Below are 60,948 nucleotides of genomic sequence, written 5' to 3' on the forward strand. Positions count from 1 at the left end.
ACACCTCGTCGCGATAGGACTTATAGTTTCGGAGATACGGCGATTCGAATGTTTAAATCTCGTTTCCCTGGCGAACGGTAAGTGCTAGAGGGAAAGGGTATAGGACCTTATAGACGGCATTGAGGAACGGCAACAAGAAAGTTCCTATACCTCTTCGCGATTGGACTTATAGTTTCGGAGATACGGCGATTCAAATGTTTAAATCTCGTTTCCTTGGCGAACGGCGGGTGCTAGAGCGAAAGGGTATACCACGTTTTTTAATGCCCATTAGATGTCCTATAAAATCGGTCCTATGGACTTTAGCTCTAGGACCGATGGTTTCAGAGATAGGGATTTTACGCGAAAATTTTCTGTCCCTCATTAAGAAAGTAAAAGAATCGACCAAAATTGGTATATACCAATCGATAGAGAATCGTCCGAAAAGTATTTCTGGATTATAAGTTTTGGTTCGAATTTCTTTTTCCATTATTCTCTCGCGGTCAGGACTGGGAAATTTTGGGCATATCGCGGTCAGGACTGGTAATCTGGCGGGCACCCGCTGTAAGCTATTCGAATCTTCCGGGTAGGATTGAAAATTTTTATTTTCATTCTTCTACCGATTTCAGGAGTTGGAAATTTTGATAATTTCGCGGTCACGACTGGTAAACTGACGGGCACTCGGGGCAATCTACTCGTATCTCTCGGTCAGGACTGGAAATTGTAATTTTCATTATTCTACCGCGGTCAGGAGTGAGAAATTTTGTGAATTTCGCGGTCAGGACTGTTAAACTAGCAGGTACTTGTTGTATTCTACTCGAATCTCCCGGTCAGGACTGGATCTCTTTATTTTCATTCTTCTACCGAGGTCAGGAGTGGGAAATTTTGAGAATTTCGCGGTCAGGACTGATAAACTAGCGGGTACTTGTCGTATACTAATAGAATCTCCCGGTCAGGACTGGATATTTTTATTTTCGTTCTTCTACCGCGGTCAGGAGTGGGAAATTTTGTGAATTTCGCGGTCAGGACTGGTAAACTAGCGGGTACTTGTTGTAGTCTACTCGATTCTCCCGGTCAGGACTGCAAATTTTTATTTTCATTCTTCTACCGAAGTCAGGAGTGGGAAATTTTGAGAATTTTGCGGTCAGGACTGGTAAACTAGCGGGTACTTGTTGTATACTACTCGAATCTCCCGGTCAGGACTGGAAATTTTTATTTTCATTCTTCTACCAAGGTCAGGAGTTGGAAATTTTGAGAATTTCGCGGTCAGGACTGGTAAACTAGCGGGTACTTGTTGTATACTATTCGAATCTCCCGGTCAGGACTGGAAATTTTTATTTTCATTCTTCTACCGAGGTCAGGAGTTGGAAATTTTGGGAATTTCGCCGTCAGGACTGGTAAACTATCGGGTACTTGTTGTATTCTACTCGAATCTCCCGGTCAGGACTGGAAATTTTAATTTTCATTATTCTACCGCGGTCAGGAGTGAGAAATTTTGTGAATTTCGCGGTCAGGACTGTTAAACTAGCGGGTACTTGTTGTATTCTAATCGAATCTCCCGGTCAGGACTGGAACTTTTTATTTTCATTCTTCTACCGAGGTCAGGAGTGGGAAATTTTGAGAATTTCGCGGTCAGGACTGATAAACTAACGGGTACTTGTTGTATTCTACTCGAATCTCCCGGTCAGGACTGGAACTTTTTATTTTCATTCTTCTACCGAGGTCAGGAGTGGGAAATTTTGAGAATTTCGCGGTCAGGACTGATAAACTAGCGGGTACTTGTTGTAGTCTACTCGAGTCTCCCGGTCAGGACTGGAAATTTTTATTTTCATTCTTCTACCGAGGTCAGGAGTGGGAAATTTTGAGAATTTCGCGGTCAGGACTTTGGCGTCTACGCAAAAGTTCGCGTTGGCACGTAATGACTCCCGCGCGTGCGCAGTAGCTCGCGTATGTTCGAAAAGCTCCTGCGCGTGCGCCGAAGGTCGCGTATGCGCCAAAAGATTCATGCGCGTGCGTCGAAGGTCGCGCATGCGCGGCAAGACTCCCTCGCGTGCGCAGTAGCTCGCGTATGTTCGAAAAGACTCCCGCGCGTGCGCCGAAGGTCGCGCATGCGCCAGAAGATTCATGCGCGTGCGTCGAAGGTCGCGCACGCGCGGCAAGTCTCCCGCGCGTGCGCAGTAGCTCGCGCATGTTCGAAAAGACTTTCGCGCCTGCGCAGAAGTTCGCGTTGGCACAAAATGACTCCCGCGCGTGCGCAGTAGCTCGCGCATGTTCGAAAAGACTTTCGCGCGTGCGCAGAAGTTCGCGTTGGCACGAAATGACACGCGCGCTTGCGCAGAAGGTCGCGCATGAGCGGCAAGTTTCCCGCGCGTGCGCAGTAGCTAGCGTATGTTCGAAAAGACTCCCGCGCGTGCGCCGAAGGTCGCGCATGCACCAGAAGATACATGCGCGTTCGTCGAAGTTCGCGCATGCGCCAAAAGATTAATGCACGTTCGTCGAAGGTCGCGCATGCGCGACAAGTCTCCCGCGCGTGCACAGTAGCTCGCGTATGTTCGAAAAGACTCCCGCGCGTGCGCCGAAGGTCGCGCATGCGCCAAAAGATTCATGCGTGTGCGTCGAAGATCGCGCATGCGCGGCAAGTCTCCCGCGCGTGCGCAGTAGCTCGCGTATGTTCGAAAAGACTCCCGCGCGTGCGCCGAAAGTCGCGCATGCGCCAAAAGATTCATGCGTGTGCGTCGAAGGTCGCGCATGCGCGGCAAGTCTCCCGCGCGTGCACAGTAGCTCGCGTATGTTCGAAAAGACTCCCGCGCGTGCGCCGAAGTTCGCGCATGCGCCAAAAGATTCATGTGTGTGCGTCGAAGGTTGCGCATGCGCGGCAAGTTTCCCGCGCGTGCGCAATAGCTCGCGCATGTTCGAAAAGACTTTCGCGCCTGCGCAGAAGTTCGCGTTGGCACGAAATGACACGAGCGCTTGCACAGAGGTTCGCGCATGCGCGGCAAGTCTCCCGCGCGTGCGCAGTAGCTCGCGTATGTTCGAAAAGACTCCCGCGCGTGCGCCGAAGTTCGCGCATGCGCCAAAAGATTCATGCACGTTCGTCGAAGGTCGCGCATGCCCGGCGAGTCTCCCGCGCGTGCGCAGTAGCTCGCGTATGTTCGAAAAGACTCCCGCGCGTGCGCCGAAGGTCGCGCATGCGCCAAAATATTCATGCGCGTGCGTCGAAGGTCGCGCATGCGCGGCAAGTCTCCCGCGCGTGCGCAGTAGCTCGCGTATGTTCGAAAAGGCTCCCGCGCGTGCGCCGAAGGTCGCGCATGCGCCAAAAGATTCATGCGTGTGCGTCGAAGGTCGCGCATGCGCGGCAAGTCTCCCGCACGTGCGCAGTAGCTCGCGTATGTTCGAAAAGACTCCCGCGCGTGCGCCGAAGGTCGCGCATGCGCCAGAAGATTCATGCGCGTGCGTCGAAGGTCGCCCATGCGCGGCAAGTCTCCCGCGCGTGCGCAGTAGCTCGCGTATGTTCGAAAAGACTCCCGCGCGTGCGCCGAAGGTCGCGCATGCGTCAAAAGATTCATGCGCGTGCGTCGAAGGTCGCGCATGCGCGGCAAGTCTCCCGCGCGTGCGCAGTAGCTCGCGCATGTTCGAAAAGACTTTCGCGCCTGCACAGAAGTTCGCGTTGGCACGAAATGACACGCGCGCTTGCGCAGAAGGTTGCGCATGCGCGGCAAGTCTCCCGCGCGTGCGCAGTAGCTCGCGTATGTTCGAAAAGAATCCCGCGCGTGCGCCGAATTTCGCGCATGCGCCAAAAGATTCATGCGCGTGCGTCGTAGGTCGCGCATGCGCGGCAAGTCTCCCGCGCGTGCGCAGTAGCTCGCGCATGTTCGAAATGACTTTCGCGCGTGCGCAGTAGCTCGCGCATGTTCGAAAAGACTTTCGCGCGTGCGCAGAAGTTCGCGTTGGCACGAAATAACTCGCGCGCTTGCGCAGAAGGTCGCGAATGCGCGGCAAGAGTCCCGCGCGTGCGCAGTAGCTCGCGCATGTTCGAAAAGACTTTCTCGCGTGCGCAGAAATTCGCGTTGGCACGAAATGACTCGCGCGCTTGCGCAGAAGGTCGCGAATGCGCGGCAAGAGTCCCGCGCGTGCGCAGTAGCTCGCACATGTTCGAAAAGACTTTCGCGCGTGCGCAGTAGCTCGCGTATGTTCGAAAAGACTACCGCGCGTGCGTCGAAGGTCGCGCATGCGCGGCAAGTCTCCCGCGCGTGCGCTGTAGCTCGCGCATGTTCGAAAAGACTTTCGCGCGTGCGCAGAAGTTCGCGTTGGCACGAAATGACTCGCGCGCTTGCGCAGAAGGTCGTGCATGCGCGGCAAGTTTCCCGCGCGTGCGCAGTAGCTCGCGCATGTTCGAAAAGACTTTCGCGCGTGCGCAGTAGCTCGCGTATGTTCGAAAAGACTCCCGCGCGTGCGCCGAAGTTCGCGCATGCGCCAAAAGATTCATGTGTGTGCGTCGAAGGTTGCGCATGCGCGGCAAGTTTCCCGCGCGTGCGCAATAGCTCGCGCATGTTCGAAAAGACTTTCGCGCCTGCGCAGAAGTTCGCGTTGGCACGAAATGACACGAGCGCTTACACAGAGGGTCGCGCATGCGCGGCAAGTCTCCCGCGCGTGCGCAGTAGCTCGCGTATGTTCGAAAAGACTCCCGCGCGTGCGCCGAAGGTCGCGCATGCGCCAAAAGATACATGCGCGTGCGTCGAAGGTCGCGCACGCGCGGCAAGTCTCCCGCGCGTGCGCAGTAGCTCGCGTATGTTCGAAAAGACTCCCGCGCGTGCGCCGAAGGTCGCGCATGCGCCAGAAGATTCATGCGCGTGCGTCGAAGGTCGCCCATGCGCGGCAAGTCTTTCGCGCGTGCGCAGTAGCTCGCGTATGTTCGAAAAGACTCCCGCGCGTGCGCCGAATGTCGCGCATGCGCCAAAAGATTCATGCGCGTTCGTCGAAGGTCGCGCATGCGCGGCAAGTCTCCCGCGCGTGCGCAGTAGCTCGCGTATGTTCGAAAAGAATCCCGCGCGTGCGCCGAATTTCGCGCATGCGCCAAAAGATTCATGCGCGTGCGTCGTAGGTCGCGCATGCGCGGCAAGTCTCCCGCGCGTGCGCAGTAGCTCGCGCATGTTCGAAATGACTTTCGCGCGTGCGCAGTAGCTCGCGCATGTTCGAAAAGACTTTCGCGCGTGCGCAGAAGTTCGCGTTTGCACGATATAACTCGCGCGCTTGCGCAGAAGGTCGCGAATGCGCGGCAAGAGTCCCGCGCGTGCGCAGTAGCTCGCGCATGTTCGAAAAGACTTTCGCGCGTGCGCAGAAGTTCGCGTTGGCACGAAATGACTCGCGCGCTTGCGCAGAAGGTCGCGAATGCGCGGCAAGAGTCCCGCGCGTGCGCAGTAGCTCGCACATGTTCGAAAAGACTTTCGCGCGTGCGCAGTAGCTCGCGTATGTTCGAAAAGACTACCGCGCGTGCGTCGAAGGTCGCGCATGCGCGGCAAGTCTCCCGCGCGTGCGCAGTAGGTCGCGTATGTTCGAAAAGACTCCCGCGCGTCCGCCGAAGGTCGCGCATGCGCCAAAAGATTCATGCGCGTGCGTCGAATGTCGCGCATGCGCGGCAAGTTTCCCGCGCGTGCGCAGTAGCTCGCGCATGTTCGAAAAGACTTTCGCGCGTGCGCAGTAGCTCGCGTATGTTCGAAAAGAATACCGCGCGTGCGTCGAAGGTCGCGCATGCGCGGCAAGTCTCCCGCGCGTGCGCTGTAGCTCGCGCATGTTCGAAAAGACTTTCGCGCGTGCGCAGAAGTTCGCGTTGGCACGAAATGACTCGCGCGCTTGCGCAGAAGGTCGTGCATGCGCGGCAAGTTTCCCGCGCGTGCGCAGTAGCTCGCGCATGTTCGAAAAGACTTTCGCGCGTGCGCAGTAGCTCGCGTATGTTCGAAAAGACTCCCGCGCGTGCGCCGAAGTTCGCGCATGCGCCAAAAGATTCATGTGTGTGCGTCGAAGGTTGCGCATGCGCGGCAAGTTTCCCGCGCGTGCGCAATAGCTCGCGCATGTTCGAAAAGACTTTCGCGCCTGCGCAGAAGTTCGCGTTGGCACGAAATGACACGAGCGCTTGCACAGAGGGTCGCGCATGCGCGGCAAGTCTCCCGCGCGTGCGCAGTAGCTCGCGTATGTTCGAAAAGACTCCCGCGCGTGCGCCGAAGGTCGCGCATGCGCCAGAAGATTCATGCGAGTGCGTCGAAGGTCGCCCATGCGCGGCAAGTCTCCCGCGCGTGCGCAGTAGCTCGCGTATGTTCGAAAAGACTCCCGCGCGTGCGCCGAAGGTCGCGCATGCGTCAAAAGATTAATGCGCGTGCGTCGAAGGTCGCGCATGCGCGGCAAGTCTCCCGCGCGTGCGCAGTAGCTCGCGCATGTTCGAAAAGACTTTCGCGCGTGCGCAGAAGTTCGCGTTTGCACGATATAACTCGCGCGCTTGCGCAGAAGGTCGCGAATGCGCGGCAAGAGTCCCGCGCGTGCGCAGTAGCTCGCGCATGTTCGAAAAGACTTTCGCGCGTGCGCAGAAGTTCGCGTTGGCACGAAATGACTCGCGCGCTTGCGCAGAAGGTCGCGAATGCGCGGCAAGAGTCCCGCGCGTGCGCAGTAGCTCGCACATGTTCGAAAAGACTTTCGCGCGTGCGCAGTAGCTCGCGTATGTTCGAAAAGACTACCGCGCGTGCGTCGAAGGTCGCGCATGCGCGGCAAGTCTCCCGCGCGTGCGCAGTAGGTCGCGTATGTTCGAAAAGACTCCCGCGCGTCCGCCGAAGGTCGCGCATGCGCCAAAAGATTCATGCGCGTGCGTCGAATGTCGCGCATGCGCGGCAAGTTTCCCGCGCGTGCGCAGTAGCTCGCGCATGTTCGAAAAGACTTTCGCGCGTGCGCAGTAGCTCGCGTATGTTCGAAAAGAATACCGCGCGTGCGTCGAAGGTCGCGCATGCGCGGCAAGTCTCCCGCGCGTGCGCTGTAGCTCGCGCATGTTCGAAAAGACTTTCGCGCGTGCGCAGAAGTTCGCGTTGGCACGAAATGACTCGCGCGCTTGCGCAGAAGGTCGTGCATGCGCGGCAAGTTTCCCGCGCGTGCGCAGTAGCTCGCGCATGTTCGAAAAGACTCCCGCGAGTGCGCCGAAGGACGCGCATGCGCCAAAAGATTCATGCGCGTGCGTCGAAGGTCGCGCATGCGCGGCAAGTCTCCCGCGCGTGCGCCGAAGGTCGCGCATGCGCCAAAAGATTCATGCGCGTGCGTCGAAGGTCGCGCATGCGCGGCAAGTCTCCCGCGCGTGCGCAGTAGCTCGCACATGTTCGAAAATACTTTCGCGCCTGCGCAGAAGTTCGCGTTGGCACGAAATGACTCCCGCGCGTGCGCAATAGCTCGCGTATGTTCGAAGAGACTTTCGCGCGTGCGCAGAAGTTTGCGTTGGCACGAAATGACTCGCGCGATTGCGCAGAAGGTCGCGCATGCGCGGCAAGTCTCCCGCGCGTGCACAGTAGCTCGCGTATGTTCGAAAAGACTCCCGCGAGTGCGCCGAAGGACGCGCATGCGCCAAAAGATTCATGCGCGTGCGTCGAAGGTCGCGCATGCGCGGCAAGTCTCCCTCGCGTGCGCAGTAGCTCGCGTATGTTCGAAAAGACTCCCGCGTGTGCGACGTATGTCGCGCATGCGCCAGAAGATTCATGCGCATGCGTCGAAGGTCGCGCATGCGCGGCAAGTCTCCCGCGCGTACGCAGTAGCTCGCGCATGTTCGAAAAGACTTTCGCGCCTGCGCAGAAGTTCGCGTTGGCACGAAATGACTCCCGCGCGTGCGCAGTAGCTCGCGCATGTTCGAAAAGACTTTCGCGCGTGCGCAGAAGTTCGCGTTGGCACGAAATGACACGCGCGCTTGAGCAGAAGGTCGCGCATGCGCGGCAAGTCTCCCGCGCGTGCGCAGTAGCTCGAGTATGTTCGAAAAGACTCCCGCGCGTGCGCCGAAGGTCGCGCATGCGGCAGAAGATTCATGCGCGTGCATCGAAGGTTGCGCATGCGCGGCAAGTCTCCCGCGCGTGCGCAGTAGCTTGCGCAAGTTCGAAAAGACTTTCGCGCCTGCGCAGAAGTTCGCGTTGGCACGAAATGACTCCCGCGCGTGCGCAGTAGCTCGCGTATGTTCGAAAAGACTCCCGCGCGTGCGCAGAAGTTCGCGTTGGCACGAAATGACTCACGCGCTTGCGCAGAAGGTCGCGCATGCGCCAAATGACTCCTGTGCGTGCGTCGAAGGTCGCGCATGCGCGGCAAGTCTTCCGCGCGTGCGCAGTAGCTCGCGTATGTTCGAAAAGACTCCCGCGCGTGCGCCGAAGGTCGCCCATGCGCCAAAAGATTCATGCGGGTGCGTCAAAGGTCGCGCATGCGCGGCAAGTCTCCCGCGCGTGCGCAGTAGCTCGCGCATGTTCGAAAAGACTTTCGCGCGTGCGCAGAAGTTCGCGTTGGCACGAAATGACTCGCGCGCTTGCGCAGAAGGTCGCGCATGCGCGGCAAGTCTCCCGCGCGTGCGCAGTAGCTCGCGTATGTTCGAAAAGACTCCCGCGCTTGCGCCCAAGGTCGCGCATGCGCCAAAAGATTCATGCGCGTGCGCCGAAAGTCGCACATGCGCGGCAAGTCTCCCGCGAGTGCGCAGTAGCTCGCGCATGTTCGAAAAGACTTTCGCGCGTGCGCAGAAGTCGCGTTGGCACGAAATGACTCGCGCGCTTGCGCAGAAGGTCGCGCATGCGCCAAAAGACTTTCGCGCCTGCGCAGAAGTTCGCGTTGGCACGAAATGACTCCCGCGCGTGCGCAGTAGCTCGCGTATGTTCGAAAAGGCTCCCGCGCGTGCGCCGAAGTTCGCGCATGCGCCAAAAGATTCATGCGCGTGCGTCGAAGGTCGCGCATGCGCGGCAAGTCTCCCGCTCGTGCGCAGTAGCTCGCGCATGTTCGAAAAGACTTTCGCGCCTGCGCAGAAGTTCGCGTTGGCACGAAATGACTCGCGCGCTTGCGCAGAAGGTCGCGCATGCGCCAAAAGACTCCTGCGCGTGCGTCGATGGTCGCGCATGCGCGGCAAGTCTCTCGCGCGTGCGCAGTAGCCCGCGCATGTTCGAAAAGACTTTCGCGCCTGCGCAGAAGTTCGCGTTGGCACGAAATGACTCCCGCGCGTGCATAATAGCTCGCGTATGTTCGAAGAGACTTTCGCGCGTGCGCAGAAGTTCGCGTTGGCACGAAATGACTCGCGCGATTGCGCAGAAGATCGCGCATGCGCGGCAAGTCTCCCGCGCGTGCGCAGTAGCTCGCGTATGTTCGAAAAGACTCCCGCGCGTGCGCCGAATTTCGCGCATGCGCCAAAAGATTCATGCGCGTGCGTCGAAGGTCGCGAATGCGCGGCAAGTCTCCCGCGCGTGCGCAGTAGCTCGCGCATGTTCGAAAATACTTTCGCGCCTGCGCAGAAGTTCGCGTTGGCACGAAATGACTCCCGCGCGTGCGCAATAGCTCGCGTATGTTCGAAGAGACTTTCGCGCGTGCGCAGAAGTTTGCGTTGGCACGAAATGACTCGCGCGATTGCGCAGAAGGTCGCGCATGCGCGGCAAGTCTCCCGCGCGTGCGCAGTTGCTCGCGTATGTTCGAAAAGACTCCCGCGCGTGCGCCGAAGGTCGCGCATGCGCCAAAAGATTCATGCGCGTGCGTCGAAGGTCGCGCATGCGCGGCAAGTCTCCCGCGCGTGCGCAGTAGCTCGCGTATGTTCGAAAAGACTCCCGCGAGTGCGCCGAAGGACGCGCTTGCGCCAAAAGATTCATGCGCGTGCGTCGAAGGTCGCGCATGCGCGGCAAGTCTCCCGCGCGTGCGCAGTAGCTCGCGTATGTTCGAAAAGACTCCCGCGAGTGCGCCGAAGGACGCGCATGCGCCAAAAGATTCATGCGCGTGCGTTGAAGGTCGCGCATGCGCGGCAGGTCTCCCGCGCGTGCGGAGTAGCTCGCGCATGTTCGAAAAGACTCCCGCGCGTGCGCCGAAGGTCGCGCATGCGCCAAAAGATTCATGCGCGTGCGTCGATGGTCGCGCATGCGCGGCAAGTCTCCCGCGAGTGCGCAGTATTTCGCGCATGTTCGAAAAGACTTTCGCGCCTGCGCAGAAGTTCGTGTTGGCACGAAATGACTCCCGCGCGTGCGCAGTAGCTCGCGCATGTTCGAAAAGACTTTCGCGCGTGCGCAGAAGTTCGCGTTGGCACGAAATGCCTCGCGCGCTTGCGCAGAAGGTCGTGCATGCGCGGCAAGTCTCCCGCGCGTGCGCAGTAGCTCGCGTATGTTCGAAAAGACTCCCGCGCGTGCGCCGAATTTCGCGCATGCGCCAAAAGATTCATGCGCGTGCGTCGAAGGTCGCGCATGCGCGGGAAGTCTCCCGCGAGTGCGCAGTAGCTCGCGCATGTTCGAAAAGACTTTCGCGCGTGCGCAGAAGTCGCGTTGGCACAAAATGACTCGCGCGCTTGCGCATAAGGTCGCGCATGTGCCAAAAGACTCCTGCGCGTGCGTCGATGGTCGCGCATGCGCGGCAAGTCTCTCGCGCTTACGCAGAAGCTCGCGCATCCGGTAAAAGACTCCCGCGCGTGCGCGGAAGGTCGCGCATGTGCAATAAAACCGCGTGCGCAGAATTTCGCGCAGCTGCAACACAACTCCATCGCGTGCGCAGAAGTTTACGCATACGCGAAAAGACGCGCGTGTGCAGAAGTTAGCGCGTAAGCGAAGAAACTCCGGTGCGTACGCAGTTGCGGTATTTGAGATATTTGTTAGCATAATGTAATATAATTAATCTGAGATAGTTTAAGGGTGCGTTCCGAATTACGCATGAAGCGCGTAGAGTACATAGAAAGTCGTTCCGAATTAGCTATTACGCGCTTCGAAAGCGCTTCGAGGGAGCTACGAATTCCCTAGAGTGTACTAACCGTACTGAATTCTAGCACTCCTCCCATCGCATTGACTGCTTCTCCTTTGACTTGAGGCAGTTGATGCGTCTGATGCGATCATACGGTCTATGCGTTTCTTGCATAATTCGGAACACATTTTCACTGTTTTCACTGATTCCACTCCGAAAACTTGGAACGGCACGAATACTGAAGGTATTGACAGATTTGGCTCAAACTTTGCAATATTATGTATTTTTATATGTAGAACAAATATATAAGAAAAAAACGTCGCTCTCAAACAGATAAAAAGGAGGAAGACTGTTTCCTTTTCAGTATTACCGAACGAACAATGGAACCAAATGAACAATTATCTGAATTTCAGGTACTAATAGGAGAAAACGAAAATATAACTTTATTTTTAAGTAAAAATAAATCCATTTTTCTCATTTGAAAAGCCCACTGTAGCGTAGCGCATAGGTCGCTCAGGAAATCGTTCCAAAATTCTCAAGCGCTCATGCTTTTTATACGTGCATTAAGAAAACGGAACGATTTCGAAACGTTTCGCGTCAGTATTGCAGTCTACGCGTTTCATGCTTAATTCGGAAGGCACCCTAAAATTAATTACATTGCAATATTTTACGATATCTTGCGATATTTGTAACGCAGAGTATTATTCTGTATCAAGGGGTTGTTTAAATTTAATTTAAAGCGATATTTTACAATATTTGAGGCGTATCATCATATGGTATCATATCATAATCGTATCGTATCATATCGTATCGCATCATAATCGTATCGTATCATAATTTCATCTTATTGTATGATATCTTATCGTATCGTATCGTATCAATCATATCTTATCGTATCATATCGTATCATAATCGTATCGTATCGTATCGTATTCTTTCGTATCGTATCGTATCGTATCGTATCGTATCGTATCGTATGGTATCGTATTGCATCGTATCGTATCGTATCTTATATATGATTATGTTACGATACGGTACGATATGATTATGGTACAATGCGATGATACGATATGATGCGAATATGATACGATACGATACGATATGATACGATTATGATGCGAATATGATACGATACGATACGATACGATACGATACGATACGATTATGATACGATACGTTTATGATACGATACGATTATGATACGATATGATACGATAGGATTAAAATACGATACGATACGATACGATAGGATTAGGATACGATTCGATCTGATTATGATAACGATATCTCTTTATATTTTGACGATATTTCGCGATATGTCGATACGCAGTTATATTCAGGAGCTAAGGGTGGTTTAAGTTTGGCCATCTCGCAATATCTTTCGATATTTCGCAATAGGTCGCGATATTTAACGATATTTTTAATAGTTCGCGACATGTCGAGACGCAGAGTTATATTTTGCACCTAAAAGTGGTTTAACTCGTGATATATGGCGATAATGCGCGATATCGTGGGGCACAGAATTATGTTTTTGACCTAGGAGTAAATTATGTTCAGCTATCCCGCGATGTATCGCGATATATTGCAAGATCTCGGGGCGCAGAACATTATGCTCGATGTAAGGATATTTTAAGTTCAGTTATCACGCGACATATGTGGCGCTGAATTTTCAATGTAGAGGAAGTTTTGCTTTCACTATCTCGCGTATTTGCAAACGCACCGCATGCGCATTCTCGGACGCACCCGCAAGCTCACGCACATGCGTGAATTTCTACGCATACGCGGTACTCTTTTTGCGCATGCGCGACCTTCGGCACATGCGCGAGCTGCGGCGTTTGCGCGGGACTCTTTACGCATGCGCGAGCTTCGGCGCATGCGCGGGACTCTTTTGGAGCATGCGCGAGCTTCGGCGCATACGCTAAACTCCTTTGCGCATGCGCGGGACTCTTTTGGCGCATGCGCAAGCTTCAGCTGTGCGCGAGACTTTCGCGCATGCGCGAGCTTCGGCGCATGCGCGGGACCCTTTTCGCGCATGCGCGAGCTTCGGCGCATGCGTGACTCTTTTTGCGCATGCGCGGAAATCCTCCGTGAACTTAGCACTAACAATATACAGAGAGAAGCCAATATAATTGTAGAAATACAGTATATCGTCAGAAATACAGTTGGTCACACTGAATTATTTTGTCATGTTGGCAACCATTTAATCAACGATTGAGTTAATCGGAGTTTGGTCGGAGCGGTCCTTAGGCCTAGTTCCACAATCCAGTTAACCCGAGTTTAAGTGGCGAATGGACCAATCAGGACCCAGTTTAACGTATTAAACTTGGGTTAACTCGAGTTGTGAATCCGGCCCTTAGTCTTAGTTCCACAACATAAGGGCCACTTCAACCAACTCCGATTAACTCTAATCGTTGATTAAAGGATTGCCAACATGACAAAATAATTTAGTGTTACCAATTGTATTTCTGACGATATACTGTATTTCTACAATTATATTGGCTTCTCTCGGTGTATTGTTAGAAATATAATTGGTCACACTGAATTATTTTGTCATGTTGGCTACCCTTTAATCAACGATTGAGTTAATCGGAGTTTGGTTGAAGTGGCCCTTAAGCCGACGGTACACGGTACGATTTTTCGTACTGGATTTGATAAGATTTAGTAAAATACTAAAAATGCACCAATCAGAATGCAGCATTTCTAATATTTTACTAAATCTTATCAAATCCAGTACGAAAAATTGTACCGTGTGCCGTAGGCTTTATTCTAACCGAAGTTTAGCTCGTTAAAGGAGGATTTACATTGCGTCAAATTATATCGAGAAATCTGGTAATGTTGCCCAACTGTTGAATTTGCTGATTGCTTGGTCTAGTTATATACGTCTAGTTATATATGTCATTGGCATCATTGCAACTTGGCGGCGCTAATAGCTAGGTTAAGCTAGAGCTAGGATCTCTATGTTGAATCAGATTTCGAGGCATTTGAGTCTACTTTCGCGACATATGTCTAGAATGTATGCCCACATCCCAGTCGAACGATCTACGTATCGTTCAGTGTCGTTGATCCGTTTGCACGGCGGACAAAGTGGTATTTTTCGAGAAAGGTATCTCTAGTACGATTGGTATATTTAATATCTTGTCACGATATCGTCGTTTATCGCAAAAATGTACCATTTATTTACGGCAGTTTTTTCGTTCGAATATGTCCCCATTTAGAACTCCGAGGAATAATAAGGAATAATGTATTCATCGATGTATTTGTTTGACACATCAATAATTTATTCATGTATATTGTGTTGTATGGTATGCATTTATGCTTGTGTTTATGTGTATAGTATGTAGCGAAACACAAAACGCCAGAAATAATCTTTTTTCCGCAGTTAGTAATTGCTGAGCTACAATCTCTTTCTCTTTTGCTCTTTCTCTCTCTCTCTCTCTTTCTCTTTCTAACCAAAGCATAAATATACATTTTATGTCAATCGCAGAAAGTGTATAAGAAAGTGCAGGCGAACACAGCTATATGTGTATATATGGAAATACGTGTTGCATATGGATATATATGTATGTATGTGTGTGTGTGTGTGTGTGTAGTGGATGTTCTTTTTCCCGTTTTCCTCATATATATCATCAATGCTTACTCTTTATTTTTTTTTCTTTATCGGACTTTCACAGGTTCAGACTTTTATATCCCTTTTTTTCTCTCCGCGCGTTTTCCTTCTTCCTTTCTTGCGTATAATATAGACATCTATTGCTACATAAAAGAAAAAAAATATACATATAACGAATTACGCGATATGTGAAAAAAATGGGCTATTGGAAGATAATGGCATAGCATGAGATATTCTTTGAATTCTATGAAAACAAAAGTTCAATTTAGGTTATATATTAATACACCTATAATATATTTATATTAAATAGAAAATACTGATATTCTAATAATATAATGTTAAGTATAATATAAATAGTGACGTCTCTCGTTCACTTTTTCTCTCCAATAATATATTGATTAATGTATACATTAGTTTTTCCAGCAATTTTTATAATGTAATAATTTGGATTGCATTTGATTATATGATAATATTCTTGTTGCAAGATAATATGGCTACTGCACAGTTGAACAGAACCAGAACTGCGAAGAAACTTGAAAAACCACGACCGCTTAAGCTTAACCAACGCAATTCGTCCATCGATGGACGGATCACGACTGGTAAATTTTTCATTACTTGTTTTTAACGAGATTGGATATTTTATGAGATTGCAAATTTTACACGTAATTAATTTGTGGTCTTCTATAATGATAATTTCATCTAAGAACATAATTATTTTTTGGTTTAATTTTATAAATGTATGTAATAATTTGTACATTTATGTATTGATTGACATATGTACTCTGTGCAATGATTTTTTTTTTTTTCAAAATTCTTAGATAAACGATGATCAAACTCTTTATCTCTTCTGATCTTTCAGTAGAGGATATAGTATCCTTAATCGACAATGTTGCGATGCAACTGACCAATGGCTTCCATGATCGAACGCTGCAAATGAATGTGATCTCTATGTGTAGTCATTTGAAGCTTTATGCCAACCAGTTAGAAGCTATCTACAAAGGTAAATGTGTTGTTATATGTAAAATTTATTTTTTTTAATTTCCTTTTTATTCCTCTCAATGTCTCGATTTTTTCTTATATAAAATTTAATGGAAAGTTCCAACTTGTGTATTAATATTATTTTTTCAATTATTTTTTATTTATATGATATAATTGATGGTAATGAATGTGCGTTTATAATTTCTTTCATGCTTCTTTATATTCTCCCAAGATATGTATACATTTGTATAAATATATGCGCTAGTATTGATACAAATGGATAAATAATGTATCAACATTGATCGCTATCGAATATAATCTGGCATTGCCAAACACGGATAAAAGCATTAAACCTGTGATGAATCTAGAATGTTTACTATAGCTACGAATATGATTGTTCGACTAAAAAGCGCTTGTTTGTAGAAAAATTGTAAAATTCAAGTTTAAACTTTTTAACGAATAATGAAACTTTCTGAATTATTGCTTAATTTTATCTTGTTGATTGTCATTTTGTAGCAAGTAAAAACAATTGTAAGACGATTATATGTATTATTTTGATTTTCAATAAGAATTGTAATTTTACGGATTATTATTATTTCTTTAGATCAGCTAGACCGAGCCTTTGTGGCGATCAGAAATGGGAGCCAGGACGACAGATTAGATCTGACGACCAGGGTTCATCTGCTGGAACTCATCGAACTGCGAGCAAAACAATGGCGTCACACGGATTCGATGGACGTGTATTATATGCAAAAGTTGTCACATCTAGACAACGTAGGTTAAAACTTTCGTTTGTAACTTTTATATAGTTTCCTGAAATTATATTATATTAAGATATAAAAATAAAAGTTGGAGATATAAAAACCATATTTGTTGAGAGTAAGATCTTTCTCTCACGTTGACTATTAAATGGAATTTTCTACTGTACATTTTTAAAAGTTTTTTACAATTATCATTAGTAAAATGAAATTTTAAATTTTTATTCTTAGCATCTCAATTTGTGGTGTGTATCGAAATATCTATAATAAGAGAAAAAAAATTGTTATTCAGCCCGATTAAATTAACATTTCCTTACATTAATTTAATATTTTATTAGCAGACTGAGGCAATCCCCGATACACCTACAAACTCTCTGTCGTCCCCGTTATTAGCAATGACTTCGCCCACTTCAACGCCGATTTTGGGACCCGGTGAAGTGATCAAGAATAGCGGAAAATTCACCAAACCTACGCGCATACCGGGAAAAAATTACTGCAAAGACGAAGTCGTCATTCGCAATAGCGACTCGGGAAAAGGTAAATTATTATAATAATATATATTTATTTTATAAAAATTTCACTCGATTAAACTGAGGTATGTTCGATTCTTACACGTATATTAGAATAGACCATTTTTATGATTTTGACATCGATTATTTTATTATAGATTATTTGTGAGTTATTACATATCTTTAATAGTATTTTATATATAATCTCAGCAGGGATTTCTTTTTTTTATACAAAGTGGAACCAACAAACTGATTTTTATGTAAAGCGTAATCATTCATCCTCCAATTAGAATTTTAATGATTTTTCTGGTTATCTGTCTTTCGTTCCGTTGTTAAATAATTTGCACGAAAATACAGTGATGGGAATAAAAGGGCGTCGAGTTCACATGATAGAAGAGCTCAGCCAGACGATCATCTCCTTCCAGCGAGGTAAAAAGCAATGAATGATTCGCCAATGGCTTGTCGCATTTTGTGCTCATGCATAGCAAGAACGATATTAATCGTTCGGATAAAGCCTCTTGAGTTATGAAAGAAAAAATACACTTCCTTATTCCTCTTTCATTCAAAAACGTTAAGTTCTGTATAGAAAATTATTATAACGAAAATTATTACAAAATATATGTACAAACATGTGTGACTAAAAGTTGCGATACTTTTTTCTTTCTTTTTTGAGCAAATCGTTTTTTTATCGTTTATGCATGATGGAACTGTCACACTTTAATCACAGAGTGATTGGGCAACTTTTGAATTAGTGTCCATTTTGCAATAAAACCTATTAATAGTAAAACGCAAAGTATATATCAATCTTCTTTCGTGTAATGTAAGAAATCGTACGTTTTGAAATACGTATTAGATTGATCTAAAAAAATTCATTTTCCCCTTTTTTTTATTTTATCAGAGCTTTATGTCAAAAAATAAAATTTCTTTATAAAAAAAATCTAATATATAATAATTCTCTTGTATTAGCTATTGTGGAATGTATTTCATTAATAGCTCGATGAATGAACTGTATAAATATCGTGCGTTGCATTTGCAGCTTTAAGAGCCGAATAAGTATGTTATATTACCAGTTATTAACACATGCCACACAGATTAATCGATTGATCGCACATCACGGGTTCACCCGAACGAAAGGTTGGCATTTAATTAACTTATTTTGTTCTTTTTAATATGTCTGATAACTCACGAGACATTTTTTTTTCTTATCTTATACTTAATACGTACATAACTACAAGAGATTTTTAAATATATTATGAATGTATTTTATATATGTATACTTATTACATTTTGCTTGGTGATATATCTCTCCTAACAACATTTAATATTACGTCTTGTTTAATGTATTAACTATACCATTGATTTATATAAAAGATCTTAATGATCTTAATAACAACCGTACATAATTTTTATGAATATTAATAAAAAACACTGCAACTTACATGATATTTTGATTTATAGTAAACCCTGGAGCTAAAGAACGACTTGTCCAAATCACGGGCACGTCTGAGGACAAGATTCAGTATGTTTACATTAAATTGTTTGATATATATATATATATATATATATATATATATATATATATATATATATATATAATTATTAGTTATTATAAATCTTTAAATCTGTTTACAAAAAATTAATAAATGATATCTTTTTGTTTCATTTTCTCTTATGCCAGTTACGCGAAGGATTTAATAAAAGATACGATACAACGAAATGCATCTCCAGTGAGACTGGAACAGAGCTCTAGTGGCGAGAAGGGAGCCATGGGTGGTTCTAGCTCCTCGCTCAACAGTAGCGCATCGGACGAAAGCAACCGGCTGCAACACAACTCTCGTCTACGTTCGTCTCTCCTACACAGTTTCTCTACCAACGATGCCAGTATAGGCGAATATAAGTACACTGTTACTGTTGGTAACCAGTCCCTCAAAATTACAGGCTGCAATCTCGATCTCGTTAGGGTAATAAAAATCGCCATAAATTCTGAATTTATCAATTTTTTATTTGTTTATCTATTTTATCAGTATTTATCGCTCTTTCACTAAATTAAAAAAATTTTAATAATTTTAATTATATATCTCCAATTTTTAATTTTTTCCATTTTTATATTCTGTTTCCGTTTTGTTTCCATCTATTTTTATTTATGTATAATTTAATTTTTGAAAATCTAATGAGAATGTTAATATCTTAATGAGAATTTGGGGGGAGGGGGTTATAGACGGCGAAACTGGTACTAGATGAACACTTTTTGGGCGACTCTGAGAACTTTACCAGCGGGATAGAATACTTCAATTATGAGGATGAGCCCAGCTTCTCCGTAACTGCCGTCTCCTCCCATATTCCCCGTTGTACACCGTTGTCATCGTTGGACAACGTGAATGCTTCTTCTTCTCTAAATCGAGAGTTGAGCCTGGATAGCGCTGCAACTTCTTCAGAAAGCGAAGAAACTTACAAATCTCGTCCGATCTCCGAAGAACAATCCAAGACTCAACAAGGTATTCGTATGTTTGAAAAATAATATAACATCGTTATATTTTTAATATTATCGAAATGTAATCGTTATTATAAATTGAAAAGAATTGTATGATATTGATGATTTTGTTAAAAAGAATTCTAAATAACACAAAATGACACGCCTCGACAAATTGTTTATATGAATGATTTGTTTTTACATAGTTTCACCAAAATATACAAAATTTGGTTACATTAAATTTAATTTGAAATGAAATCATATATAATTGAATAATACATAATTGACACTTAATTCTATCTTCATTCAGTTCCGGAAGCAAGAGAACTTACGTACGAGTTTCTGCTGCTATGCGCGACGGGCCCGTACGCGAAGCGACCTCCCGCCGATTGGGCGCGCATACAGAAGGAATGTCCTAATATAGTTCGTAAGGTACCGCTATGCGACAAGAACGCTAATCACATACTGTGCAACACTTTTCGTATTACTCTTCCCTGTAACGCTGCAGTTTAATACTCATATATGTATATATGTATAGATAGTGTGTGTGTGTATGTATATATATATATATATATATATATATATATATATATATATATATATATGTACATACATACATACATATATATATATATATATATATGTACATACATATATATATATATAATACTTGCTACAAATATGAACCTTATGCCGAGAATGAATTTGCGTTTCCGAGAATGTGGTGATATGAATGTGATCATATGGTGTCTTTTAACACACACGCATTTAGATGCTACAAAAACAGAAATGAGATCTGTTCTCATTTAATAACTGATTATTGAATAAGTTATTAACACAAGGGAGAAGACATTATTATAAATGTGCGAATCTCTCATGCGAATAATCATATTTCGCGTTTTGTATTGAAGAAGTTTATAGCAGACTCTATAACTAGGAGACACAATATACGTGATATTGTAAGTACAAGTTAGTGATTCTTCGCAATGATAAGGAGTTAAAAAATTTCTATCAAAATCAATACCAAAGATGTTACAAGTGAGATACGATATTTGTTTTGCAATTTTGACGCGCATACGATTTAACTTTTAAAAGATTGCGCGTATTGAAGAAATTTATTGATTGGACATGTACAGCTGATCTTGTAAAATCTAAGATTTCTTTTGTTTCCAATCTTATTCTAACATAACTCTTATTCTAATAGACTAAAACTGTTGCGTGTTCTGTCTCTCACTCGCTTTCTCATTCTATTACGACAAATATCAATAGTGACGGAATGATAAGAATTTAAAGGAGAATCAATTTTTAAGAAGGAGATAGTTAACGTAGAGGATAGAGGAAAAAATGTAGAATAGAGAAAATCGTCTATACTCATATAAAGTGTGATTTAGGAAAGAAATTTGCTATTTGTATTCAACTCGATGGTTAATCGAGATTAAACCGACTCGTTACATAAAATAGAGACTATGTCTATTGTTTATTGCATACAAAGTTTTCTACAATGTTATTCTCCAAAGTTTAAAAAAGTTTATGTTCCTATATTTCGAATCTAGAAGTATACGCGCTACTATGTTTTTAATATATTTTTTTTTTATAATGTTAAATTATATTGTTCATTTATTATAAAAGATTATATTTACTTGCCCTCCCCCTCCTCTGTTACCTTTTTTTTTCTTTTATACTTTGCGAAAATACTAACGCATTATTTCGAAAAACGAAAAATGGAATATTATTTTATATAATATACACACACACATACACACATATATACAGGATGTGTCATTTTAAGTGATGCAGCTGAATATCTCTTAAAGTAAAAGAGATTGGGAAAAATGTTTCAGATAATGGTTGTATGGTTTCGAGGGGGACATAAGACGGTGCCATTAGTTTGACCTTGAAGAGTCAGCTGAAGGTCACCTCCAACTTTTTAAATGGGATACCCTATATGCTTTTGCGTATTCTTATAGCTCATCTCGAGAGCTTTCCAAAACTATAATTGAGTTAGTTTTCATTAAGTACTTTCCGAGTTATGAGGCTTGAAATAATTTCTTAATTTTACATAAACTGTAAAATATCTTGTAAAATATTCATTTTTCGATTATCTTACCTTAATACTTTTATGTACAAAATAATGAGAGGAATCAATTGGTGTAAAGAAAACACATAATTGTTTCGAAAAAAAAAAATGTAATTTGCAATCAACAATTACATTTTTTTTCTTAAAAATAACTATGTGTTTTCTTTACACCAATTGATTCCTCTCATTATTTTGTACATAAAAGTATTAAGGTAAGATAATCGAAAAATGAATATTTTACAAGATATTTTACAGTTTATGTAAAATTAAGAAATTATTTCAAGCCTCATAACTCGGAAAGTACTTAATGAAAACTAACTTAATTGTAGTGTTTTGGAAAGCTCTCGAGATGAGCTATAAGAATATGCAAAAGCATATAGGGTGTCCCATTTAAAAAGTTGGAGGTGACCGTCAGCTGACTCTTCAAGGTCAAACTAATGTCACCGTCTTATGTCCCCCTCGAAACCATACAACTATTGTCTGAAACATTTTTCCCAATCTCTTTTACTTTAAGAGATATTCAACTGCATCACTTAAAATGACACACCCTGTATATATATATATATATATGTATACACACACGCACACTCGTATACAAGAGGCTAATAAGACTAAAACTAATAAAAATAGTATGTTATATGTATCTTAAACTCACACTCTGTATTAATAAATAATGCCTATTGCAAAATCTGTCGAATCTTGCTTCTTGTTTCCTCTTACAGGAAAAATGTACTTTATAGGATACTTTTCAAAATTTAGCATTTTTTAAAAATATAATGTAAAATTTGTGCAATTTGCAAAGTAAGTTGTGCACCTATAATATTGTATGCTGTTTAGACAGTAAAAGCAAATAAAAACATTTTAAAATATGTGTTTCTAGTTATGTGTGCGTGTGTATGTGTATCGCTATAAGAAAAGACATCATTAATTTATAAGCCTCAATTATGCTCGAATATAACTAGCGTTTGCATGTATCATCATGAAAGCAATTCAATTAACACTATTCGACGCTTTTTCAAAGAATCGAAGCATGCCGTTTGTAACGTAATAAGGTAAGATAATGATTTTGCCTTCTTATAATATATATCGCGACAATTTCGAAAACTAATCTTTTCTTATTTGCAGGCACCGATTCGCTGGTTCGAACCGGAGGCATACAAAGCCAAATTAGCAGCTGCTGGTTCTGTTGCAATATTGCCGATTAACGAAGCGGAAACAGATCCCGAATGAAGTTAAAATTGTCAAATTGCTTTTTCTTCCGGTATTCTATTTTCATCTTGGTGATAAATTTTCAGAAAACAACGTAGTTGTATTAACCGTAACAAGATTATGGCGCGTTTTATTCTTGTATGTGCGTATATGTTCTTGTAAAAGATATACATATATTTTATCTATTTATGCCGAAATTTCTTAAAGCATATATAAAAAAAATAATTTTGTTAGTAATCTTTCTAAAAGATGCCAAAAAAGAAAATGTTTGCAAATTAAGTCATTTAAATATATATACGAAGATGTATTTAAATGCAAACAATTGAATATATGTGCTTTGTACAATTGATACACTAGTCATTAGAGTGAAAAATATTTAATTTATTGAATGAAAAATTATTTATTCGGTAAAAAAGACTGCTTTCTTTTTTTATTGAACATATACATCATTTTTCAAATTGCACCGTTTCCAACGGTGTAAAGTATGTGTGTGAGCAAAATTTAAAATAATAAATTTCAAAGCTTAAAAGCAAAAATGTTATATTAGTTATTAATATAAAGGATGAGTATGATATATAATACTTGTAAAACCGTACATATTGAAAGACAACTATTAATTTTCATACATGTAATTACGATAAGATTAATAATGTTAGACTGAAGAATTAGAATTGTACATTCAACAGGGAATATCCTTCATTAACAAGATTATAATGATTTTACTCTATTTGCTTAATTGAAACAAAGAGATATGTCTCCTTTTTGAAAGAGATTATAATTGTAAAAGACTTTATATATATATATATATATATATATATATATATATATATATATATATATATGTGTGTGTGTGTGTGTGTGTGTGTTTGTGTGTATGTATATGTGTGTGTGTATACATATACTTTAGAAGAAAAATACGATAGAATCCATTAGGACAATCATGTGCTTTTTATAATTACATATTACTATGTAGGAATTTGAATGAAGATTCCAAATTTTGCGATTTTTGGAGGGATTTTAATTTTGCATGTGATGAAGGAAATACGACCTATACGAAATAAACCTATACGAAAATAAAAGATAAAACCGCAATTTATTTACATATCTCAATGTAGAAATTATCATTTCCGTATTTATTCTATTGTGACGTAATAACGAAAGAAAAAAATAGAAGAAAAAAATACGTGTTTATGCTATGTGCAATATCGTAAAAATCGTTTGATCATAGTAAAACTAATATTTCTCTTTTTCGTTTACAAATTTATATTTTATTATGTCATTAGTGTAAGATATTGCTTCGCAAAATGTCACAATTTAATTATAAAATTGTTAAACACAATTATGTATTACGCGATAGTTATGAGAGCGGTTTGTTATACATATATATATATATATATATATATATATATATATATATATATATATGTACATACACACGCACACACACACATAAATATATATATATATATATATAATTCAATTTTATTTCTATTTCACAGTTTTAGTTGAAACATTATACTTTAAACAACAGAAAATTTTTACAGCATGTTTTGTATTTTTTTCGATATTTTTTATCAAGTAAAAGATGAACAGAAAAAATTTAAAAAAGAAAGATACAAGGCGGTTATTATTCTATAACATATTGTTAACATTTATTAACTAATCAGCTTTTAATAAGTATTCACGAATAAAAGATGTGATTTCCTCGTGCACTGTACAAGTTTACTGCGCAATGTCTAAAACACATATATGTGTCTTCAAGTTTTTACATAATTTCACATATGGATTTACATTGTATTTGCTTTAAATTATATATATGTGGTGTGTGTGTAATACATATATGTATATATATATATATATATATATATATATATATATAAAATACACACACACATACACACAAAATTTATCTTTATCGTCTCTACTAACTGCGCAGCAATATAATAGTACTATATTGTATTATTATACTTTGTCGTTTATAAAATATTATAATATTATAATAAATTAATAAAGTCAGAAAACAATTGTCCTTTTCTTTTTCCTCTAAAAGAAATATTTTATAAACTAGAGAGATGTGTAATAATATGTAATAAAATCTACGCGATTCTCGGTACCAAGATTTTTTATTATTCCATATATATATATATATATATATATATATATATATATATATATATATATATATATGTGTACATGAGAAAAATTATTGAAACATATGTATGTACTTTGACTCTGCAAGCTCAAAGAATTAGACTAAATTTCAATTGCACTATAACTCGAATCTTTTTGTAAAAATTAAAAATCTTAGTAGTATTCAATTAAGATTTTCTCACGCTCGATTGCATTTTTTCCCTTTTCTTGCTCCTTTTTTCTTTCATCGCAACATATACATTGTTATTATTGGTATTGCAAGTGATTGCGCGAGTGATCACGTTATTTGTGAAAAAACATTGTGTGTTATTACTATTATTATTATTATTATTATTATTATTATTATATCAATACTTTGTAGTCCAGTCTAAAATCAATCTCAATTATGATCTAACTAGCAGATTTATAACTAGTTCTTCTCTTTGTAATTAATACATCATTTGTCATCGCTTATGGCAGATGCGTGAATCATGATCCAGTAAATACGATGTATGTATGTGTTTGTGTAAAAGACATAATGTATGTATATATGAACTTATTATATAATAAATAACAGATTTGTGTTTCAGAGAGCAATAACTAATAATAAAACTTTTATATCGCATGTAAGAAATCAAGATAATATATGGAATAAATATAACACGAAGCGAATAAGAATTTCGCTTTTTTTTCTTTATACATATATTACGCGTCAAAAAAATTAACAATAGTCTTTTATAGTCGAGCGTTTTCTTTGATGTTTTCGCAACTTCCAATTGCATAATTTTAATGTAAATCAGAGCATTACAAATTTTCTTAAATACGTCTATTTGTACGCGTATATGTGTGCATTTGAGTTGTGGAGTGTGATTACAAATAATTATTCATATTTATGCACATAACAAATTTGTTAAAATATTTTTTTCTGCGTCTAATGCCTAATAATCAATAAAGCGCAATCAATGTTTTTTCTTTTTGCTTCTTAAGCATTGATTCTCTACATATTTTCAATACATTGAGAACAAGAGATATTTTATATATACAAATTGAGCGGAATAATAATAATTATAATGGGGCTAAATTTTACTTTTAAATTTGCCATTTACTTATTACCATTTACACATATTTAAAACGATATTATAAAATAAATTTAAATTAAAGAGACATGTACAAAAATTTAAAATTATCACAGGGATCATTTTTATTTTCTGTTCAAAACACAATGAGAGAGAAAGAGAGGGGCAAAGATTGTCTTTATTATCTTCTAGTTTAAAAAATTTTAAAGAATTGCCATTTTTAAAATGATGAATCTAGCACTGATTACGATTTTTATAATCCAAAGAGGGATGTTTTTACACTTGATTCGCGATACAAAAATGTGAGAGAAAGCAAAAAGTTTTCAATTTCTCCTAGAAATATATATGTATATATATTAAGCACATGCGCCAAAATGATTCAGCATGAGAATGAGAAGCTAAATGCTACATTTATCATTAAATAAGCATAAAAGTATGTCTGTGTGTGTGTGTGTGTGTATTTAACACGCGCGCATTATCTTTCGGCTCGATACTGCGCAAGGTTAACACGAGATATGCGAATAACGCTAAGAAATTAAAGGATACGATATATTTCTCGTTTATTTTTATAGCTTGAAGACATCACCTTATAAAACATAAATTGCTAAAGGCGATAAGTCACTTAAATATAAATTTCGCTATTTTATACTATTCATGGGGGGGGGGGGGGGGGGCGGGAGGATGGACGAATCTCGATCCCGCGAAAATCTGCTATTCTTTACTAATCTTCTGCTTTTCCATTTATATCAAAAATGTGCACAATATCGAATATATTCTACGTACATATAATGTCGTCATACACGGTATTGTAAAATTGTAAATGTGCTATTTGATGAATGATATTATCATACATTTATGTGAAACAATTATGTATATGTATATGCGCGCGTATATACGCTTTAAGAGAATATAAAATTCATCAGCTGCCTCCTCCGCGATAGTCGTTTTCCCTTTCTTCTTTTTAATGTGTACTATAATAATAAGTTGTGTCCCCGTCTCACTCACATGAATATCTCCTACATATGTACAACAGCGCATCTACATCTCTTGTTGTACATACTCCATGGCATGCCAAAATTATCGCGTAAGATGCATTAAATTATTTCGCACTCTTTGCAGCCGCATTAATTGCCGCTGCATGTATATGCATACGTGAATTTCGCTTTTTAGCACAAATTTGGGCTACTACTTTTCTCATCTCATACACGCTCGAAATAAATTTCTATCTAAACGAAATAAAATCAAAATCGCTCTCCTCGCGCGCGCTTTCTCTTGAAATTTATTTACGATTTCCTCCTATTTATTCTTGTCGATTTTACGTCCGAGTATTGTACATATGCACGAACTATAGCACACAGACGAAATAGTCGAACGTTAAAATATAATTTTCCAAAACAAGCGTGTATGATTGACTTGAGATTGGCGCGGGCTTACATACCGCATTTAATTACATTGCATTACACTAGGATATATAGTCGCGCCTGATTTAATGCACGCGCGTATACACCATTCTATAGAAAATATGTTTGCAACACACTTTCTTACATTTATATTTCGTATATGTAAAAAATTTTTTGCATTATTTAAGCACATACGCACGCATACAGACACACACATACACACACGCACGCACGCACGCACGCACGCATACAACACACATATACACACATACATATACATACACCACACGCATACATGTATTTTTTTTAAGTCTCCCGGTTGTTAGAATGTAAAATTCACTAGATAAAATGTCAACGGGAAATATCCTCCTTTCGTAGACCGTCAGATGATGCGAATGATGACCTGCATGGTTAAAACACATAATCGGGACCTGCCATATCTATCGCCCATCGAAACTTGTCCCTCTGAGTTTTATTGTAGATCTTCTCGATGGGTACATTATGCTTCTTACACCTAGAGTATGATAAAAATTCATAGAATCATTGAAGATATAAGAGTGAAAACAAGGATAAAATTACAAAAACAAGTACCAAGATATTGAAAAGATAAATAAATAAATAAATAAAAAGAAAAAAAGATAATAATAATAACTACAATTTAATATTCACATACACAATGTTGTGTGTGCGTGTGTGAAATATATATTTTTTAAATTTTACTTCCTTTAACGTATAAAGAAATATACGATATAAATGAAATAAAATATATAATAAAATTAAAAATATAATAAATAATTAAGAAGATAGTGAGGCTCTAATCTGTAAATATACAAATATTAAGATATCGAAGGCTAAGAGCCAAACGCGGGTGATCGTGCGACAGTTCCACAGAAAAATAATTTTTCTGTGAAACTAATATTTGTGCACAGGGCACGGATTTATCTTGGTTAACCAAGTAAAATTTAAAATCTCAATTCGAGATTCTTATAATACCCCTCTTATCCCCCAAAGAAGTTATAGGCGAGAAAAATAACTTAATATTTGTATATAAAAATATAATATATACAATTAGAAATGTAAAATTAAATAAAAGGAAGCAGATAAAATGATGAAATTAAAATTATAAAATATAAATTTTGAAAAAATAAAAATATAAACTGAAGATGAAAATAACACTATAAAATGTAAAATAAAAATTATGAAATAAAATAAAAATATAAAATAATTTAAAAATATAAATATAAATATAAAATGGATTTTACCATGCAACGGAAATTCTGGGATCAAGATAATTCAGCTTAGAGGTACCCAGCGCGATTTCTTTATTTTCTTCTCGATCTGTCGCTTGGACTTCCAATTTTGTCAATTGTTCCTTCAATCTTTCCAATTGCTTTTTCTTCTTCTCATATGTTCTGTAAAAGCATAAGACAGACGATTAATTACTGTGATAAACGCACTGCAATGCAAATAATATGCGCAAACTACGTAATATAAAAATAATTAAAAATACACGCATGAAATATTAAGGAAAAAAACTGATTTTAAAAGACTTCCGCATTCTCACTGCAACCATACTGAATTATGTCAAAAATGTGAAATTGTATGAATTTTATTCTTGCGACGTGAATAAATCGACGAAGACATAAATATGTGCGAATCGAAATAAATGTGTGTGTGTTAGTGAGATAAAATAAGTTTTTTAAATGCGACCATGTTTGATAATATGGATTAGTAAAATATCCTTTTACAATTTTTGTCACCTTGTATTTATAAATGTGTATGTATCATTCATCTGCTTATGTCCTGTATATTATTCAGTAAAAATGGATCTTTTAATTGCTCAAGAGATTTACAGCTTCTTTTATTAATTCAAAAATTAAAGAGAGCTTTCAGCACATTTTATTGATCCATACTGAACACGAGTGGTGACATATTTAAAAAAAACTTATTTATTTCGATATATTTCGCAAGAAAATTATAAAACCTGTATGATTTCTCCTGTTACCTTATTGACGCCATAATTCAGAATGATGTCAATAGGAGAACAGGAGCTTTAAATTATATAAAACAAAGTTTATCTACTATATCGCAATAATGTGCGCATATACATATATAAATTATGGCTTGTAAAGATTTATATTTCATACGATACAATGTATATAAATTATATAATAAATGAAAAATAACGTACACTTTCTCCTTTACCGAGCCGTGTTTAGCATCCCGTTTGGCGTCCTTCACTTGTAATTCACACTCGGCTATCGCCTCTTTCTTTGCATCAATCTTTGCCTTGAGGTTTTCCATGGATTTCGCGTGCGTTTTCGGCACGGAACGTTGATGATTGCATAATATAGCGACGGCACGATTAGCCCGATTATACGAAAGAATCTTTTCCGCCTCCGTGTCGTTCGGGTCGGTAAGTTTATCAAGTTGTTGCTGCAACGTCCATGATGCATTGTAAGTTCTGAACACTTTGGCGGTGAGACCTTCCATTAATTCATTCAAGTGTTTGTTCATCACAGTAGTATTGAGACGATCGAACAGATCATCTCCTGGTGATTTATTCTCCATAAAGAGTTGCAAATTCTTAAAGACGCGCTTTTCCACCGGCACTTCGTTGTAATATCGTATAGAATCTTTACCTGTAAAATTATTTTCGTAAACATTACGTGAAGTCAAAGAAGAAAAGATATGACGCAATACTGAATACGAAAGATATATAAGAGCTTACAACACTTTAAATAATCCAATAGTTATAGATAAAATATAAAATAAAATGATGCATAACTATTTTGTGTAATTATATATCCTATACGCGCGCGCGAAATACGTAATGATTAAAATTGTTTAACATATGAAAAGTTATCGCACAATTTTTATAATTGTTAAAACTCAAAAACTGTCAATCTTTTGACATTTTTGATTATTTGTGAAAAATTGAGGAAAATGATTAAATCCATAAAGCCCATTATTGAGATTAAAATCCTGCGTGCGCGTGCGCACGTGCGTATGTTAAATTGCCTCTCTTATAATATGCAAATAACTTAATATATAATACCTGATATTAAAAGATATGCATAGCGTTAATTGTACATGTATAATAATTTCGAGAGATCCTCGAAGAGAAGATTTACCTAAGAAATCAAACACAACCACGTATTCTTTGCCGTCTCTCTGCTCGTGCAACTTAATGTGCTCTACTCGTAACGAGCAACAACCTACGGTGTCCGCCTGATCTTCATCCTTTTCATTACCGGCTCTAAGGGCCAGCTTATCGATAAAGTACAGAGCGACAGCGCGCTGTCTAATACGCATCTCTTTGCTCTTCCAATCCTCTCGATATTCCGCACGAATCTTGTCAATCGACTGCGCCAGCTTCCGCGCCGTCTCGTACTTTTGCCAGTCCTTTTCGCCCTTGAGTTTGCTAGATGGATTCAACATCACATATTTTACTTGGCCCTGAATATTCTCCGTCCAAGACGCGAGCCACGTAACATTGGGATCGTGTCGCACCTCTTTCCACTTGTGACCGGCTGGCGGTTTCGGTATGTTTGAGTCTTTTGAACAATTGATGAGCACATCTTCCGGCAACACTCGCTTCTTTAGCTTGCCCATCTTGGGATGCTCGCCGCGACCTCTGAACAAGCCGGGCGGCTCGATCTTGAAATTGCCAATCTTCTCCTTGTGACCATCGATGACACAGATGCCGTATTCCTTCTGGATCTCGTCATTCTTCTCTTTAATCTTCTGCTTCTCCTCTTTTGTCATAGCTTTACGTTCCTCGCTCTTTTGCAGAAAGTACGCATGCATCTCTTTAAAGTTACACTTGGATAGATCGGTGATTTTGGCGCGTTCCGACTCGGTCATCACCTCCCGCCAATCATGGAAGAAGTTATTATTGAACGCGTCCTTGGTCGTATAGTCATGATCCAGCATACGTGCGTAGAAAGTTGCAACCTCCTCTGCATCCTGACTCAGCCTCGTCTCTTTGCCGTTGTAATAAAATTTCACATTTGGAGGCAATGGTTCGTAGGGTGGTGCAAACACTGGTCCCTTGTGTTCCAAGAAATGCCATTTCGTACCATCACTTTTCTTCTCCTCTTCCCACCTGAAGAAAGCATTTAATAAAGCATAATGTTAAATTAATAATGCTAAATGACTGAATGTAAAGACATTGTTTCGATGCAAGATGGATATGTGTTATACATGTATATACATAAAGAATAAAAACATATTAAAAAAATATTGTTACACACAGATTAATGTTAACCTCACAAGTGCCTGTTTTTCTAGTCTTGTAGCTATAATTGTAGCTGCTTCTAACATTGCATTTAGCAAAGAAACAACTTATATTTTTTATAGAGCTCCTCATTATATGCGAATAACAATAGAATAATTGTTATTCGCGTCACTTATGAAAGACACACACGACATACGAATCGGGTAAAAATATCGAATACAAAAATATAGGTTGCGGCACGAGACATGCAACATCTAGGAACTTCAAATCCGACTACACTTTTGTCCCTAGGGAATAAATATCAAGTCTGTTCGTGTTGCTCGCACTTGTTACTCAGCGCCCTCTCTAAATTCATACATCTATCTCGTTTTAAGTGCAAAATTTATAGGGAATGCAAACGGCGCGAATAGACCTATCAATCTTATTGGATATCATTATGAATATTGCGCGCGCAATCTTACCTCAATTTGATCTCTCGAGGCACAGATTCATGAGACGCTCGATGCTCATTTTCAGCATCAACACATTACGCGATCAAAAAATGATGAATTGATATCTTTATTTTTAGACAGAGTTCCGTAAAGTGCACAAGTGCACATTTACTATTTTTTTTGTTAGCGTAACGTATATATAGATACATACGCGATAGGTGCTTTACGGAACCCAGCCTTAGTCGCTCAGTGAGCAGTGTAGAATTTCATAGATCAATGAGGAAAAAGAAATTGTTCCTCTCTTCACCCGGATTAATCCATTTAACGCTTTATTCGCAACGGAAATAAATAGGACTCCTGACCTAACGATCAATGACAATTGAACGTAACGATTTTCACATCAACGAGTAATTTAACGAGTTTTGGAATACAACAGAAGAGTGCAGTGACCACGTGATCGATTTTGCACGAAAATTGCTTGTAATTGTGAATGCGTTACATTTCACTTTGAAGCGTTTAATAGATCAATCAAGGCGATGAATATATTGCACTTTGAATAGCGAAATATGATAGCGTCGCAAACGAGGGGAGAGATAAGGAGACGCATTAAATTTCAAAAATTCATACCACTTCCAAACTTCTTGCTCCTCTTCTTGCTTCTTTTTTCTCGGACTAGTACTTTCTCCTTTCGCCCTTACCTTTTTCTTTGATTTCTGTAACAAATATATTATGCAGTCCATTATGTGTATTTATTCCATAGTTTATTTATTTTTTCAAAGTCGATTCGTAGAAAACATAATATCGGAGATTTTTATAATCTATACCTCTTCGGATTCTACTTCAGAGTCGTCATTCTCCCCGTCATGTTTTCGTTTCTTCTTCTTAGTCTTCGAGCTAGTCGCTCTTTTAGGTTTCTTGCGCGCCGACAGTGGTACGTCTTCCTCTTCGTCCGACTCGATTTTCCTCTTTACACTCGGCGACACTTTAGACCTCGAAGACTGTATCGATATACATTTAATTGCGAATTAAAAGATTGATACGATAAAATTACGAAAAATAATATTAATTTAGAATGAAGACATAAGTGATAATAAAATATTTATATTCTGATATAGACCAAATGTAGCTACAAGACAAGCGATAATCTCTAAATATCCATCCTCTTTTTTTCCTACATTCGATCGATATAATTAAAACGAAATTTACTAATGGTTTATCCTCCTCCGAGTCCTCTTCTGTTTTTAAAGTCGTGTTATGAAGATCCGATAGTCTGGTATCGTTTCCGTCCGTTGAGTCCATGCTAGCTTCTTCCTTAACGGCTTCCTCATCATCGTCCTCCTCTTTGATATAGAGCGGTCGTTCGCCACCGCTGTCGTCATCTTCATCCAGTTCTAATTGCGTCATAGGTTCCTGAGAAAAAATTTTATTCTTCGCACAATTTCCCAATTTCTTTATCTTTTCGAAAACACCTGCCAATTACAAACAAAATCTTACTTCTTTTATCTCTGGCTTGACTTCCAGATTATAATGAAATCTTTCATTGGTCGCATGATTCAGTTTCATATCTGTTTCTTCCTTTATTTTAATTTCTTCCTTATCCTTGTCCCTTTTTTCCTTCTCGTCACGATGTTTAGCTGTAATTTGAACGCGAGCGATTAGAAAGAATCAAATTGGATATTTATGCAATTGTATATTTCTATTCTTATTACTGCTTACATTTATCGTGTCGATGACGATCTTTATCTTTTTCATGACGGTGCTGCTTATCCTTACTGCTGGACGAGCTTTCTCTATGCTTGTCTTTGTCTTTCTCCGACGAACGATGTTTCTCTTTATCGCCCGAAGAATGAGAAGTGGAATGTCTATCTTTGTCTCTCTCTCCTGATGATGAATGTTTTTTGTTCTCTCTCTCCTTGTCTTTCGAGAGATTTCGATCCTTGTCTTTGTCGCGCGAACTAGAATTTAAGGAACTATTGTGCCTATACTTATCTTTATCTTTGCTCTTCGAGTCCTTGTCCTTGGATCCACTGTTGTGATATCTGGAAGGAATATTTATAATAAATGTTGAAATATTTATAATAAATGAATCACCCGAAGCATGCATCGTTATCAATTAATTATCTTCCCTTTATTTTACCTGTCTTTATTCTTGGAGCTTGAACTCGATTTGTGATGATGTTCCTTGCTCTTGTCTTTATCTTTGTTGGACAAACTGCTGCTCTTATGCTCCTTATCCTTATTAGAGGAGCTTTTTTTATCTTTATCCTTCGTACTGCTGGTATCGTGTTTCTCCTTGTCCTTAACAGAACTGGAACTATGTCTATGCCTGTCCTTATCCTTATCCCTGTGTTCGCTCTTGTGATTCTTTTCTTTCTCCTTGCTCCTATCTTTGTCTTTGTGATCCGATTTGTGAGACCGCTCTTTGTCTTTATCCCTATGCTCGGACTTGTGTTCCCTCTTTTTGTCAAAACCATTAGACATGCCATTGAGATGATCTAGGAAAATTAAATGGAAATAAAATTTTTTACAGCATGAAAACAGATTTAAAAAAAAATTTGGACATTTAAAAGGGTGTAATCTTATATTATACGATAAAGTATGATAAAGTGAGATGTAGTAAAAAGTAAATAGCAAAATGAAGTGACCGCTATTTTATTATTGTATACATATATATAATAGGCACTGATTTCTTTGCAATGCAGCGAAACGATAGCAAATTGAAATAGGCCTTGATTTAAATTTGAAAAACACCAAGTAAGTAGAAAGAACGTACAAGTTGCGTGCAGTTGATTTTAGTGCATTTTGTATACAAGATGCATCGAAAGTTTTCCTCCAAAAGACTTAGCTTGATACGCGCGCGCTCACGTTTAAGTCCGTAATCGCGAATGATTCAAGCATTTGTACGCGCATGCATATAGATGTACCATGTGCAGAATACGCGCGCGCGCGCGCGCGCGCCTCTCAACTCTTATATATTGTGATTATATTATGATGTCGCAGATTTTAATCAAGGCGAATCCGCGTGCGTAAAGTCGTAAATTCTGCCAAACGACGATTCTCATGGGAGACGAGACACGTGTCGAGCCGCGGCGTTCAATCGGAGCAGAGTACAATCGGGTAGTCACGAGGCGCCCGCCGATTCCAACGTTGATGTTTGCATATCGTCGTCCGATCGTTTATCGTTAATGCTCGTTCGATTATCCGCGACTGTCTTTAAGCACGACCACAAGTAAAAAGAACTCACCGCTATGATTCCCGGAGACGACGACGACGACGTCGCCGCCGCCGCCGCCGCCGCCGCCGCTGGCGCTCTCCTTGACCTTCTTTTCCTGAAACAGACGAACCGAAATTTAACATAAACAGTTGAAAGCACGGAGATTTTGCGCGTCGATTATAAATTTGGCGTCCGCGGCAGAGTCGTAGGAGCATCTCGATTGCTCGCGCCACGGTACACGGACTTAGTCACAGACGCCATTTTGGGACTTAGAAAAATTTCGCGTCGGCACGATCGTGCCGCGACCAAGAGGCGAGACTGCTCCCACGACCGTATATCGTGAAAACGTGCACGTACCGAGTCGCGGCGGTTTATGCGTATGCGAAATATGCGCTTACCGAGTCCACGTTCATCTGCGACGCCGCCTGCTCGAGCTCCATTTCTCGAGACGAACGTATGCGCGGTATGCGATGGACTGTGCAGGCCAACGCGGGCGAGAGGTAGCAGCGCTGTCGGCAGCAGAGGGACAAGAAGCCGAGAGAACTGGGCACGCACACAGCTCCAACTGTGCGCAAGTAGTCGTCTGTGCCTGTATACCGCCCCGTCGCAAAAGCGCGAAACTGCGGCGAGAGAGAGAGAGAGGGAGAAAAAAAGAGAGAATGAAAGAAAGAAGTTTACTTATGCATCCTGTCCCACGACTCGCCCGTTCCGTTGCACGTCCGTCCAACGACTACCACGAGCGACGAGCGACTATCTCTGCCTCCGCATCCGCATATCTCTGTACGCGCACGAAACGCCGCGCACCCAGTCTAAGTGTCAGAAACGAATGACTGCGCATGCGCTCGCTCGCCCCGCCTCTTTAATTTCCGAAGCACTCGCAACTCGCAACTCGCGACCCGACGATCGCTTCGCCCGGTCCGAGCTACGTCTCGCTTGATAATCGTAATGCTCGACACTCGTGAGATTGTTTCTCATCCTTGTTATTCATCGAAAATTAACCAAAGACGGATAATGCTCGCGAGCGTTGCAAGCGTCAAGTGGAACGTAACCTTACTGAAACGTAGCTGGATCCGACCAAAGTCATTCATTTCGCGACGCGAAGCCGATTGAACAAAAACCAGCGTAATCCGATGTCCCACGGACGAGTTTAATTTCCGATTTTCCGTGACGGATACATGTAACAAGAATCTTAAATTATATAATTCGCACATTCGATGGGTCATTTGTAATGATCGTAATAAAATTCTCTCTAGTGAAATTTGACGAAATTGTATTGATCGATTACCGATTCGTACCTCGATCGACAGACTTTTTTCTCTCTTCTTTTCTTTGATCTTTCAGCATCGAAAGAAATAGGTTTCGTCAAAAAATTAGAAAAAATAAAAAAGGTCACTCTTCCAGAGATGGAAAATTTTATACTCACAAAGATGATTAAGAAGTTTTTGAGGAGGTAACGATATAGTTATTAGAGAGATTAAATGGAAATATTACTCCTCCAATTCCAGTGTAAGATTTTGAAGTGAAAGAATGTGCGAACGCGTGATAATTTATAAATTATATACTTTCTCAAATCTATATATACTGATTTTTCTTTTTTTAAAAAATTTTAAACGAGACATCCTTGTGTGTCCAAAATGATACTTCGATTGATTCAATTTCACATTAAATCAATCCCGCAAAGTTGGATCCGATTGTACGTACATTCGATAATTTTCAAAGTGTTGGCGCGAAAAAATTTATATCGATCTCTTTTTCGATGATCTTTTCGATCATCTTCTATATAAAATTCGAACAAACTTTTAAATAATCTTCGTAGGACAGTTATTTTTGAAAAATATGAGAAAGTAAAGGAGAATCCTCTTTTTTCAAATAATACAATTTTTATAAATTATTCTTATACAATGTCAATAAAGTATGTTAAAAAAATGATAAAATTTTACCATATCTGTATAAATAATGTGGAACGTAGTTTGATAAGAGATAGAGATATGTAGGATATATAATTTCCTGTCGCGAGTTAATAATTATACAAAAATTGCTATATTAAAATTAATATTAAAATTAATATTCAGAATCTTATTAATTTATTTACAGATTATATATTTCAAATAATTATATTTTATATATAATATTATATCTCTAGTGTATTTATTATTATAAGTCATTCGTGTAATACTAAAAAATTTCTTGCATCTCAAAAGAATCGAATTTTAATACAAATGAAAGAGAAGAAAAATTATTTTTGTCTCAGAGTGATTTAACTTTAACGTTTTTAACGAGATTTTTACACGATCGTCAGCCTCTATCAAATTACAGCTTTACAAGTATTACACGGATGATATATTGTAATAAGCCATCTATAGTAATAAAGTTTTTTATTGTAATATAAAATCAGTCGATAAAATTACTCTTTTATCGCTGCGATCTACCTAAAACTACGACGCTCTACAATTTTACATACTCTGGTTTTCCTTCACTGTTCCAGATGGTCTTCATTTTTTGAAACGCAAAGATTGCGTACAATGCTGTAAAGAAGAGAAAAGAGACTTTTGTTGAAAAATCTTGAAATCGGATTGATCCGAAATCTTATCCTTATCAATTTCATTTTTGTTACTTTTATACTAACAAGTGACTTCCCATTCCGATTGCGAGAGAGTGCCAATCTTGCGATGATTGGCGGGTAGATTCTGCATATATCGAACAGCGTGTTGATAATCTTGCTCTGGATCGCCGAGCAAAGGTGTTTCGTGATATGGCGGATAAGTTTCCAATGCCTGCATATTCCCTAGAAGGGACCTGCCTTCGTCTTTGAAACGTTCGTAATACTCGTCGAACCTGAAAGAAGAAAAAAAATGATCTTCATATCTTAATTCAAAATGAAAATTTAAAAAATTAGTCCATTTTTAAATATTAATGTATATCTATGCAAACTTAGATTAATTTATACAAGTTATAAATAATAAAATAAGTCTCTTTCTCGATTTTTGAAATTATTACTAATATATACGAGCGACCGATAGATTTAAATAATAAGAAAACATTTCTCTTTCTCTCACCTTTCAAATGCTATCAACTCAAGACCATACTTTGAAGCCAATTTGCGAAGAGTGGGTAAGTGCACTAGAAACTCTGGACAATCAACAACACCATCCAAGTGGAAATTATATTTGGCGCCAAAAAGTGGCGGCTTTGTCTTATCTTCGCATATAAATTCAACGCTATATACATCGTTGCCAAATTTATTACCGTCACATTTTTGCCATCTAGAACTATATTAGAAGAAAAGAAAATAATATGAGCGTATATTTCTTTTTTACATGTAAGAAATGTTACCTCCTATACATGAAAAAAAAAATTATACATATATGTGCAATTGAATATACATTCTTTAGTAGAAAAGGGATTAAAAGACTTGTAAAAATAAATTCAAAATTATAAGATTGTATACCATATAATTTGGTCTGAAAGAAAAAATCAATATTATTTTCATTACTATTAATTTCTTATAAATTGTAATTATATATAATTGTGAGATTTTATTATAATTATAATACAATATATATTTTATATTCTGATATGTATTAAAAAAAAAAAAGTAATATAATTCCAATAGAAACGGATATTTATAAAAAAATAAATAAAGAAGGAAAAGAGAAACATACACTAGGTCGTATGCATCTGGAATGGTTCCGATAAAATAACCACCAGGCTTGAGACTCTCGCCAGCGTTTCGAAGCATGCATTCCGCTTGCGGTAGGGATTCAAAGCTATAGTGAAATGCAAATTGGCAACTAACAAAGTCCAGCTGCATACTTGGATCCGCAAATTTTTCTCTCAAACGAACCTGCAACAATCCTGATTAACCAAATTCCATTGACAAGTGCATTTCTTGCTAAATAAAATTGCATACAATTGCAGTACGATTTAAGATGAAAATATATATCTTCTACCTTTGTACAATCAGCTGTTATAAACTCAGCGGTAAAAATGGGAGCAAAACCTCTATCTTTAGAACCTTTCCTATTCACCATGTCGTTGTACCGTTGCTGACACTGTTCCAATGACACTTGTGCTATATCTGTACAGATCAGATGCGAGATATTTGCCTTTTTCCACTTGAGAAGATCTCCCCCCTTCCCACAGCACATATCCAACACTCTTAGCGATGCGCCGAAACTCTTACCTTGTTTCAGCTTAACTACATATTCATCTGTAATGAATAATATAACAGGTTTATTCGCTCAGCACTTGCAGCATATTAGTCGATAAAATATCAAAAGATTGATAGGTTTAAATCACAGAGTTAATGTAATGTAATATAATTTAAGAGAGAGTCAATAACAATTTAAATTTAATATTTTTTAAAATATTTAAGAGAGATCAAAGTGGATTTTTCAATGTTTGCAATCGCGATTATTTAATAGCAACTGTGTTTCAGTTGCAAAAATCTCTCATTGGTTCCTCTTTTATTGTTAAAAATGATTTTATATTATTCAACATTTAACATTTAAAAATTAATACTTACGTATAAGCATGCTTTTAATCCAGTTATTAAAATTTCTCATGTATACGATGCGACTTTGATTTCTGAACGATAGTCCCTTCTCTTCCAACATGTTATAATGATCGGCTACCAAAGCTGTATTGTCAGCGCTTCTACCTGTATTAGATTTATCATTGCTTTTTTCATTATTTCCAGATGTTGTCAAATCTGAGGGAACACTTGTGCTCTGCGATAGGAAAAATATTAGAAATTTTAGCATTCGTAACAGTTATGCAAACATTAAAAAAACTCACAATATAACAGAAATGCAAACATTCAAAAAACTCACAGCAGATAGAGCATCTTCCTCGTTATCATACTTGGCTACTTTGGATACATGTTCACAATCGGGCGACAATTTGTGCTTCCTACTCTGAGGGATCTCCAAATCTGCATTTTTGTCTGTTTCCGACAAAATTTCTGTCTTTATCATAGTGGTGCAGAATTTTTCCGTGTCGCTAAAAGCCATAGTTTCTTTTAATTTTTCCATATTTGAAATAGAAACAAGTATATATGATTACTGTACAAATGTGAAATTAATTAATTTTATAAAAAACATTCAAAAAAAGAAAAAATCCATTCTTGACAAGACTGTAAAAATTTTAAAGTAAGAATATTAATACAACACTGATTTTAAAATCTGTTTATTATAAAATTGACATAATTTCACAGAGAACTTAATATTATAAAATTAAAGAATTAATTTTATATATGTGTGCGCGCGTTTGTGTGTGTGTGCGCGTTTGTGTGCGCGCGCGCGTGCGCGTGTGCGTGTGTGTGTGTGTATGTGCCTATGATATTAAACAGAGAGTGAGAGAAAGAGAATATGAGAGATATATAAAAGACCTTTTATGCTGTTTTTCTTCAGCCTTCCCTTTAGTTTTCACGTGAAGTGCCGACATGTCGACGGCTCAATATATAAATAGTATGTAGAAAGATGTATATTATATATACAATGAAAAATTATTACAATGTTAAAAACACGAGAAACACTTCCGTGTCATTCCTATGCACTCGAAATTTGAGAACGCGCAAGAACACGAGAAACATAAAGTCTCATACCGACGACAAGGCTGAACGAAGCGCTTGTTGTCGCGTTCGTCACAAGCTTTTAGGGCGCATTCACACATTGGCGGAGAAGCAGAAATCCAAGAAAAGTAGAAGGCCAATCAGAACTCGAATTGGTAATAAGCAGTGGCCGCATCCAGCGGACTCGACAGTTGGGCGACATTACTAGATTTTCCGATGTAATTCGCTGATTGGTCGGACCTGAAAGTGGAAACCAATCATGTTCGATTGCGGTTGAGTCCGCTGAACGCGGTCCTTGTAGATGCTACTACCAGCGCGAGTTCCGATTGGTTTCTACTTTCAAATTCGGCCAATCAGCGTCGAATTACATCGGGAAATCTAGTAATGTTGCCCAACTATTGAGTTCGCCGAATACGGCCAATCACGTTCGATAACGATCGCCTAGTTTTTTTTTTTTTTCCTTATGGCAAGAGCATAGAGAGCAAGTGTCAGCTTGTCAGCTGCCATTTTTGTTGCGGTGCGGCGTGGCTACGGCGCGGATTCACGTTCACGGATGCGGATGCGGATGCGAATGCGGTATCGGTAGGAGAGGCAACGGTATGCTTAGAGGTTTCCAAGATGGCGAAGAAAACTCTGGCGGAGAAAGCGGCGCAAAACGAAGAGGCTAAGGGCAACGACGATCCGATGAACGACGATGAGGAACCCAACTTCAGCGATCCCGAAGGCTTCGTAGATGATATTACCGATGAAGGTGAGCGCCCCGTCGTCTCTTTCCTCGTCGAGATACCAAAACGCGACACGTCTGCACTTGACCGCGTGCATTCTCCTTGCGAGCATGGAGAATCTTGCATTTAGAGTGTGTCATTTGCGATTTAGATGTCAAGAAATTACGCTTGCCACATGTTTCGATGAGTCACGATTGATTTCGAAACTTTTCCGAATGTCGAATTACACGCGCAACTTTGTTCATTTTCACATATGCTGATCGCCGATGTAACTTAACCTGTAACCTTCCTTTCGGGGAGAAAGTATATAATGATAAAAGTTAAATGTATCTAGATGTAAATGTACTGTATAACTTTATTGAATTGAAAGCATTCTTACGTAAATTTAATAATCATTACGACTATCTTATTAACTTGATGGTAATCTTGATGAATGCGAGATAACTGTTCACTGATACTTGCTGAAAAGAAAAAAAAAGTGTGTGTGTGTGTGTAATATTGTGTGTGAGCATCATATAATAAATAATCTGCCCCACAGGCTGGCAACGTTATAATCTGCTTTTTTTTTAAGAAAGGAAATGATTTTTTTATTTATTAATTTCTTATTTTATATGCAAATGCATCTATTTTGATGCTAGTCGTAATTTTAGTTAAAAGATGTGAAACAATACTACAAAATAAACAATAATAAAGTCCATTCATGGCATCTTTTTTTTCTTCTTGAATATTAAAATTAAATTCCCTTATCAAATTCCCCATCATCCTATCTCTTGAAAGAGCAAACCTCGACTCTTCTATAAAGTAAATCTATGTGAAATGTTCTTTATACCTAATAAAAATATATTACGTTATAATCAGGAATATGAAAAGTATATTATTACAAGTATTAATAAATCAGAGAGCCTATCTGCCTATTAGAATAAAAATTATCTTAAAAATATTCTTCCTACAAAGTATATTCATCTATAGTTATTTAGACCTGTGACTTCACTATGGGATAGAAATAGTAAACAAAGCAATTAATTGCCGCATCAATATTAATCTACAATTCATCTACAATTTATGGGAACCTTACTTACCTAGCCATAAATAAATGGTTTAGTAAAATTACTCGATCGTACTTATCCTTAGAAATACTATTAGCTAGAAAAGTGTTTGCAATGTTTTTACTAAGTATTTTAAATATTTTTTTATTGTTACATTATATTAGGGAAGCAAGTTTTTTGCAACAATAAAACTTTTGTTATAAACTTATAGAGTTGCTCGGTGATATCTTGAAGCAGAAACCATCGGAAACAGATGGGGTAGAATCCATGATTGTCGTGGATAATGTGCCTCGAGTGGAACCCGATAAATTGGAGAAGCTTAAGTCTGTTATCAACAAGGTGTTGGGAAAATTTGGTACAATTGTCAACGAGCACTATCCGATGAATGAGAACGACGGCAAGACTAAAGGGTTAGTTTAAACTGATGAAAAAATTGGAACAAAAATTTTAAAAAAGCTATTTCGTTGAAAAATATTTTATGAGAATCGTTTTCCTTTTCTTCATTGACAGATATATTTTTCTGGAATACAACAATCATCTGAATGCTCTAACTGCGGTCAAATCCACTAATAATTACAAGATCGACAAATCGCATACGTTCAAGGTCAATCTTTTCACGGATTTCAACAAATATGAGGATATCCCCGAAAACTGGGAACCGCCGAAAGCTCAACCCTTCAAGTCTGCCAGCGACTTGCACTACCATCTACTGGAACCGGATGCTTACGATCAGTTTTGTGTTCTCTGTGGCAATGGGGCGGGTGTATCGGTGCAAATATGGCAGAACTCTGCACCAGAACCTACTTTACTTGAAGAACGCAATGTGAGTAATTTACTCTTAAGAAGAAAAAAAAAACATTAAGTGACAAAACTTTGATGTAGACTCTCTTTTTTCCATATTTTAAATAAAATCTAACGATATATCAAAATTTTTATTTACGAGCTATTTATTTAACATATAATTGCAATATTAAGTAAGTTTAAGATTTATAAAAAAATATAAAAACTAAACTGACATGATGTTATTGAAATTATGGATCTATGGAAAATGATTAGGTCTGTTAAGACACAATATAATCGAAATTCGAGTTATTTTTTTCTGGTTTTCCAGCGCTGGACAGAGACATATGTAAAATGGTCGCAGCTGGGCACATATCTGGCAACGTTCCACAAGCTGGGAGTAGCGCTATGGGGCGGGCCGCAATTCACTCAGCAGGCCAGATTCAGTCAACGGGGCGTCGAGTGCATTGATTTTTCGCCCGGCGAGCGTTATCTGGTCACCTACACTCCGCGTACCGATCTCGGACAAGACCAGAAGCGCCTGGTGATTTGGGATATTTTATCGGGTCAAGAGAAACGGTCCTTCTTTCCCGATGGATCTTCCGTCTGGCCCATCTTCCGATGGTCGCATGACGATAAATATCTAGCTCGCATGGGAGAAGATGTCCTTAGCGTCTACGAGACTCCGGTGAATACTTTTTACAATAATATTTAAGACAGTCTCTTGAATGCAGTTTACACAGCTCTTGTTGCTTTAAATTTATTACTCAATTGCTGCTATTGTCATATTTTTTTAGTCGTTTGGCCTACTGGATAAGAAGAGTATCAAAATACCAGGAATCAGGGATTTTAGTTGGTCCCCAACGGACAACGTTCTCGCTTATTGGGTGCCAGAAGATAAGGACGTTCCGGCCAGGGTAACTCTGCTCGAAATCCCCAAGTGAGTTTTTAAATTTGAAATTAGTTATCGATTTAAATGAAAGTGATTTTTCATTAAATAATTTCCAACCTTTCAGCCGTAATGAAATACGAAATAAGAATCTATTCAATGTAGCCGATTGCAAGATCTTTTGGCAAAAATCTGGTGATTATCTATGCGTAAAAGTCGATCGCTTTGCCAAGCGCAAAGAAAAAACGGAACAAAAGTATACGGTGAGTTGAGTTTTAATATAGTTCTCACATGTGCGCTGGCCGCAAGTCAAATAGATTTGATGTATCTCAAAAGAATTTCGAATTTTATATTTTGAGGAAAAGCTTTCGATTATTATTATTATTATTATTATTATTATTATTATTATTATTAAATAAATCTCATCAGTTTTTTTTCCGCGTTATAGGGTATGTCGTATAATTTCGAGATCTTCCACATGAGAGAGAAACAGATTCCCGTAGACAGCGTGGAAATAAAGGAGCCGATTCATGCTTTTGCATGGGAACCGGTTGGCAGCAAATTTGCCATCATCCATGGCGAAATACCAAGCGTGAATGTCAGCTTTTATGAAGTGCGATATGGTCACCAGCCCGCTCTTCTCAGTAAGTGAATATATAATGGAATCCTCATTATTATTCTTTTTATTCGATCAAGTTAACAACTTGTCAATCTTTGTTTCACTAGTTTAAGTTTAATAATATTTATAAATCGCACTATTTAATGTCACAGAAAGATTAGAGAAGAAAGCGTGTAATCACTTATTTTGGTCGCCATCGGGTCAGTTTATCGTTCTCGCTGGCCTGACAACGATGGCTGGCGCTTTGGAATTTATTGACACCAATGATTTTACCATCATGAATTCCACTGATCATTATCAAACTTCAGATGTAGAATGGGATCCTACTGGCAGGTAAGTTCAAAAGATAGTGGATTGGAACAATTTACACAATATAAGAAAAATTAATAAATATATTGAAAATATGTGTATTAAGAGATTGAATTTAATCAATTCTGATTATGGTTAATTTCAGATACGTCGTCACGGCAGTATCCAGTTGGAAGACCAGCGTTGACAATGGCTACTGGATATGGACATTCCAGGGTCGTATTTTAAAGAGAGTCAACCTGAATGCATTCAATCAACTGTTATGGCGACCACGGCCACCGACTCTGCTCACCGCAGAGCAAATTAAGGAAATCAAAAAGAACCTGAAAAAATATTCGGCGCAGTTTGAGAGCAAGGACCGCATGCGATTGACACGCGCTTCAAAGGTACATTAGTAATCTTTATTTATTACGTAATGTTATCCTTTATTATATACGTAATGTTATCCTTTCTCTTTTCTTTCAACACACAGTCATCTCTACTCTCAATCTTTAAATTATTCGTTATTATTTTTTTTTCAAACAGTATATATCAAACAATTTCTTTTTACAAAGCATAAGTAAAGTTGTGTGTGTGTGTGTGTGTGTGTGTGCGCCCGCGCGCGCGCGCGCGTGGAAACATGAAAATTTTCGAAAATTTCAACAGATTTCTGGATATTGATTCATTTCAACAACTCATCAATTTTATAGGAGCTAATTGAGAAGCGTTGCTTATTGATGAAGGCGTTCGAAGAGTATCGTACCAAACGTATCGAAGAATGGAATAATCAGAAAAAACGTCGACTTGAATTACGTTGCAGTAAGTATATATTAAAAATAATAAAATCAGATATGCCTTTCAATATATCCTATAAAGCGATTATAGACGCTTTTGAAATAATTCCATATTATTGCGTTAAAAATAATATTCACAATTCTATATAAACATGATTTGAGAGATTAATCATCGCGTATGTGTACGTTTTCAGATATCGATACCGACGAGCTAGATTCCGATTCGAAAAACGTAGAAGAGGAGGTCGTGGAATTTTTCGTCAAAGAAGAAACGTTTGTGATTGACGATAAGTAAAATTTCGCCGGATAATTGTTAATTATCGCGCGCTGATTGCCGGTCTTGGAAATCTCTACAAAACAGCAATCGGTTTCCATCTACAAAGTGTGTTACAATATTAATCGTCACCTTTGCCACTATCATCATCGATAATTGCAATCGAATCGTTGCAATTATTTTGATCTGTGAACCATGAGTGGTTTCAACAGACAATTGTTCTTGTATTATTACAACTGTATCCGGATTAAAGTCGCTTTCGCATCTCCGATGCTGCGCAAAAAGCGACGATACTGTAATAATATTAAATTCTATCATATTCCTTATAGAATAGCCCGCGAGAAAATGATCGCGCTACCAAACTTATGGCTTGCTCTGTTATTAACTTACAAAATAAAATTCTAATTTATCCCTTGAAAGACGACATTAATTATTAATCTTTGAATCTTCACATACAAAATTTAAGATGGCAAAAAATTTCTAATATTGCATTAAAAATCGTTCGTCAAGGAATCATCTATCATCTGATCTCTTTAATTTTCACAATTTTATTATATTTTAACAGAAAAGTTTACACACAACTGGAGAACTGGAGATTTATATATATAAAATAATCTCTTAGAATTTAAAGAATATTACATTGATCAAAAAGGTTGTTTGGATTTTTTGCAAAGTTAAATATTGAGATATAAGCTTTAATCAAAAGAATGTACATGGCACTTTCTTAGACAATCTCAAACTGTATACTTTTCATAGTAGCTTGATCATTTTTAGTATGTATCTTTATATGTTTAATTGTTCATACAGCATTATTTTTGTATATCGTACAAATCTTCCTTTAAATTTGCATCACATTTTTTTTTATATTTCTGATAATAAAAGTATATAAGATTAAAAAAAATACACTTTTAGATATATCCTATTTATAAATTAATACCGCTGGTATTATTCAATCAGTGTATATGACTAAAGAGAAGGGATAAAAATGAACGTGAATAATTTTGTATTCATAAAATATGAATTAATTAATTAAGCTTCACATAAGAAGCATGTTAATGTGGGATGTACTTATTGCACAACAATATTACAGTTAAAATTAAATAAGTGTAAAATTTTATTTAATTTGCCTTCTTACAAAAGGCAAGCATTTTAATTTTAAAAATAATAACGGAAGAAAAGTACAACTGCGCACACCCAGGCTGGCGGTACTCTATCTTGCTGCAAGAAAGTCTTTCTTGTGGCAGGCTTAGCACACGAGAATAACTGCGCCTGTTCCTCATGCAGCGCGTCCTGTAACTTGTTATTCTTCGTCACAACGGCTATCTGCGTCTCAAGATCCCTATTAACTGATCTATAACCTAAAGTATCCTTTATTTTTATATACATATAGTTGAACTCACATTGAAATAATTAAAAAGAATCATCATTTATTGCGACTTTACTCTCCTAATTACTAACATAAATGGCATCTATAATATAAAAAAAAAAAAAGCATTAAAACTATAACATTATTAATTTTTCACTTAAAGACGATTGTGAATTGCATAAAAAAGAATATCAAGGATTTTCGGCTTTTTTTTCTTGTTTAACGATAAAGAACAAGTTGCAATATTTTTTATTTATGTCATCAATATCTCGATATATTTAAAATTAGAATTTAAGGTAATAAAAACTTTACCAAAATTTGACGAGCCTATAAGAGTCAAGGAGGGTTTTCGCTGATCTGGCAAAGTGTACCAGAGACCTTTGGCATGATAAGTCCATCCCGGTTTAATAAACTCCCATAATGTTATTCTGTTGTGCTGATCCATCTTTTCGCATAAATCATAGAAAGATTCCTCTATTTTGGTGTAAGCTGCCGGAATTCCTCCAGCAATTCCCTTAGCATCTTGAAGAGATAAAATACTATAATAATTACAACGGTAAATAGTTACAATTATTCATACAAACTCTTTGAAAAAAAATAAATTATAATTATAAGAAAATGTTATGTGTCTTCAAATGCGTTTCTTATAAGCTTCTCCCTTCTCTCCTATACGATTTACTGAATTATATAATTCAAAGTTTAGAGATAATTTATCAAGTTAGAAGTAATTTATATTAATGATGTAGCAAAATTTTCTTTTACAATAACATACTGAAAAAACCATTGGCAGTGGGATGCGCTGTCAAAAGATGACACGTTGCTTGACAATCTCTGAGCAAAGCTTGACTGTAATCAAAGGTCAAATTGAAATAACCGGTCGCTAATCTAAGCGTAGCTCCAATTGGAGCCGTTTGTATGAGCTTCAACGTTATCGCGCTGTCGTGATAGACGTCGAGCTGACCCATCTGTACCATTGGAAATATCCATGTGTCTGCATCTGCGATACATTGAAGAAAAAAATTAAAACAATATAATATAACTTGACAAAGTAATACTATTCTGTACTTTTTATATTTCAACTTTATTAGTAAAATATTTTTAAATACCTTTCTTACTTTGTGAATAAAACTTGTAAAGAATCGGCATTACCTTCCTTATCCAAACTAGCGCGCTTTTCCATTTCATCCCGGAATAGCATTTGTATTCTGGACGCGACTTCTTGGATAAAAGTTTTTCTGGATCCTTTTAAAGGATGAATGCAATTCACAGCAGAATTCAAATCCGTATTACCATCTGATTGTAACAGAAAGCTAAATTCCATCACTCTTTCGATTAATTTGTTATAAAAGTCACAAAGTTCCGCGCAATCTTCTATGACGAAATATCGGTCCTGCCGATTTGTGAAATAATCGTTGCTGAGGTTCGCCCTAAAAAGTGTATATATTTTTTTTTTATAAATAATGTTATATATACATCTTCAAAATACTAAAACAATCTTGTTCCCATTTCTGCCAATTTCTGACAAGATAACATTGATCGATCTTTTTTATCATATTTATCATATAAAACTAAACTCGCAAAGCATATTTTCCTTTTTTTCTTTTACAAATCAAACTATCGCTAACCAATTTTTATAAATCCTACAATTCCTTCATTGTCAACTAATTATCGCAACAGTAACCTACCCACTAATAATCAAATCGTCATCGATTATGTACAACTTCATGTGCTGCAGTCCGATGAGCTCGTTAAAACGGTCGGGAATCGTCGCCTTCATGACGCCGCGTAGTTTCGGTGTGTGATAGAGGAAAACTTTGCAGCGATCGCCATATTTGCCTTTGAGCAATGGCTCTAGCATCTTCCGGGAGTTCTGCTTGCCCCGTGAACCCCTCATGTAGTCCAGGAGAATCCGCACTTGTAGGTTGCCTTCACTTGTATTCATCGCTTTCTCTATAACGTTCACCTGCGCCGAGAAACGAGACTTCGTTTTCCAAGAAGATCGAGTTTGAAAGCTAGAAAATTGATAATTTGTCTCTTTCTCTCACTCTCTCTCTTCTCAAATTTAATCTTTTTTTCTGTAATCTTTGTAGTTTATTATTACATATTTTTTTATTCCAATTGATAGCTGAAGAAATTTTTCCATTATAAACTTATCTGCTTTTATTATACCAACCAATTCAGTTTCTAAAGGACCGGTACCCAAATATAACGAGGCAAATGTAATTCTCTTTTTGGCTCGCTTGCACTTTTCCAACAGAGTAGTGTAAAACATTTGTGGCTTGTGAATTATAGTAATCTGTCGATAAAAGCATTTTTGTCGAAATAATACATTCACTTTTTGTTACATGTATATGTATATGTATAATTACCTTGGAGCCATTCACTGGGAAGATGGGAGCTACGGTACGCAACCAGGATAGCGAGCTCGTTTCTTGTTGCGCCAAAGTATCCTCTCTCGACTCTATCAACTTTTTGTTATTCAGCATTGCTATCTGTGTTTTATATCTAACAAACAATGAATCTGAACAACAAATCTTTACTTTGGTCGCAGCGTCTAATAACTTTGGTTCGTAAAACCTATAAAACACACAGGCATAAGTAAATAGAGACCGTCAAAATAAAAATATGTTGCGTACACACAATATTACATAATTATTATATTAGAAGATTATGACATGTAATTGCATTATTATATTTCGCTCTATATATTATTACATTTTAATTTTATATATATATATATATTTGCTATTATCTATAAAATAAAATATTATTTGTGATAGAAATATCATTTTTATCGCAAAAATCACCGTGTATCGTTTATACAGTATTGATATTACAGTATTGATTATACAGTATTGATCGTGTATTTGCGAAAATATTAAAAAAATCTATCTATAATTATTTATCTCGTGTTATACTATTACTACAATTATTTATATTACACATTGCATCATTACATGTCATTATCATTTACAACGTGCCAAGTGTCAAATTTAAATTCGTATCGAAGGTTATGCTTCATTAACCTGAGAATTCACGCGAATAGTGACGCGTAAGAATAGTGCGCTTTGAGCAATATTAAAATAATTGGCACACCGTTTGAAGACTTGCAGAGCCGAGTTGTGCATGAGGAAACGCCGTCCAACGTAGTCATAAGTAATAAATACGAATGAAAACAATCGTGCACGCGCGCGACCTTCGTGTGACGTGTGACTTGTATGTTGTATGTATGTATGCATGGACAGGTTAACACGTTACACAGTTACAGGTTTGTTTATACAAATCCTCTATCGAGCGAACTGCGAGCTTTCAAGGGTAAGGAGAAACGACGAAATTTGTAGAAAGGGACACACACATATATGTTGAACGAATCGTCCATCTTTGTCAAAGATTCGCTGATTGGTCGATACTGTTCTAATATTAGGGCGCATTCACACCTTGGTAGAAAAGCAGAAGCCAATCAAAACTCGCGCTGGTAGTCGGAATTTCTATTTTTGGCCCATCTAACGATACGTTTACACCCTGCTTCCGATTGGCTTCCTGCTTTTCTGCCAAGGTGTGAATGCGCCCTAACATGTACCGTAGATACATGCGCGCATATGCTTTACGGCCAAAGTTAACGTAGAGTGGGAAATTCTGTCGCTAGGCGACCAATGTGTACACATTGCGCGCAATTGAAACTTGCTTTACGTTAGCGTACGATAAAATATATTTTTATTAGGATAAAAATATAATATTGCAATTAAATCGATATGTTGCTCAAGTATCTCGGCACCGTTTTGCCAGCGCAAGTGAGTAGAACGCACAATTATTATTTTCAAGCGAAATGAATTTCAAGATTTTGTAGAGATCTCTATTGATCTCTACATAATCTTCTTTTATATTATATTATATATATATATATGTATGTATGCTTAGGAGCTTGAAAATAAAGTAATTGATATAGCATGGTCGCCAAACAACTTGAAGCTAGCTGTAGCATCCTCGGATCGTTCCATTTATCTCTTTGATGACAACTGCGTCAAACGCGACAAGTTTTCAACTAAACCCGTTGACATTAAGGTATTTATTGAATTAATGTACATAGATTTATGTTATTATGGTAATTGTGAAGGAGAGCAGCTTCCTCACCGATTTGACTGAAACTTGACAATTTTATGTATTTTGATGCGTAAAATTAGAAAAAAAGTTATTACAAGTACTAAAGTTGACAGTTGCATTTACCAACTATTCTCTGCTTTAAAAAAGCATTTTTTATTGTTAAAGCAGAGAAGATAGTTGGTATATCGAACGACAATTTTAACTTATAGATTCAGTTTTACGCACCAAAATACACAAAATTGTCAAGTTTCAACCAAATCGGCGAGGAAGCCCATTTCCTTCACAATTACCGTTATTATTAATGTACATACAATATATTACTATTATAATTATTATGTACGTGTATATATACCGTTTTAAAATTTGTGTTTTATAAATGTTTCTTCATTTATGTTTTACCAATAAGTAACATCTTTCTTTTATTCATAGTTTGGCAAAAAAAGTTATATGATAAAAGGAATAGCCTTCTCCCCGGAATCCACAAAGATTGCAGTCGGTCAAACCGACTGCATTGTATATGTGTACAAGATAGGAGAGGATTGGTAATTGTCGATTTAAAAGGAAAGAAAAATAGATATAAATATATTGAAACAGGTCGTCGTATTAATGTCGAAAATGATTTCAGGGGCGACAAAAAGGTAATTTGCAACAAATTTCGACAGAGTTCCGCGGTAACTTGTTTGATCTGGCCCGCGGAAGGTCCGATTGTCATAGGACTGGCGGATGGAAAGGTCCGCGCGGCTCTGGTGAAATCGCAAAAGGCGCAGACCTTGTACACCTCGGACGCAATGGTGATAGCTCTAGCTAGCAAGTAAATAAAAAGTCAACCGTGTTTTATCCACGAGTCGCGCCCAACGACCTGTAATTATGTAATTTCGCGACACATCTAATCGAGCGACGATAGGCTTACACAGTTTTTCCTTCTCGACTTCCTCGACAGTGTCCGCGGCAACGGCTTCGTATCGAGCCACGCCGATGGAAGTATCATCCGGTACTACGTGACCGAGTACGACGGCGCGGAGCCTTCGGGACGAGTGTGCGTTCACAACGTGCCTGCTTATGCTCTAGCGTGGCCACAGTCGCACATCCTGGCGGCGGGTTGCGACAAGCGGTTGACCGTTTACGATTCGTACGGCAAGCCGGTCAAGACTTTCGACTACAGTCGGGATCCTCGGGAAAGGGAGATTACCGTAGCTTGTTGCAGCCCGAGCGGTCAGAGCGTCGCCGTCGGCTCCTGGGATAAGGTGCGCGTTTTCGATTGGACGCCACGACGAAGCATTTGGGAGGAGACTAACGTACGTGACCTGCCTAATTTCTACACGATCACGGCGCTTGCCTGGAGGCGAGACGGATCAAAGCTAGCGGTCGGAGGATTGTGCGGTGGTGTCGAGCAATTCGAGACAATTCTAAGGTGACCGAATCTTGAGCTAGCTACATTTTTTTTACTTTTAACTTAATTTCTTTCAATATCCTTCTTTAGGAGCTTTAAATGGAATAAAATTTCGCATTTTTCCATCGTCGTTAAAAATTTCGACGTGAAATTATCCCGATGCGAGAATGAGAAAATTTACGCACAAATCCAATTTCTTTTCCGTTTTCCAGCATAAAACTATAATACTTGCTATTAGCGATTGAAAATTTCGCCGACAAATTAATTACTTAATTCGAAAGTTCTAATTTGCCGAATAAATTTGCAAATAATTAACTACTCGAGCTCCAAACGTATAAGATTTTTATTCACATTTTACTTACATGTTGGCACAAAATTACTTCAGATACGTATAAAGTCTCTCTGTAAGCCTCTATTTCCTTTGTCTTTAGACGCACAGTAGTCCGTGGCAGTCACGAGGTGGCCTACGTAGGTCCCAGCCAGGTAGTGATTCGACCTCTGAACGATTCCTCGCAACGTTCCATCGTCGTCAGATCGCAGACTGGCCTGGAGATCGAGGACGTACGCGTTTTAGGACGTAGGGACAATAACGTTGTGGCACGCACGGCGCGCACTCTGCTGATCGGTGACATTGAGCTAGGCTTAATCAGCGAAATTCCATGGGAAGACCGATCTGGCAACGGTGAAAAGTTCTTCTTCGAGTATCCAGTCGTTTGCTTAATTTTCTATTCCGGCGAACTCACGATCGTCGAATACGGTCAGAACGAGGCGCTCGGATCCGTACGAACGGAAGCGGTAAACCCGCACGTAGTTAGTGTACGCGTAAACGAACGACCTTCGACCGGAGGAACCGATAATAAAAAGCTCGCTTATCTGCTGGATCCGAGAACCGTCCGCGTAATCGATCTGTTAACTGGCTCGACCATCAGTGTAATCGTTCATGATGCTCGAATCGACTGGTTGGAATTGAGTGAAGCAGGTCATCGGCTACTGTCGCGTGACAAGCGAGGTCGCCTCTGGCTAAGCAATGATACAGGTGACAGGTGAATAGATGAAACATTTTGTTAAAACTGTTAATATTTCTAAAAATAATATAAAAGGCTTTAATTAATTTGTATTCACCCCCCACCCCCCCACCCCAAATAGGGCCAATTTTTCAAAGCCAATTTTTCAAAAAATCAGAATAATTACAATATTTCTACTTGAAAAAAAAACAGGATATAATATAAGAAACATATCTTTTGCATCAATATTTTTAATATTTTCATTTAATATTTTCAGGATTTTGCTTTATAGATAAATTCATCCTTATCGGAATGAGCTTATATTAATGGAGATGCTTTTTAATTATAATTTTAATTGTAATTGTTTCCCCCTATACATGTTCGCGCGGAACACCAGAGTTCTATTAGTGACTGGAGCATCCTTTGCATCTTGGGTACCCGGCAGCGATGTCGTCATCGCTCAAACAGGTCAAACTCTGGCCGTTTGGTACAATGTAGACGCGCCGGAAGCGATCACGCTGACACCGATCAAAGGCGATGTGATAGACATCGTTCGCGAAGACGGTCGAACGTCCGTAATAGTGGAGGAGCACGGCACCAAGGTGCCGTATCCATTGGACGAGGGACTGATCGAATTTGGTACCGCGTTGCACGACAATGACTTTGGTAGAGTCGTCCTATTCCTAGAAAATATGGGCAACAGTTCGCAGACAGAGACTATGTGGGAGAACGTAGCCAGAAACGCGATGAGCGAGAGAAAAATTATGATAGCCGCCAGATGTTATGCCGCTATGGGCGACGTGGCTTGCGCAAGATTTTTGAAGGAGATTGCCGAGGTTCATATTTTTCCTTTCTAAATGTTTCCGATCTCTTTTGAGATGCGATATCGTACTTGTCATCCTCTCTTTTATCTTTTGCTTCTAGATCGGTGAAAAGTATGCCGAAGAGACAGGCAACGATCCACTGGCTAATCCAGACTGTTGGGCACGGCTGGCCGTGTTGAACGGCGATTTAAAAACCGCCGAGGCGATCTATTTGGAGCAAAACGAGCTGGACAAGGCGTTGGATATGTATCAGCGCTATTGGCACTGGGAGGATGCTTTAAGTTTGGCCCAGAGCCGCGACTGGAGCGGTCTGTCAGAGTTGCGAGATCGACACTTGGCTTGGCTGCTTGACAGTGGCCAAGCAGCCCGCGCAGCGTCTATCATAGAGACTACAAATCCTAGGAGAGCCGTGAAGCTTTATCTGGAAGCACGTCGACCTGGGAGAGCTGCCAGGCTAATTCTTACTGTCAATGAACTGCTGGAGGACGAACGAATCGTTGAGGAGGTTATTAATAGTCTTAAAGCTACCGATCTCATGGAACTCGCTGGAGAACTACTGGAGAAAACAGGCGCTGACTCCGAGGCGATCACTTGTTACGCTCAGGCTGGCGTATTTGCCAGAGCTCTCGATCTAGCGCGTAAAGTTGATCCCACATTGGTGGTCGAGCTCGAGAGGGATTGGGGAAAGTATTTAGCAACGAACGGTCATTACGACGCCGCCATTAATCATTTCATCGAAGCGGGTGAAACGGTATTAGCATTGAAGGCCGCTATCAATGCGCGACAATGGAGAAAAGCTCTGCAGATTATACAGGTGCGTGGTAATTATGAAAGAATACCTTATATTAAAATAAAATACTGATAAAAAGATGTACATGTGAGAAGTACTTTCTCAAGTATTTATTAGTATTTATTATAATATAATGTGTGTTTCAAGTACTTATTTTTAAGATATATTTCTTATAGATACGTACTTTTGTGATTAGACTGTTGGGTTATCTATATAATTATATCCCTCTTTCCTTTTCAAGGTGATCGAGGACGACGATAATCCTGAGATCCGTCAACAATGTGAAAAATTGGGCGAATATTTCTCGTCGGTTGGCGAACGCAACTTGGCGGAGAATCTTTTCGTTCGCGCCGGAAATGCGCAACGTGCCGTAGAAGCTCACGTACAGTCGGGTGATTGGATGCGCGCGCACCAAGTGGCTCAAGAATACATGAAAAGTGACGAAGCCAATCAAGTGCTGATGAGACATGCCGAGAGTCTGCAACAGGCCGGCGAATTTCGCCACGCCGAGGCGCTCTACGTCGCCATCGGCGATCATGACGCGGCAATCGCGATGTATCGCAAAGCGGGACACCGTGGCGACATGATCAGATTGGTCGCCGAGCACCGGCCGGATCTACTTCAAACCACTCATGCTCATCTGGCGAGGGAATTAGATGCAGCCGGCAAACCGAGAGAAGCCGAAGAGCACTTTCTAGGTCAGTCTCTACTGACATAAATCAACTGATTGCTCTAAACTATTAAAAAGAAATTAAAAAGGAAACCCATTCCATTTCGAATTCATAAATGAATTTAAAAAAAATTTTCGATACGGACATAAATTATGATTCCGTTATCATACAAGATTTGTTGCAATCAAATATCGATTATACATTTAATTGTGTTAATATTTTTTATTGTTGTGTGTGTAAAAGTTTGATTGTATCTAAATGTAAGAAAAATTTTTAATTAAAATTTACCGTTTATTTAACTTGTGTAGTAATAGAATGCGTTCTATCCTAGGTGCTGGTGATTGGCGCGGAGCGGTTACAGCTTATAGATCCGCTAATATGTGGGAGGATGCGTTAAGAGTTGCCAAGAAGGCTTCCGGAGAAAAAGCAGCACAACAGGTTGAGATTTATCCTAGGAAAGCCATTGCTTTGTTTCTTGTTATCTCTGAATTAACTTTTTTTTTCCATTTTTCATTTTTCTTAGGTTGCCTTGATGTGGGCCCGAACATTGGCTCCGGAATTAGGAGCGAGACTCCTAATGCGACTCAATTATTTGGATCCCTGCTTGCAATTGGCGTGCGAGGCCAGTTTGTTCGAGTGGGCTCTAGAAATCGCCAAGTACGGTACGGTAGACCAGAAAAAAGAGATTCATTATCGCCACGCCATGGCACTGGAAGACGAGGGTCGTTTCGCCCAGGCCGAAAAGGAGTTTGTGCAAGCCGGTAAAATCATGGAGGCGGTACAAATGTATATACATAATCGCGATTGGGAATCCGCAGAAGATGTCGCGCGATCGCACAGTCAGGAGGCAGTGGCGCAGGTTCTGATTGCCCGAGCCGCCGAAGCCGCCGAGGGGCAAGATTACGCCACGGCAGAGGCTCTACTTCTGAGAGCTCACAAACCAGAGATGATAATAGATCATTACAAGGTTGATTTTTTTTTCGAAACTTATTTTACGCGAGTTGTGCAAAAAGTTCTTGCGGACAAATTATTTTAAATAAAATATTACACGATAAAATTCGATTTTTTCAAAAGAGAAATGTGATGACGTACAAGAAAACTAAATTATTTCACGAGAAAAAGATTGACGTAATTTCTCACCTTTCGTAATCTAATCTACGATTGCAATGAGAAGCGAGGAGTCACAGTACCATTTAGAAAAGAATAGATATTTAATTGGAAAAGAATATATGTATATACATATAATTATAATAATTATATATTTTATTACATAAAATAGTTATTAATCTGCAAAAACTTTTCGTTTAATTATGATTATCTGTAAGTTGTGGGAAAAAAAAAACAAGATTTAAAGTGCTTCATTTCAGACAGCCGGAATGTGGTCCGAGGCGCTGCGAGTGTGTCGAGAGTATTTACCTAGTCAGGAGGCGGCCCTTCGCAGAGAGTTGGGTCAAAAGAGTGCGGGATTGGACGGGGCAAATGCGTTGGAGGAGGCTCGAAAGTGGCTTGACCTTGGAGAAGTGCGACCTGCCTTGGACACTTTGATTTTGAATCCGCAAGCGCCCAGATCGTATCTCATTCGTGCGGCTGACATTCTGTTGCATCAAGCGGATCCCGAAACCGCGTCAGAAATCGGTGGTGACTTGGGTGCACGCTTGTTTTCCGTTGGTGAACACGCGCTCGCCGCTCAGGTATTTTTATTTTGTTTATTTATACAATTATACAGCTATATATTTCTCTACGATTCGATACTTAGTTAAAATCGACAAGTCCAATCCCTGAAGAAATCCAGTTCATTTGTTTATACTTGGTTTTGAATAAAATTTCGAATATATAAATGTATGAATGATTAAGAAAGATTGAGAGCATGTGAAACGAAAATCCTTAAAAAAGGAGCGCTTGATCGAACGTTTCGCGTCGTTGCAGGTGTTCCTTCAAGCGGATCGTCTAAAGGACGCGGTGAGCTCCTTGGTGGCAATTGGCGAGTGGGATCGTGCGCGTCGGATCGTTCGCGAACTCGCTGCCGATCTCGAGCCATATCTCGAGGAGAAGTACCGGGATGCAATGGCGAATGAAGGTGAAATGGAACGACTGGCGGAAGTGGATGGCAATGCCGCCCTCGAGGTGATGGCGCGTAAGGGTCAATGGAGTCAGGTGTTTGACGCCGCGAGTTCCCAGGGTCCGGAGGTGCTGCATAGATTTGTGGCGCGACGCGCCGCGCAATTGCTGAAGAGCGACGCCGCACCGCAAGCGTTGCAGCTCTACGCGCAGTATGGCGCGCCCATGATCTCACAGAATTTCAATCTGTACTTGCAATTGGCGGAGACTGTCCTGAATACGGTGCAGCAGGAATACAAGTACGATATTTCGTAGCTAATGAGAAAATCTATATATCGATAAATGGGGATGTCTTCTTTACAGAGATTTCCTTTTCTCTAACGAAAATTCGATTTTTTTTTTCTCGTCATGTTTATCTCTTTTAACACTGAAGATACTTCTAACCTTCTTCGCTTTCTACCGCTTATTATTATGTTATGGAAATCTCCGATACCGATTAAGATTTATTGTTTTCTCCGTTCTCAATTTCATATACTTTTTTTTTTCTTTGCTCATTTTGTTCGCTGATTAATTCCAGATATCTGGCTCAGCTCCGCGACATTTTACACGGTTTCTGTCGCTCGTCGCCGTCCTCCGACAAATTTGAGCGGCTTCTAGAAGCTGCACATTTCTCCGCAGTGAAACATGGTTGTCGTTCGTTCCCGGCGCTTTCCGACATTGTCGTCAAAGTGTCTGTCAACCTCCTACGATACACCGACATATTGCACGCCGACAGATTTTACTACGAAGCCGGCGTCGCAGCGCGTTCCGCGGGTCTTTTGAGCGAAGCTTTCGTTTTCCTCAATCATTTCCTCGATCTGGAGGAATGTATCGAGGAAGAGGGCGATGGAAATGTTCTCGACGTGGACGATCTACGCGTCACCGATTTTCCGCTAGAAGTTCCACTTCCAGAGAGTCTCGGCATCGCGACAGATCAACGCGAAGAGGCGAGAGAATGGGTGTTGGCGATATCTATGGATCAAAAAATCGAGCAGGGTCTGCCGATTGATCAGAGAGGCGTTTACGTGGGTTCATTGACGTCACCGAGCAACTCTGGCGTACCTCTTCAACAATGCGTAATCACGGGATACCCGGTACGCGGTCCGGTCATTAAATTCGAAGAGACTAGCCGCGTGGCTGATCGCGATGATTGGACCAAGTTGACTAACGTAGCCAGACAAGCGCCTCCGGATTCGCCCCTGAATGACATCCTGGTATTTCTTCAGGAATGGTGCGGCGCGGTACCCAAATACTCATTTTAAAAAATTAATTAACTTTTCAATTTTGATCGAAACGAAATGAAGGCAGACAAAAGTAGTACGAAAAACAAGAAAATAACCTTGCAATATACTCGTATGTATATAAATAAGTAAACAGCAATGTATTATCTGTTGATATCTCTTAATATATTATTTGTTGATAATGTTTGATTGTTGTTGATAATGTATTATTGTTGATGTTGATATACATCCGTCAGTATGTCACATTCTTAGCGATTATCTCCTTTCGTTTACCGAGCCGACCATGAAGAATAAAGTTGCGCTTCATTAATATATTATTTATATATAAAATTAAAATTATATTTTAATTTTTAAAAAATTTAAATAAAAGAAGGTAAATCAAAAGAGATGTATCCATTGTTTCCTACTTTAATTGCAGTAGTTTTAAGAAGAATATAAAAGAAGCAATCAAATTGTTCTCTGTTTCCATCCATCTTTTTGGTCAGACAGTTCATCAGCATCCTGCAGGATAGCTGATGAAGGGATTTGAGAGGACGGGGAGCCGCAAATAATAATTAACCGCTTTGCAAATATGCTCGGCTTTGGCGCATTCCATAAGCCAAAAAGCCACCCGTGGAATTCGGCGGTTCAAAGTAAAGCAAATACGTGTAGGCGCGTACACACGCGCGCATTATATTGACCCGAAATCGTAACGCGCGGGTTTAATATCACGTTGCGGGAAACTCAGTTACGTTTACATGTCGACATTTACATAAAATAAAAAAACAAGAGAAAACATAATAATGATGTCTCATATTATTCGAAAAAAAAGATACGATAAATATATAAGGCTGCAAATGCACGTTAAAAAATTGGTGTATTTATAATGTAACAATAATATATATAATATATATATATAACGTGTATGCATGTGTACATGATTCTTGTTACAACAATTTTATTCAACCTAATCTAATCTAACCCAAATTGCCGGAACTCAGGTTCGGACGATCGTTAATATATAATTGTGTATAATTATAATATATTATTCGCAATATATTAACATCTCTCTGCATCTTAGACTTCCTCGAATACTTAACACTATCGCATTTTAAGTTACAAAAAAGTGGTTGCCTTAAAACCCGCCTCATTTCCCGCTCTCTAAATTGGACGAATTCTTTTTGCATTCGTGTCTTTATTATTTTACGTTAGAATATTATCTTAAACTAAATCTATCTTAAAATACATATTGAAAAACTCTTTAAAATACTTCAAAATAGCATGTGTGTTAGATACAAAATTGTTATCTATTCAATATTTTCAGACGTTAACCCTTTCGGTACACTTTCAGTGTATTAAATACATTAATTAAGTGTATGTGAAGTTAAATATAATACACACATACGTGTGTGTGTGTGTGTGTGTGTGTGTGTAACAATCTCTTTTCGTTAAACTCGTTTCACGAGTTGTCAAGACAAAAAACATTTCTCATTTCAGTTTGAAAAGCTG

The 60,948-nt window shown here is 39.5% G+C and overlaps 6 protein-coding genes and 1 long non-coding RNA gene across 16 annotated transcripts; 4 read left to right on the top strand and 3 right to left on the bottom strand.

Moving 5' to 3' along the window:
• Nucleotides 1-13,855: 13,855 nt before the first annotated feature.
• Nucleotides 13,856-24,371, top strand: Mxt (Eukaryotic translation initiation factor mextil). 8 transcript variants are annotated; one of them, XM_083093522.1, is made up of 11 exons: nucleotides 13,856-13,993; nucleotides 14,983-15,096; nucleotides 15,357-15,497; nucleotides 16,080-16,249; nucleotides 16,572-16,770; nucleotides 17,100-17,171; nucleotides 18,201-18,261; nucleotides 18,421-18,703; nucleotides 18,961-19,237; nucleotides 19,523-19,644; nucleotides 22,415-24,371. In XM_083093522.1, exons 2-11 carry the CDS (start codon nucleotides 14,988-14,990, stop codon nucleotides 22,517-22,519), a joined length of 1,539 nt encoding a protein of 512 aa, XP_082949648.1. In that variant the 5' UTR covers nucleotides 13,856-13,993; nucleotides 14,983-14,987; the 3' UTR covers nucleotides 22,520-24,371. The 8 variants fall into 8 exon arrangements, with proteins under 8 accessions (XP_082949648.1, XP_082949650.1, XP_082949647.1 ...); XM_083093524.1 differs by having other exon boundaries at nucleotides 15,360-15,497; XM_083093521.1 differs by lacking the exon at nucleotides 13,856-13,993 and adding an exon at nucleotides 14,159-14,192.
• A 1,876-nt stretch (nucleotides 24,372-26,247) lies between these two features.
• Nucleotides 26,248-35,776, bottom strand: Top1 (DNA topoisomerase 1). Of its 2 annotated transcripts, XM_083093515.1 has the most exons (13): nucleotides 35,668-35,776; nucleotides 35,388-35,609; nucleotides 35,020-35,104; nucleotides 33,913-34,270; nucleotides 33,492-33,814; nucleotides 33,270-33,409; nucleotides 32,982-33,203; nucleotides 32,600-32,773; nucleotides 32,403-32,488; nucleotides 30,239-31,212; nucleotides 29,296-29,746; nucleotides 28,367-28,516; nucleotides 26,248-27,618 (listed from the first exon to the last, which is right to left on the bottom strand). In XM_083093515.1, the coding sequence occupies exons 2-13, from the start codon at nucleotides 35,427-35,429 to the stop codon at nucleotides 27,516-27,518; spliced, it is 3,108 nt and encodes a 1,035-aa protein (XP_082949641.1). In that variant the 5' UTR covers nucleotides 35,430-35,609; nucleotides 35,668-35,776; the 3' UTR covers nucleotides 26,248-27,515. The 2 variants fall into 2 exon arrangements, with proteins under 2 accessions (XP_082949641.1, XP_082949642.1); XM_083093516.1 differs by having other exon boundaries at nucleotides 32,982-33,185; nucleotides 35,388-35,776.
• On the top strand, nucleotides 35,390-37,993 carry LOC145968204 (uncharacterized). Its single transcript, XR_014437689.1, has 3 exons — nucleotides 35,390-36,166; nucleotides 36,243-36,439; nucleotides 37,475-37,993. It is a non-coding gene; the product is annotated as an uncharacterized LOC145968204 (long non-coding RNA).
• Nucleotides 37,025-40,639, bottom strand: Rnmt (RNA guanine-7 methyltransferase). Its single transcript, XM_083093529.1, has 8 exons — nucleotides 40,379-40,639; nucleotides 39,822-39,990; nucleotides 39,515-39,719; nucleotides 38,940-39,199; nucleotides 38,652-38,833; nucleotides 38,046-38,258; nucleotides 37,616-37,824; nucleotides 37,025-37,514 (listed from the first exon to the last, which is right to left on the bottom strand). The coding sequence occupies exons 1-8, from the start codon at nucleotides 40,432-40,434 to the stop codon at nucleotides 37,435-37,437; spliced, it is 1,374 nt and encodes a 457-aa protein (XP_082949655.1). The 5' UTR covers nucleotides 40,435-40,639; the 3' UTR covers nucleotides 37,025-37,434.
• A 430-nt stretch (nucleotides 40,640-41,069) lies between these two features.
• On the top strand, nucleotides 41,070-46,395 carry Eif3b (eukaryotic translation initiation factor 3 subunit B). The gene is made up of 11 exons (XM_083093517.1): nucleotides 41,070-41,312; nucleotides 42,544-42,742; nucleotides 42,843-43,155; nucleotides 43,444-43,800; nucleotides 43,910-44,052; nucleotides 44,129-44,264; nucleotides 44,450-44,645; nucleotides 44,773-44,953; nucleotides 45,075-45,315; nucleotides 45,619-45,727; nucleotides 45,897-46,395. Exons 1-11 carry the CDS (start codon nucleotides 41,180-41,182, stop codon nucleotides 45,995-45,997), a joined length of 2,109 nt encoding a protein of 702 aa, XP_082949643.1. The 5' UTR covers nucleotides 41,070-41,179; the 3' UTR covers nucleotides 45,998-46,395.
• A 561-nt stretch (nucleotides 46,396-46,956) lies between these two features.
• Pgs1 (Phosphatidylglycerophosphate synthase 1) lies at nucleotides 46,957-50,789 on the bottom strand. 2 transcript variants are annotated; one of them, XM_083093527.1, is made up of 8 exons: nucleotides 50,369-50,789; nucleotides 49,712-49,919; nucleotides 49,516-49,638; nucleotides 49,028-49,305; nucleotides 48,492-48,769; nucleotides 48,115-48,339; nucleotides 47,655-47,864; nucleotides 46,957-47,334 (listed from the first exon to the last, which is right to left on the bottom strand). In XM_083093527.1, the coding sequence occupies exons 2-8, from the start codon at nucleotides 49,826-49,828 to the stop codon at nucleotides 47,132-47,134; spliced, it is 1,434 nt and encodes a 477-aa protein (XP_082949653.1). In that variant the 5' UTR covers nucleotides 49,829-49,919; nucleotides 50,369-50,789; the 3' UTR covers nucleotides 46,957-47,131. The 2 variants fall into 2 exon arrangements, with proteins under 2 accessions (XP_082949653.1, XP_082949654.1); XM_083093528.1 differs by having other exon boundaries at nucleotides 50,439-50,485.
• Nucleotides 50,790-50,973: 184 nt separating this feature from the next.
• Oseg2 (intraflagellar transport protein Oseg2) lies at nucleotides 50,974-59,644 on the top strand. The gene is made up of 14 exons (XM_083093510.1): nucleotides 50,974-51,133; nucleotides 51,261-51,404; nucleotides 51,873-51,985; nucleotides 52,069-52,254; nucleotides 52,384-52,854; nucleotides 53,265-53,876; nucleotides 54,235-54,673; nucleotides 54,762-55,475; nucleotides 55,693-56,149; nucleotides 56,454-56,560; nucleotides 56,646-57,089; nucleotides 57,490-57,813; nucleotides 58,049-58,479; nucleotides 58,758-59,644. Exons 1-14 carry the CDS (start codon nucleotides 51,095-51,097, stop codon nucleotides 59,479-59,481), a joined length of 5,205 nt encoding a protein of 1,734 aa, XP_082949636.1. The 5' UTR covers nucleotides 50,974-51,094; the 3' UTR covers nucleotides 59,482-59,644.
• The last annotated feature ends 1,304 nt before the right edge of the window (nucleotides 59,645-60,948 follow it).

The sequence above is a fragment of the Camponotus vicinus genome, unplaced genomic scaffold (assembly GCF_025532165.1).
Source record: "Camponotus vicinus isolate PSW18456_S1 unplaced genomic scaffold, iyCamVici1.0 SCAF_3, whole genome shotgun sequence".
Classification (NCBI taxonomy): Eukaryota; Metazoa; Arthropoda; class Insecta; order Hymenoptera; family Formicidae; genus Camponotus; species Camponotus vicinus.

Bases quoted from the DNA above. Each gene is read 5' to 3' on its own strand.
- Oseg2 (XM_083093510.1), top strand. From the start codon at position 51,095: ATGTTGCTCAAGTATCTCGGCACCGTTTTGCCAGCGCAA. The intron at 52,855-53,264 runs GTGACCGAATCT...CTTTGTCTTTAG, and splicing joins CAATTCGAGACAATTCTAAG to ACGCACAGTAGTCCGTGGCA. The intron at 57,814-58,048 runs GTATTTTTATTT...GCGTCGTTGCAG, and splicing joins AACACGCGCTCGCCGCTCAG to GTGTTCCTTCAAGCGGATCG.
- Top1 (XM_083093515.1), bottom strand. From the start codon at position 35,429: ATGGAGCTCGAGCAGGCGGCGTCGCAGATGAACGTGGACTCG. The intron at 33,410-33,491 runs GTAAGCAGTAAT...TTCAAATTACAG, and splicing joins TCGTCATCGACACGATAAAT to CTAAACATCGTGACGAGAAG. The intron at 29,747-30,238 runs GTAAATCTTCTC...ATAATTTTACAG, and splicing joins GGTTGTGTTTGATTTCTTAG to GTAAAGATTCTATACGATAT.
- Mxt (XM_083093518.1), top strand. From the start codon at position 14,420: ATGGAAATACGTGTTGCATATGGATATATAT. The intron at 15,097-15,356 runs GTAAATTTTTCA...CTGATCTTTCAG, and splicing joins CGATGGACGGATCACGACTG to TAGAGGATATAGTATCCTTA. The intron at 17,172-18,200 runs GTAAAAAGCAAT...TTTGATTTATAG, and splicing joins GATCATCTCCTTCCAGCGAG to TAAACCCTGGAGCTAAAGAA.
- Rnmt (XM_083093529.1), bottom strand. From the start codon at position 40,434: ATGTCGGCACTTCACGTGAAAACTAAAGGGAAGGCTGAAGAAAAACAG. The intron at 39,991-40,378 runs GTCTTTTATATA...TATGGCTTTTAG, and splicing joins GAAGAAAAACAGCATAAAAG to CGACACGGAAAAATTCTGCA. The intron at 38,259-38,651 runs GTATGTTTCTCT...CTTCTAATATAG, and splicing joins CCAGATGCATACGACCTAGT to TTCTAGATGGCAAAAATGTG.
- Eif3b (XM_083093517.1), top strand. From the start codon at position 41,180: ATGGCGAAGAAAACTCTGGCGGAGAAAGCGGCGCAAAACGAAGAGGCT. The intron at 44,646-44,772 runs GTAAGTGAATAT...TTAATGTCACAG, and splicing joins TCACCAGCCCGCTCTTCTCA to AAAGATTAGAGAAGAAAGCG. The intron at 45,316-45,618 runs GTACATTAGTAA...TCAATTTTATAG, and splicing joins GATTGACACGCGCTTCAAAG to GAGCTAATTGAGAAGCGTTG.
- Pgs1 (XM_083093528.1), bottom strand. From the start codon at position 50,470: ATGCACAACTCGGCTCTGCAAGTCTTCAAACG. The intron at 49,306-49,515 runs GTTGGTATAATA...TTCTCGGCGCAG, and splicing joins GTCCTTTAGAAACTGAATTG to GTGAACGTTATAGAGAAAGC. The intron at 48,770-49,027 runs GTAGGTTACTGT...TACACTTTTTAG, and splicing joins GACGATTTGATTATTAGTGG to GGCGAACCTCAGCAACGATT.